Genomic DNA, 72,089 nt, shown 5'->3' with positions numbered 1-72,089 from the left:
ACTCGATTTGACTTATTTACAGCCCTAGCTGTAGACTTTCCAAATGTTACAGAACTAATTAACCACTACATCTTTGAGTTCTTGTCTATTACCGTTCTTGTAAGAAAGAATTAAGGTCTCTTTCATAGACGAAGAATATATTTTCAGAGAAATATTTTTTGATGCATGTTTCTAGTTGAACCTAGTGGACAATGACTAAGAGAATTAGATTCCCTCAATGTTAATGGATAAACATTGCTATTAGTCTTGTCTAAACTAGGAGATTAGCTAAGCATATACCATTTAAAAGAAGGAAAAAAAAATAGAAATGAGTCAATCAGTCAAAGTATTTTGGTAGAATAAATGCTTTTGTTGCAATATCAACATCTTGTTTAAGTTTTCCACAAGAGGAGTGCAAAGGGTTAGACATGGAATGGAAAAGTAATCCAATTATGAGATAATGTATTGCTGCTTGATGAACATAGTCATAGATTCTTCCCATTCTTTTTTGAACAGCACATAGGAATGTTAGTTTTTAGCTAGCCAATTCCAACTAATTAAACCTCTTTTGCATCAAATATTCTTGCATCTCTTGTGGTGTCACCATCTCCATAGCTAGGGTAATGTTATAGGTGAATTAATGGGAGCATCATAAATATATTAAAAGTCTGATTTTTCAAACTCTTTACAGATTGAATATTCATGTGTATTTGAAAAAAAATAATAAATCCAATTAGTTCTAGTGACAAGTCCATATAACTATTATATATATTATATATTTTTTAAAATCTAATATCCAACTATTCGAACCGATTAATCCTAGTTCAGGAGAGGATTTTCAAAAAGTTCATAGGTCAACTGGGCAATATATTTGCTTTCCTACTAATTTAAGAATCCAGGCATCAATGCCTAACAATCTTTTTGAATAAATAATTACTACTTATTGAATAATTAATTGAGTTATAATTACTGATGACCCATTTGGTAATAACTTATTATTGCACAAGACACTATGCACTTAGTTTTACATGATGTTTAGTGTTGGATCTCTTTATCACTGTTGTATATTGCATATATAAGCCAAAGCAAAAGCACCCAAAACTGCTTTATTTTCATGCAGCAACTTTTCTTGATTCAAATTTCTCACTTGTTTTTTTTTCCTCTCACAACTTTGTCATTTAATAAAGCAAAATCAATTGAAAGAAGTTTAACAAAAAAAGATTTATTTAATGCTTTACTTTGTGAAAGGCTTCATTTTCTCCAGTAGAAGGGAAATGGGACACATTTGGTGATGTGAAATTGCTTTGCAAGGCATCTTCCAAGTTGAGCAAGAGTCGTGATAGATTTATCCTATGATTTATCTTCTTTTACATTTTTTTAATAGACTATGAGTAACGTCTAGATGAGTATAATTATTTTCTACTATAAAAGTTTAAAAGATTAAAGATGGATTTAGTGAGTGTTTCAGAACCAAAAACTAGAACATGGAATTGATTCCTTTCTCTTCTTTTGACATCATCGAGTATTTCTTCTCACTCCCATCTAAAAGTTTCAGGAATGAATCATGAGTCACACAGCACTTGTAGTCTTCAGAATAAATGAAATTGAATTTAATTTAATTTGATTCAAATATCAGTTCACAAGATTATGTTTTTGGACCAAATATTTACGGTAGAATAGATATTATTAGAATGGATAAGGGATCGTGTCTCAATAAAATCAAAAAAAAAAAAAAAAAAATACATTCTCACACTGGTTGACTATAACTTTTCAATTTATTTCTTCACGGATGACTATAGGACTAAATTTTTATCTACTTTTTATTACAATTGGAACAAATATTTATGGGCGGTAACGAGTCGAGCTGAGCTTTGTGATGTTTAAGTTTATTTGATAAGATAATCGAACTGAGCCCATGTTAAAATGAATCAAACTTTTGAAATTATTGTTCAAGTTTGACTTGGTTTATTTTTTATGAGATTGAGCTTATTTAAAGTTTGGCTTGAGCTTGGTTCGTTTAGATGTTATTGAGCTCTCAATTCAAATTTGGCTTGAGCTTCATTCGAACTTGGTTCGAGTTTTATTCGTTTAGATGTTATCGAACTCTTAATTCAAACTTATTTAATTGTTTTAAATTTTTAATTGTTTAATTGATTATTAAATTTGATAATTTAAATTTATTTATTTATTTAGATATTTTAAAAAAATTATTAATGAATATGATTCGTGAATATTATTCATGAATGTTAATAAATTAAATATTTATTAACTAAATATGTGTTTAAGTTTTTTTATTTAGTTTAATAAATTATTTAAATTTATTTATTTAATTAAATTTTTATATATTGAACTAATATAAATAATTAAAACGGAATGCAGAAATTTTTATTTCATTGTCAATGCATATATTTTGAACTTGAAAAATAAAAAATTATTTCAACATAGAGGTGAGAAGAACTCTGTTTAATTTCTCCATTTGTAGTAGTTAGTTCCTCAAGCAAGGGCACCACGACGGTCTGGTGTTCCTGCGGGATATGATAAGGTGGGGAAGACCGCGGCCTTGCATTCCTCCTCCTCGCGGAGAAACCTAGTTTGTTTCGCGATGAACGCTTCCACAGCTCGCCGGAACTCCTCCTCGTCTTCTTCCTCCTGCGCAGCCTCGTCTGGTTCCGTCGTCAAATCGGTTCCCTTCGTTGCCCCCCGCCGCCGTCTCATTCTCGCAGATCGGCTTCTCCGTAGCGCCGGCATCTCGATGCAAACCTCCTTGTCCTCGTAAATCACTTCTTCCGGCGACGACGGCGCGAGGGAGCGAGGGAGGTGGCCGCCGGCGCGGCTCTCGACGAACTCTCGGTAGATCATATCACCCGCGGAGGAGGAAGTGGAGGAGGAAGGGGAATGTCGGTGTGATTCGGCGAGGAGGAGAACGACGATGGCGTTCCCGAGGAGGAAGACGAATCGGGGGCTGAGAATGACGGCGACGAGGTGGCGGAGGAAGTCGGCGGAGAGGCGAGCGGCGTCGGGGACGCGGGCGGAGGACCAGGAGAGGAGGAGGAGGACGGCGGCGGCGGCCTCGAGATAGCGGAGCAGTGTGCCGATCTGGCGGAGGCGGTGATATCGCCGCATTGCCGTCTGATTTTCCGCTTGGATGGCGTCCGTTTCCATTCTGCCCTGTCAGATCGAACGGTCGAAATAAATCATCCAAGATAAAAAACAGAGGAGAGACACTGACGGAGTCAGTGACGCTTGGAGCGACTATCTGTTGGTGGTTGATAGATAGGAGGAGGAGGATTTTGTAGGCAGGCAAGCCCAATTTATAAATATAGTTGATTAGAAGAGAGTAGTATTATTATAATGGAGCAAACTATCAATTTTTGGCGAGCGTATATATGTTTTTTTTTTAAAATTTCTTCTCACTTCTGGATTAATTTGTAAATAATTTATCTTTCTTTGTATACGTATATTCATGTGACAAAAGGCGATTCACTCACCCCCAGCATCTCCGTCAACCCATCCCTAAGCCAACACAGCTATTAGTCATTCATACAAATGGCCAAGACATGAGGGAAGTTATGCTCGGTCACGTCGAGTTTCGACCCCAAGACCTCATGTGGCAACACCCCATATCTTAACCATCACACCGTTCCGAGGGGACCCAATTACATTAATTCAAGAGGGCTACAGGTGTAGTTATTATAGGGATGATAACATTCATTTTAGGCGCTCTAGTATCGTCGGACCCTCGCTAGATACAATTTGTAAATCACAGAGATATTTTGCTACAATAACCCTTTACATAAGAGAGATTAGAAACCGAACGAAATTATAGGTGTAGTTATTATAAAAAAATAATGAATTAGGTAACACCAAAATTGGGGTGACTAGCTCATCCCCATTAAAGTTTTCCATTGACCGTTAGGATAAATCGAGAAGTGCTTGCGGGACCCAAAAGTCTAGCATCATATTGTTGCACTCCTCATTTGGAAAAAAAATCTCTGCAAATATGTCGTAGTTGGAGATCGAACCACAGGTGCCTAGGTGACAACTTGACGCCCTTTCGATGTACCATAGCCTCGAAGGCATAGGTGTATTTATTATAAAAAACATGATGAACTAAGTAACATCGAACCTGGGGTGATCGACACGGCCCCATGTATGTTTCCCAAGTTACTACAAAAAATATGGATCTACCACATTAGCGGCCCCCAGGCGACCCACTACCATTGGGAGGAAAGTAAAGCGGAGAAACCCAAGTGACATGTGTATGGGTGGGAGCAAGGGCGTAGCCAGGGCTGGGCTTTGCTGGGCTCTAGACCAGTGCAGCCTAGCAATGCCCAGTAAATTTTAAGCCTCACCCAACAAGCAGCCCAATGATTTTAAATGTTAACCTTGCTATGTTGGGTTGGGCTTTACTGGGCTCAGCATTTTTAGCCCAGGGCAGTTGTTGAACCTAGCTACGCCATTGGGTGGGAGTCTATAGAGACGATGAAACCCTCTGCAAAGATTTGACCCCTAATCACTACGGTCTTATCCCAAGTACTTACCACTAAACCGTGCCCTAAGTTATTATATATGTGTTCACTCATTTTCAAGACCTTCATCCTATTATTTTCAAATTAATATGAATGAGGTAAATCATGATTACTAATTTTGTATAATTGAATGAGGTATGGGGAAGGACAAACACTTGAGGGGACATGCCCCTAGTGCTATATAATATGGTCTATAAAATTTGAATTTTGATCATTATTTGTTTGAGTGCTTCTTTACTCTACCATTAACGGTATAGTTATTATGAAAAGTATTCATATGATTTGAGATTTCATTATTTTTTATTATTTTTTTTAATAGTTTAAAAAATTATTACTTAAAAGAAATTGGATGAAAAAGTTTCCACAGTAGATGAATGTCATTATTTTGGTGAGACAATTTTCTTACTGGTTAGAGTTTCTCCAATGCAACTCCATCTCTATAATTTTAGTCCAAATTATAAGAGCATCATTTATTTTCATAAAACAATCTTTTTTTAATATTTAAACTTATATTTTCATTTCAAAAATACTTTTATTAAAATAAATCCATTTAAATTTTTTATTAAAATTTTCATAAAAAAGTTAAATCCAATTAAAATAAATCCATTTAACTTGTTCATCAACTTAATTAAAATTAGTATACATAAATTACTATTATATTAAAATAATTCTTATTATTTTAATCAAAATCATTTTAACACTTATAGCAGTGATCCGGCGGTAAGAATGGGGGACCCACTTCCTAAAGGGTCCCAACCTGAGGACGGATGGAGGGCTGACTAAGCGGGTAATGACCGCGTCAAGCAGTTGAGCAGGTCCGAGCGGAGCCAGAGATAACCCAGCCATAGGCTTGGGTTTCCGACGCCAAAGCGGGAGGACTGAATGGCCGAGCGGGTGTCTGCCCGGCTGGAACCGAAGGGCCGAGCGGGTGGTCCGTTCGGCCAGGATAAGGGCGAGGATACAAAGGTTAGCCGAGCGGCCTATTCGTTCGGCTCAGGATATGGGATGTCAGCAAAGGCAAGTCTGATGATTATGCCGTACACAAGATTTCACGATAAAGGATCTTGCCGTCACATCATGGAGAGGTTGATACAGTAGCGGTATGGCCTTATGGATGCTCTTCTGACAGACCCATATCTGGACATGGTCGAAAGCAGGTGATTGCTTTGATTGGCGCGCCCAGGCTCCCTCGAGAGGTCTATATAAGGTCTCCATTTCTTCACCGGAGGTACGCTGGTCTGAATCTCTGAAGCCACCTCTTTGTTATTCCTCGCCTGACTTGAGCATCGGAGGACCGTTGCCGGGACACCCCTCCCGGTTCGGTTTTGTTGCAGGTTCGCCGGAGCACTCGAGGATCCAGCAGGGAACGTCACATCCCCAGCGTCCGTTGACTCCTGGTTCGGACAGGATCAGCTTTTAAATACTAAATTAATTTTAACTGAATAATTTTAATTAAGTTTTTAAAAATTTTACTTTATATTATAATAACTATAAAAAAATATTAGAATAAGAATTTTTTTTGGATAAAAATTTGATGAGATACTCTTTTAATATTTTTGAAAAAAAAAAAATCTGTTGACAATTATAATAATAAGGATGCCCTATTAATTTCTGCCCCTAGACGAATAACCATTTTTGCATTATGTATGAACATAAAATAAATATCTTCTCTTCGGGATGATTTAGTGGCTAATAAATATATTCGATTGATCCTTAGTTAGAATAGGATTTTGCCAATTTGAATTTACGAGATATTAATATTAGTATTTTGAATACAAAAATACACAAGCGAGGGATGGTTGTCTTCATTGCCAAGACCCGCCCCATTGTTCCTTCTCCTATAGAAGAAACCAGAAGTTCGCTCGAACTCTCATTTCAATGCAGGTTAGATCCTCTAGTTTAAGATCTTTTAGATCAGGAGAGGCTTTGTAAATTCATTGGTGAATTAAGTTAAACCCTATCTATTTAACAGGTGGAAGAATTAATCCAGGGATCTTGGATCACAAGATCCTCGCCCATTTCAACGGTACCATTTTTGAAAACTGAAGTTACATATTTGAGGGAAAATGGGATTAATCCTTGATCTCAATCTTAATAGCTAAAGTATGTTATTTATAGTACATATATTATTCCTGTTTTAAAAAATAATAATAGAAGAGTTGAGGAAACGAGGAAAATAAAATAATTTTCTCAATATTTTATGATAAATAAATAGTCTATTTATGGATTAATATATAATTCATACTCAATAACTCACTAACCTATTGACACCTCAACATTAACCATTAACTTCACATTACCATCATTATTTTATTATTCTTCATCTACTAACTCAACTATATTACCACTACTTTAAAAGCGCGTTTGGTTCAAGGTTATCGTTGGTAGATCATCAACAAAAATCTTATTTGATTTATGTAATGTGTGATTCCTGGTAATGAGTGATTCCCGTCACGTCAGCAATTTGGGAATACAACTAGGAATCAGAAAACCTTGAAAGCCTAAGATTTTTTACGATTCCAGGTGATCCCGTCCAGAAGCTGAGTCGGACGGACCGCCGGGTGAGGTGGCGAGAATGTTGACGAAGTCGCGGCGTCCCGGAGGGGGGTGTGCTGAGATGGCTCCCGTGTTGACCAAGTCTCCAAAAGTCCTCTGGTCAACGCTACCTGCAGACAGCGACCGGGTTGACCCGGCCCCCGGTACCCCGATGCTCGAGGCAGATCCAACGAGTATATGAGTACAAGACTAAGCCATGAAATAATGAAAATGCATATGAAATATGAACGAGGAACGTACCCTGGCCCAGGGGGGGCGCCCTCGGATGGGACGCGGTTAGAATTGTCGCGACCCGGAAGAGTAGATGACCCGGAAGCAGGACGTGGCACGGGGCCGGAAGACGAGCTGCAGGTCGGGAGATAATAGTGGCACGCAGGCCGAGGCACGAGATCGGCACATAAGCCGAGACCTGAAATCGGTACGCAGGCCGGGATAAGCAATCGGTACGCAGACCGGGATAAGATCGGCACGCAGGCCGAGAAATAAGATCGGCACGCAGGTCGGGAAATAAGATCGGCACACAGGCCGGGAAATAAGACTATCATTATACAAGCCGAGACACCACCCACCAATCAGATCCGTGCAAATATCGGGACATGACACACACACAAATTGGCACGAAGGCCGAGCACAACAAAAAGGGAACGCCACCAGATCAGCTGCCACACGGTCTACACCCATGGTACACCCATGGTAGATGAAAGTGTGCTTGGGAACAACACTTGGAGAGGAAGTTCCGGCTGACCATGTAAAGGGAGGTGGTGTCTCCTTGGCCGGCTTCGATGAGAGTAGGAGGACGAGAAGAGGCTGTGGCAAGCGTCGACGAAGAACGGAGCGTGAGGAGGAGAGGGGCAATGATTCCGGCAGCAGGAGAAGAAAAGGAGGGAGGAGAGAGGCAGCATTGCGAGGAGGAGGAGAGGGGCAGTGGCGCAGCGGGGAGGAGCCGACAGCGGTACAGCGAGAGGAACCGGCGGTGGCATCGAAAGGAGGAGATGGAGAGGAGTAGGAGTGGCGGTCGACGGTGAGAACTCGAAGGAGGAGATGGCGTCGTCGCTAGCGAGGGAGGGAGCCGACAGAGGTGTTACTGGGCGGTGTCGGTATCGTCGGCGAGGAGAGGGAGAGGGAGGGTTTGCTGCCGGCGTCGGCTCCGGCGATGGCGTCGCGAGGAGTGTGGAAAGGAGGAAGTCTTCTCCTCCGTTCCTGTTGGCGGCGCTGTGTCCAGCGGGAGAAGAAAGGAAGGCTATGGCTGACGTCAAGGAGAAGAGGGAGGGGAAGAGAGGTGATGGGCGGCGGCCGGCGTTGGCGCCGGCGAGGAGAGGGAGAGGGAGGGTTTGCTACCGGCGTCGGCTCCGGCGATGGCGTCGCGAGGAGTGTGGATAGGAGGAAGTCTTCTCCTCCGTTCCTGTTGGCGGCGCTGTGTCCAGCGGGAGAAGAAAGGAAGGCTATGGCTGACGTCAAGGAGAAGAGGGAGGGGAAGAGAGGTGATGGGCGGCGGCAGGCGTTGGCGCCGGCGAGGAGTTCGTGCGAGGACGAGGAAGAAACCCATCCTTCTGTTGGCGGCGGACTCCAAAAAAAACGCACGAAAAAACCCTCCCCCCACTTTGCTACAGTGTCACACCTAAAACCCCAAAACTCCACACATGTCCAAAGACAAAATTGCCCCTCCTCCCCATCATAATTTCTTTCTTGCCCTTAAGTCATAACTGTATCACAAGCCTCCCCTTCAATTCTAGTCGAAGGAGGCGCAAGTCCGACTAACTAGACCCAGCCAAATGAGAAATAGAATCACTACTGAATGCAGAGTCGTATCGCGGGTTTGTCACCTAACGTCGAACGAGTAGCTGTGGACAACGAGTACCTGGCAGAGCGGCCAAAAGAATACGCGCCGACCGAGCGACAAAAGACATCGAGCGAATGTCAAAAGAGCGATCTAGCAGATGTCGAACGATATCGAGTAGACAATCGAGAAATGCTGAGTAAAATGATCGAGCGACAATCAGGCGACCGAAAAGTGCCGACTGAGTGATCGAGAGTGTCGAGCGAGTGGTGTCGAGCGTGCGATCGAGAGACAATAAATCACGACCGATCCCTAGAGAGAAAGATGGACGAGCCAAGCCGTGAGCGCGACGGAGAAAAGTACTGCCTGAGCCATGAGCGCGACTGAGAAAAGTACTGACCGAGCGTCAATAGATCACGACCGGGCCATAGAGGGAATGATCGACGAGCAAAGCCGTGATCGCGACCGAGAGAATGCCGACCGAGCGATAGTGAATCACGATCGGGCTATAATGAATCATGACCTGGTAATAATGAGCGTGATCGAGCGAGTGTCGATCGAGCGAGTGCCGACCGAGCGATAATGAATCGCGACCTGGTAATAAAGAGCGCTGAGCGAACAGAGCCGTGAGTGCAACCGAGGAAATATCGATCGAATGACAGTAAAGTCGTGACCAAGCAATAAAGAGTATGATGGACGTGCAAAGTCGTGAGCACGACTGAGCGAGTGCCGACCTAGCGACAATGAATCCCGATCGGGCACTCGAATAATGGTAACCTGGCCATCAGAAAATGCTGAGCGGGTCGCAAGATGGTGAATGAGCGATATCAAACGCGCGACCGAGCGACAGTGAATCCCGTGGGATGGGTGCCGGGCAGAATGGCGAGTGAGCGGTGAGTGCTGACCGAGCTACAGCGGTAAGCGAAGCGTTAAGGATGAGTCCCGAGCAGAGCAGCGAAGCGTGCATGATGAGTGCCGAGCAGGGCGGCGAAGTGTGCATGATGAGTGCCAAGCAGGGCGGCGAAGTGTGTACAATGAGTGTCGAGCAGAGCGATAAGTGAAGCGATGAATGCCGACTGAGCAACAGCGATGAGCGGAACGTGGGAGCCGAGTGTCGTGCAGAGCAGCGAGCAGAGTGAGTATAATGGGTGCCGGGCAGAGCGGCAAGTGAGCAGAGCGAGTGTGGTGAGTGTCAGGCAGAGCTGCGAGCAAAGCGATGAGTGCCGACTGAAAGGTCGTTGGGCGTGAGAGCAGAACTCACTTATAACTCACACTGGGGCGAGAGTCTGGAGGCGTGAGAGCATAGTTCGCTTATAACTCGCACCGGGGCGAGAGTCAGGGACCCCGACCGGGAGGTGCTCTGGAGGCCTGACCAGTACTCGATCTGGAGACTTGACCAAGAAACAATCTAAGGGCCTGACAAAGAAGCAGTTTGGAGGCCTGACCAGGAATTGATCTGAAGATATGACCAGGACTTGGTCTAGAAGCCCGACCGAGAATTTGTCTGATAGCCTGATCGGGAATTTGTCTGAAAGCCCGACCGGGAATTTGTCTGAAAGCCCAACCGGGAATTTGTCTGGAAGACTGACTGGGAATTGGTCTGACCGCCTGACCGAGAGATCGTTAATTATACTCTGATCCGAGACCAGTGGTAATACTCTAGTCCGAGACCGGTGGTAATAACTCAACCTCGAACGGGTGAGGATAAGCCTTGAAGCCCATAGAAACGAAACCTGTAGCAATAAAAGGGGACAGAACCTTTATCATACATGATCACAAAGTGATGTCAACCGACTGAGGATCCGTCTCGGTCCCTCAACTCTCAAATACCCGGGGAGCAAGGGGAGAAGAGAATAATCTGAGCCATGACCGTCAGAAGTCTGGGACTACCGACCTGAAAGGACGTTGAGCGTGAGAACAGAGCTCACTTTTAATTCTCGCATGGGAGCCGACCTGAAAGGTCATTGTACGTGAGAGCAGAGCTCACTTATAACTCGCACTGAGGCGAGAGTCTGGGGATACCGACCTGAAAGGTCGTTGGGCGTGAGAACAGAGCTCACTTTTAATTCTCGCATGGGAGCCGACCTGAAAGGTCGTTGGGCGTGAGAGCAGAGCTCACTTATAACTCGCACTGAGGAGAGAGTCTGGGACAACCGACCTAAAAGGTCGTTGGGCGTGGGCACGGGGCTCACTTTTGATTCTCGCATGGGAGCCGACCTGAAAGGTCGTTGGGCGTGAGAGCAGAGCTCACTTATAACTCGCACTGAGTGAGAGTCTGGGGCTACCGACCTGAAAGGTCATTGGGCGTGAGAACAGAGCTCACTTTTAATTCTCACATGGGAGCCGACCTGAAAGGTCGTTGGGCGTGAGAGCAGAGCTCACTTATAACTCATACTGAGGCGAGAGTCTGGGGCTACCGACCTGAAAGGTCGTTGGGTGTGAGCACGGGGCTCACTTTTGATTCTCGCATGGGAGCCGACTTGAAAGGTCGTTGGACGTGAGAGCAGAGCTCACTTATAACTCGCACTGAGGCGAAAGTCTGGGGCTACCGACCTGAAAGGTCGTTGGGCGTGAGAACAGAGCTCACTTTTAATTCTCGCATGGGAGCCGACCTGAAAGGTCGTTGGGCGTGAGAACAGAGCTCACTTATAACTCGCACTGAGACGAGAGTCTGGGGCTACCGACCTGAAAGATCGTTGGTCGTGAGAACAGAGCTCACTTTTAATTCTCGCATGGGAGCCGACCTGAAAGGTCGTTGGGCGTGAGAGCAGAGCTCACTTATAACTCGCACTGAGACGAGAGTCTGGGGCTACCGACCTGAAAGGTCGTTGGGCGTGAGAACAGAGCTCACTTTTAATTCTCGCATAGGAGCCGACCTGAAAGGTCGTTGGGCGTGAGAACAGAGCTCACTTATAACTCGCACTGAGGCGAGAGTGTGGGATACTCCGGTCCGAGATCGGTGGCGATGGCGCTGGTCCGAGACCAGTAATGATACTCCGGTCTGAGACCGGTGGCGATGGCGCTGGTCCGAGACCAGTAATGATACTCCGGTCCCAGACCGGTGGCAATAGCGCTGGTCCGAGACCAGTAATGATAATCCGGTCCGAGATCGGTGGCGATGGCGCTGGTCCGAGACCAGTAATGATACTCCGGTCCGAGGCCGGTGGCGACGGTGCTGGTCCGAGACCAGAAATAATACTCCGGTCCGAGACCGGTGGCGATGGCGCTGGTCCGAGACCAGTAATGATACTCCGGTCCGAGACCGGTGGCGATGGCGTTGGTCCGAGACCAGTAATGATACTCCGGTTCAAGACCGGTGGCGATAATTCGACCCCGAACGGGGGAGATAAGAAATCCAATAAGCTGGTCTGAGACCCGTGAAAACCACTCAACCCCGAATGGGGAATGATAAGCTTTGAAGCTAGTAAAAGCGAAGCATGTAGCAGCATGAGGAAATAAAGCTTATGTCATACCTGACAGCGGTGTGGTGCCAACCGACTGCGGATTTGTCTCAATCCCTCAACTCCCGAATACCCGTGGAGCGAGGGGAGAAGATGATAATATGAGCCCCGACCGTCAAAGAGAATGAAACCCATGGTAATATAGGGGAGCAGATTTCATAAAAGTATAAGTAAGCAGAGCACCGTGGTTGAAGGAAGCAGAGCCTGATCGGGGAGTTGTGCCCTAGTGTATGAGTGGGGAGCTGTGCCCCTAGAGTATGAGCAGGGAGCTGTATCCCAAGTGTATGAACGGGGAGCTGGGCCCCTAGTGTCCGACCAGAAATCGAAGGCTCTAGCCTGATCGGGGAGCCTTGCCAACCGGCTAAGGGTTTGTCTCAGTCCCTTAACTCCCGAATACCCGTGAAGTTAGGGAAAAAACGTAATGGAAAAACTAACCTGTCGGCCAGCTGAAGCTCCACTCAATTCCTCAACTCCCGAATACCCGTGGAGTGAGGATAGAATATAATATATGCGTCGAGCTACTCCGGGATTGTGATAATGGTAGAGAACCTCCCGACGTCGTCCATCTTCACGTTCCGGAACAGGTTGTTGTGTTCCCACAGACGGCGCCAAATTTGATCCCGTCCGGAAGCTGAGTCGGACGGACCACCGGGTGAGGTGGCGAGAATGTTGACGAAGTCGCGGCGTCCCGGAGGGGGTGTGCTGAGATGGCTCCCGTGTTGACCAAGTCTCCAAAAGTCCTCTGGTCAACGCTACTTGCAGACAGCGACCGGGTTGACCCGGCCCCCGGTACCCCGATGCTCGAGGCAGATCCAACTAGTATATGAGTACAAGACTAAGCCTTGAAATAATGAAAATGCATATGAAATATGAACGAGGAACATACCCTGGCCCAGGGGGCGCCCTCGGATGGGACGCGACTAGAATTGTCGCGACCCGGAAGAATAGATAACTCCGATTAGGCTGTAGAGCTGGATCTGACGACGCGAAGCAGGACGTGACACGGGGCCGGAAGATGAGCTGCAGATCGGGAGATAATAGTGGCACGCAAGCCGGGGCACGAGAGCGGCATATAAGCCGAGACCTGAAATCGGCACGCAGGCCGGGATAAGCAACTGGTACGCAGACCGGGATAAGATTGGCATGCAGGCCGAGAAATAAGATCGGCACACAGGCCGGGAAATAAGACTATCATTATACAAGCCGGGACACGACCCACCAATCAGATCCGTGCAAATATCGGGACATGATGCACACACAAATTGGCACGAAGGCCGAGCACAACAAAAAGGGAACGCCACCAGATCAGCTGCCACACGGTCTACACCCATGGTAGATGAAACTGTGCTTGGGAACAACACTTGGAGAGGAAGTTCCGGCTGACCATGTAAAGGGAGGTGGTGTCTCCTTGGCCGGCTTCGATGAGAGTAGGAGGACGAGAAGAGGCTGTGGGAAGCGTCGACGAAGAACGGAGCGTGAGGAGGAGAGGGGCAGTGATTCCGGCAGCATGAGAAGAAAAAGAGGGAGGAGAGAGGCGGCATTGCGAGGAGGAGGAGAGGGGCAGTGGCGCAGCGGGGAGGAGCCGACAGCGGTACAGCGAGAGGAACCGGCGGTGGCATCGAAAGGAGGAGATGGAGAGGAGTAGGAGTGGCGGTCGGCGGTGAGAACTCGAAGGAGGAGATGGCGTCGTCGCTAGCGAGGGAGGGAGCCGACAGAGGTGTTACTGGGCGGCGTCGGTATCGTCGGCGAGGAGAGGGAGAGGGAGGGTTTGCTGCCGGCGTCGGCTCCGGCGATGGCGTCGCGAGGAGTGTGGAAAGGAGGAAGTCTTCTCCTCCGTTCCTGTTGGCGGTGCTGTGTCCAGTGGGAGAAGAAAGGAAGGCTATGGCTGACGTCAAGGAGAAGAGGGAGGGGAAGAGAGGTGATGGGCGGCGGGCGGCGTTGGCGCCGGCGAGGAGTTCGTGCGAGGACAAGGAAGAAACCCATCCTTCTGTTGGCGGCGGACTCCCAAAAAAACGCACGAAAAAACCCTCCCCCCACTTTGCTACAGTGTCACACCTAAAACCCCAAAACTCCACACATGTCCAAAGACAAAATTGCCCCTCCTCCCCATCATAATTTCTTTCTTGCCCTTAAGTCATAACAGTATCACCAGGGTTATCATATTATTTTTTCCAAAATTACCCACCCTTTCCTCTCCTCGCCTGGCACTCACGTGGTGATACTGATCATTGATAACCTTGGCTTTTAGTGCTCACCGACGTGGACTTCGGGAACGTGGCCAGGTTCGCGGAGGTGGTGATACTGATCGCGTCGTGCTGCGACTTGGAGGGGGTGGCGGAGCACACGTATAGGCCACCGATGAGGGATTCAGGGAAGAAGAGAATCCCTGAATCCCTTGGCGAAGCACACAATGGGGCCGCCGCCGGCTCCGCCAAAGCCATATGCCATTGATGGCTTTGGCGGAGCACAAAGCCATCTGCCATGGATGGCTTTGGAGGAGCACAAAGCCATCTGCCATTGATAGCCCCCTTGGCAGACTCCACCCCCCAGCTCTGCGCCAGATTCAACACCTGAGAAATAACGAGCGACACCGCCAGTGGCAACCAAGCGCCGCCGCCGACGAGAGGGTTGTCGGTGACAAAGCTCACGATCCCGTCGAGGAGCCCACTGAGATCGAAGTCCGGGAAGGGGGAGAAGCTGTCGAAGGTCTGGTTTGTTGGGACCGAAATGTAGCAAGAGGGGGGATGAATAGCTCGTCGCGTGCTCGTGCTCGGCGTTGCTTGTTTTTTCAAGGATGTGCAGCGGAAATATACAAGAAACAACACACACAACGCTAACAAGTAGATTTACTTGGTATCCACCTCCAAAGAATGTGACTAGTCCAAGGATCCACACACTCATACACACCTCCACTAATAAACACTCCTTTTCGGTAACTACCGAAGGCGGAGAAGCCCTACAAGTTCACACTACAAGAAGAAAGGGAAAGGATACACAAATACAAGCAAAAGCTTATAATGAGTATAGAAAACCCTAACCCTAGCTTTCTTCCTCTTGATGTAGATCCGCCTCTTGACTTGGAAAAACCTCTAAGAGCTTCAAGAACTGGTGGTGAGAACCCTGTGGAGAAGCTCTGTGATTGCTGGTGAAGATCGGGAGAAGTGGCCGAGAGTTCTTCCGAAGGAATCGCACGCCTGCAGCCTTTATCTGCGCCAACGGTAGGATCCCGATCGATTGGATTGCTCCCAATCGATCGGGGAGGCTTTGGATCGATCCACTGATCGATCCAGAGTGCCTCTGTGCTCTGCGGGAAATGTTTGGATCGATCGGCTGATCGATCCAGCCTTTATCGCGTAAAAATGCGCCACCCCAATCCCTCCACTGATCGATTGGGGTCTCTTGATCGATCGACAGATCGATCCAGAGACGTTTTGTGCGCTCTGTGACTTGCCCACTCGAGGCTTGTCGCGGGGACCTTCCCAATCGATCGGCCGATCGATTGGGCATCAGCCAATCGATCGGCTGATCGATCCAGACATTGGTTTTTGCCCAAAACCAAGTCCCAAGCCCCCAAACCAACATCAGGTCAATCCATGACCTGTTAGTTCATTATGCTTAGCATCTGGTCACCCTTGACCTGCTAAGACTCCCTCACTAAGTGTCTGGTCAATCCATTTGACCCACTTGGACTTTTCTCCTCGTGCCAAGTATCCGGTCAATCCCTTGACCTACTTGGACTTTCACCAGATGTCTGGTCAACCTTGACCCATCTGGATTTCCTCGTGCCAAGTATCCAGTCAATCCTTTGACCTACTTGGACTTCCCAATATCAGATGTCCGATCAACCTTGATCCATCTGGATTTTCCCTTGCCTGGCTTCACTCACCAGGACTTTCAAACTGCCTAGCTTCACTCACTAGGACTTTCACCTGGCTTCACTCACCAGGATTTTCAACTGCCTAGCTTCATTCACTAGGTCTTTCACCTGGCTTCACTCACCAGGAGTTTCTCTCTGCCTAGCTTCACTCACTAGGTCTTTCACCTGGCTTCACTCACCAGGATTTTCCTTCTGCCTAGCTTCACTCACCAGGTCTTTCACCTGGCTTCACTCACCAGGATTTTTCTTCTACCTAGCATCCCAATTAGGACTTCATAGTCAAGTATCTGGTCAACCTTGACCTACTTGACTCTTTTTCAACCAACTTGATCAAAGAGGAATTTTACCAAACAATCTCCCCAAATGAACAACTGCACATGCACTTGTCCATATCATCGAAGTCTTGTATTGTCAAACATCGAAACACAAACCAAGACTCAAGTTTGGTCAACCAGGTCAACCTTGACCTGAGGGATATTGCACCAACATGGTTTAGCGCTTCCTCATAGGTCAAGGCTCTGGCGAGCCCTCCGGCGCTGAGAACTGACGAGCGGGCGACGAGGTTACGGATCCTGAGGGGTAGAAGCGACCGCCTGGCCTAGGCCCTTTTTCCGGGGGAGGAGGAAGAGGAAGCGGCCTTGTGGAGTGAGGCTAATGGAGTGAGGCTAATGGAGTGAGGCCTGTAGCATTTAGAACTTCCATGGCATCACTCTCGTGATTGGAGTTCGAAAACAACGGCAGGGAAGAAGAGAAGTCACGGGAGAGAAGAGATAAAAAGGTTTTCATTCAATAAATTAATTCAAAAAGTTAAAGAATAAATTAGTAAATGTAAAACTAAGTAATTGCATAATCTCATTGAACCAAACACCTAATAAGTTATGTTGTATTCCCCATAACCTTGGTTATGTGATTATATAGTAATCACATAACCAAGGTTACAGATAATGACTTGAACCAAACGCACCCTAAATGCAATAAATTTGGACAATTTCTAAGACCACTCACTTTCACTACTAATTAATATGTGTCAACTCATCAACTCACTAACACATTAATATTTACATAATTTTATCAACAATTTCTCTCTTAAACTGATATTTCAAATACTCAACTCTACGTAGAAACACTGAGTAGCTTTATAAACTTTTAAAATGCAGAAAATTTGAAAGGCTTAGTTAATATATCAACAATTTAATTGTCACTTCTACAATAAACAAGATTAATAACTTTGTCATTTGTGAGATTCCCCAAGAAATAATACCTCACATTTATGTGTTTACTTCAACCATATAACACAGGATTTTTAGAAAGTTTTATTGTTGAACTATTATCACAATAAATCTGAGTAGTTTCATCTTCTTTGAAATGTAATTCTGTAAAAATTTTCTTTAGCCAAATAGCTTGACAAGTACAAGATGTTGCAGCAACAAACTCAGCTTTGGTAGATGATAACGTAGCAATTGATTGTTTACTCGAAGATCATGAAACCGCTCCTATCCCCAATATAAAAATGTACCCCGATGTACTTTTTTGAGCATCTAGATTTCTACATAATCACTATATGTAAAACCAAATAAATTTGTCTTTTCTTCGTTTTTGTAAAATAGCCCTAAACTCTTTAGTATCTTGCATGTGCCAAATAATTCTCTTTGCGGCTAAGATGCATTTATGTAGCACAAACCATATACCTACTAATCATACTTACAATATGCATAATATCAGGTCTTGTCATCGTATAATACATTAAACTCCTTACTATCTATTTGTAAAGTGTGACATCAATCTTCTTTTCTCTAATATCTTTGTGCAACTTCACTCCAAATTCAGATGGAGTGCTTACAGGATTGAAATATTTCATCTGAAATCTGTCCAAGATTTTTTGCACGTACCTTCTTTGAGAAATAAAAATTCCAACAAAAGCTTGCACCACTTAATACCAAAGAAAGAATGCATCATTCCAACAAAAGCTTTCAAATTATGTCATCGTAGAGTTCTTAGAATTTTCAAATATAGATGTATGATTTCAAGTGAAGATTAAATCATCTACATATAAGCAAACAATCAATATTTTTTCCTCTATCTTCAATCTTAGTGAAAAGAGTATGTCCATTGGATAATTTTGAAAACCTTCGTTCAAAAAATAAGTTCTATATGATTATACCAAGTCTGTAGGGCTTGTTTTAATCTATATAGAGTTTTCTTTAATATATAAACTTTATGCTCATTTCTGAATTTTATATAACCAGGATGTTGATGGATAAATACCTCTTCTTTTAAATCTTTATGGAGGAATGTTGATTTTATATCCAATTGACAAATAGGCTATGAATTTTGGGCCGCCATTGCTATCATCGATCTAATTGTATCATGTCTTCCTATCAAAATAAAAACTTCTTTATAATCAACACCAAATTCTTGTTTATATCCCTTTGCTACTAAATGTGCCTTGTACTTGTCAATCTAACCATGTTCTTTTAGCTCTGTCTTATAAACCCATTTTACACCAATTGTCTTTTGCCCTTTAGAAATATCACATAACTCCCATGTATTATTCTTTTCCATCACTGTAATTTCATCATCCATAGCCCTTCTCCACTTTCGTTCTTTGACAGCCACTTCAAAGATAGTAGGGTCACAATATGAAAAAAAAAAAGATTAACCAGGTCCAGGTCAGGTAATGTCAAACCCAGGGTGATCAGCTTGACCCCATTAAAGTTTCTCACTGGTCACCTAGGTAAATCGGGGAAGTGCACATGGAGACCCATCCTAACAACCAACATTCTCAGGTCCGCTACCCATTAAAGAGAAAAATTCTCAATAATACACTATAGCTGAGTCTCAAACTCTAATTCCTTAATCTATCATTGAAGAGTCTAACCATGACACTCTGCTCCCAAGGGTCATAATATGAAAACAAAGCAAAATGAGTAAGTGGATCATCACCTTGATTAATTCCAATCACCTCATAATTAGACACCCATGTTGGTCTCCTTTGAACACGTTGTGACCTTTATGATTCGGCTTCAATTGGACTTTGATTTGCTATTGGAATATTTTGATTGACTTCCTCATGTTGCCCATCCTCCATAGGTTGTTGCATTTTCTCATCATCATCAAAATCTATAAGGATATTTTCTTTTATGCTATTTTGATTTCATAACCAAATGGCATATCCCGACCTGTACGTCTTGGTTCGTATATCCTGTTCCGCAAGTCTTATCCCGTAAGTCCTGAGTTGTAAGCCTTGGTTTGTGTATCCTGCTCTGCACATCCTGGTCCGTATACCCCGACCTATATGTCCTACCTTCCGAGTTCCTACTCGACATGTAGGCCTAACTCCAGAATGCCACTTATGTCCGACCAGGACCATCCTGTAACCTGGACCTTTGACCCCCCCCCCTAGGCCGGACTTTTGACCTCCACATAGGCCGGACTTTTGACCACCACGTAGGCTTAACTTCTGACCGCCACGTGAGTTTGACTTTTGACTGCCTCGTGGTCTTGACTTCTGACCGTCCCATGGGCTTGACTTCCGACCACGTTAGCTATCCGACCCTACTATCATGCACCGTATTAATTATTATTGTTTCTACCCCCTCTTCCTCGACCTCTACCTCTTCCTCGTCCTCTATCACTTCTTCCAATTGTAAAATGATTTTCTGATAAAGCATTACGTGTTTGCGCATCTTTTTCATATTGATTGATTTTCAATTCATAAATCAATAATGGACTTTATAATTTATCAATTGAAATTAAACTTACACCATTTGCTTCTTCAATGCTGCTAACAATAAAATTAAATTTTGGTATCATAAATTGAAAACTTTTTTCGATGGTAAGAATATCCTGTCTTGTCACCAAGGATCCACATTTTGTTAATGATTACCATTGTTTTTGAAAAATAATCCGTAATTGATTTTGCTAATTTCATTTGAAGCATTTTGAACTTTGAACAAAGTGCTTGAAACTGCTACCTCTTAATTTTTGTGGTACCTTGGTACTTCTTTTTCATGAAATCCCAAATATCTTTGGCAACATCGTTGCAGAGAATGATTTCCAAGATTGAACGATCAATAATTTAGAAGAGATAATTCTTTGCTTTAAGATCTTCCAATTGTATATCTATTAGCATAACACCTTATATCGGTTCTGCTACTCTAAAAATCATGACAATCCAATATTCTTCAGACCTTAAAAAATTCTCCATGAGCATACTCCAATAGTCATAGTGACCATCAATGAAAGAATGATTAATTGTACAAAACATTCAAAAAGCATTGGCTCTCTTCGAAACTTAACTATGATACTACTGCTTAGAAAAATAATAGAAGAGTCTATGGACACACAAGGAAGATAAAATAATTTTCTCAATATTTCATTGATAAATAAATAACTTATTATAGGCTAATACATAATTCATACTCAATAACTCACTTAACTGTGCTAACACCTCAACATTAAACACTAGCTCTATCTTACAACCATTATCCTATTATTTCTCATCCATCCACTAACTCAACTATATTAGCACTGTTTTCAATGCAATGAATCTGGACAATTTCTAAGACCACTCACTTTCACCAATACTTAAAATGTGAACTCATCGATCCACTAACACATTACATAATTTTATCAACAATTCCATATTCCTGTGATGACTCTTTTGGATTGACTGCTGGTCTATTGCATCTTCCATCCTTCCATAGTTGCATTCGACCATACAAGTATGCAATAAGACAAGAAGCCTCAGCAGCAATCGAATCCAACGAGAACTGTCTCTTTGCCAGCTGATTCCACTCACTCGAGTGAAATGCTCTGTTGTTTGCTAACAATTTGCACTTCAAATTCATGGCTAATTCCATGGTTTTGGATAAATGACAATTAACACTAATGATCTAGCAAACATTCGAACAGCCCTGCGTAGAGCCGTCCAAAAAGTGTGGCATACATATCTGGCAGTTTACATCTCATAGAAATTACAAGAAAAACAAAGGTAATTTGCACAGTGATGCTTTCACAGAGCTCTTATTTGACCTCCATAACCGTAGTATCGCAGAAGCCCTTCATCCTGTCGCCAATTTTCTTTTACTTTCACTTCCACCTGCTCAAGCCATACAAAGAACAATTAGACAAGTGTGTTCCTTCATCTTCTTATTTTCTTTTCGGAAAAATGAGAAAATTTTGCAGCAAACGCTAAATGTCATTGATCAGGACCTCGAGAAAGATTTTCTTTTGCAGGAAGTCTTCAATGTCAAGCCTTGCAGCTGTTGCTAGTACCTTCAAAGCCTTACCACCCTATACTCCAAATGGATTGGGAAGTCAACGAGTTTGAATTGAAATAACAAGTAAACTATTTTGAAATGAAAAGATAAAAAATGCTAACTGAATATTGCAGCAGAAAATTTTCTTGAATAAATACATCATTAACAACTTTCTAGGTCATATTGAACTACACACATTTTTCCTATCTGAATTTGTGATAAGTCCAATGTTTCTTAGAAGTTATGCTGTGCCATTTCATGAATTTTTCTAAGCAAAAAATTTGAATCATATATACAAATAGCTTTGCTTCAAAGCATCAACATTCATATAAACTTCGATCAAACCGAGTGGCTAGAGGGTGTTTTGGAGCAAATAATCCCAACTGGCATAAGATAGCTAGACAACGTCATACATCCACGGTGTTTAAGATATGTCAAAATGAGAAGATAATTAGACGACTTCACTAGCTTTTAGCCACATCTTTGCTTTACTTTGGTATAATAAATTGCACATAGGCATAAAACCAAAAGTAACACAACCTAGGAGATCAATAGCAACATTCAGATAAATCTGGGAGCATTAACACAGGATGGCATAATAAACAATTGCCGTATTGTTTGATTCACCAACACTGAAGCCATAGATATAAGAGATTAAGCAACAAGAAAACATTGGTTAAGTAGTAGTCCTTTAAACTAGAGATGCTAAAGAGCCATGATTAGGCAGGCACAGGTCTCGTCAGCGGATTTAGGTGTCGGGTTGAGCACGACCGAGGCAGGATTTGTCTATTGAGGTGTGTGGCCGGGTTAGGCACCACACACTTGGTTACATGTGGTGCTAGGCATGGCTCGTGATGCCAAACATTGGTCACCTTGCTCACCCTGCCAAGGTCCAAGTTGGCGCGGGCCTAGTTGACCCATGCCTATGTTGGCCTAGGCCAAGTTTGCCAAGACAAAAAAAATAAGAAAAAAAATTAAATAGGAATAAGGAAAAAGAAAAAGGGATATTTAAAAAATTAAGTTTTGGTATTTATAGGAATTATTTTAGTAATTTAAAAATATTTTTTAGAGTAAATTTGGTAATTTTAGATTTGCTAAAGAAGCAAAGAGAAAGGAGATAAAGGGAAATGGATGAAAGTAGACATTCCACCCCTTAGTCCTACATTTCTAAGAGCATCCACATCAATTACCCTAAATTAAACTTTTACCTTAAATTTTACATTTTACATTAAAAAAACATCCGCATCAGCTACCCTACCCATTCCCTAAATATACATTTTATGAACAGTAGTTCTTTAAATTTAGGGAATGGATTCCATTCCCTAAACATTAAAATAATATTTCTCTCTCCTCCCACTAATAATAAAAAAAATTCTCTTTCCTCCATCTCTCTCCTCATCTAATAATAAAAAAAATATGAAGGAAAGAGAAAAAATAATTAAAAAATAAATATATGATAAATTATAGGGAAGCTGATGTATTATGTAGTGAAAAATGGATATCTAAATTTAATAAAGTAGTTCTTTTACCCTAAATTATAGATTTTGGATGAGGATTCTGATGTGGATGCTCTAAGTTTGACTTATTTTTGCATGTAGCTTAAGTACCAGCTTACCTCCAGCATGGGCTTGGCCTTAACACTAGCAATTTCTCAAATCTTTTTCTTTTGTTTAGTTTTTAAAAATTATGGCTGCTGGTCTTGGTATTGCTACCATGCACTCTTGTTTTATAAATTAAGCTGAATTTTGAGGTACTTTAATATTTTCCATGTTCTTTGTTGAGATACAATCCTCACCTAGAGGAAAGTTCCTCTAAGACCAAATAGACGGCACAACAAAAGGATAAACATACGATCCTCACCTAGAGAAAAGTTATTGATTCTCACAAAAGGAAATTGTAAATTATATTAACTTTGAAACTTTTCTATTACATGGGATTCTAACCCCATTTTATACTTTGATAACATGATTTATTCTTTATAAAATAAAGAGACTTTTCTAACAAAATCCTAATTTTTCAAATAAAACCTAATAGATTTTTATAAAAAAAAAATTAAATAACTTTTTTTTTAAGTCTCAACTAATTATAAAAATTAGCAGACTTAGTTTTGACTGCGTTATTCTCCTCAACCAAAGAGAACTTAACTCTGTCAAGTAGGAAGGTGGAGTAGTTATGAAGCGGTAGCGCCTTTTTAGCTAAATCAAGTTTATTTATTCAAACATTGCCTTTTTGATATTGATGTGTTTGCTTATTTTGTCAAGTAGGAAAGTAGAATCGTTGTGAAGCGGAGGCCCCTTGTTAGCTGAATCCAATAGTTGTTTGTTTATTTCTTCAATCATTGCCTTTTTTATGCCAATATGATTCCTTGTTTGCATTATTCTCCTCCAATGAGAACTCAACTCGCATTGTTGAATTATCTTCTTGGATTGTCTTTTTCGAGTGGATGGAACAATTTCTTTGATAACTCGGGCTCGTAGGATGAGAATATTGTGTCACATAATTTTAAAAAGTACCAAAAGTGGGTTTTTGAGGAGTTTTTAGGGAAGTACGTAGGGTGAATATGAACAAGCACATAGTCCCCTATATTATATTCCTTAAATTTATAATATGTATTGCCTTGAAATTTATAATCCTCATTACTCGGTATGACTTTTCTTCTGACATCAACTTGAATCTCTCTATTGCACTTAGCTACTGATTTAGATAAATAAGAAGTGGTAGGTAAGAGAGACACATTAACAAGTTGACAAGCTTTTGACCCATACACGGTTTTGAATGTACTATGATCGGAACATGGTTTATCAAGCTGTGAGCAAATTCAACAAGTAGTAGGTTAGACAATTGAGATCTTGCGATCAGATCCTCGGTGCCGTTGGCCATATGCATATGTGGGGGTTTGCAAGTTATGTTCTCAAGTTTCATAGGGTGCAATTTAATGTAATGGGACATTAATGATACCATTTGCTTTTTCTTTTCAAAAGTGCATTGTGTGAGAAGATGGAGGGATTGTCTCAAGGGTTGGGTCGCTTTGATGAGCGAGTTAGGTTTGGACTTTGGTATGCTGGGTTTGACTGGGTACATCTTGATTTTCTTGCCATTGTGTTTGAAAGAGTAGGCATTTTCTCATCCGTCATGAGTAACAAAGATATCATAAAGCCAAGGTCGATCAAGGATGACATGGGCCACATTCATAAGAAGAATGTGGCACCATATATTATCTTTATATGGATCTATCTTTATGGGAACCAAACACCATTGTGTAACTGGAAGGGAGGTCTGATTTACCCATGTCATTTTATAAGGGTTTGGGTGTCGTTTCAAGGTGGCTTGAATCCTAGAAAGAGCCTATGTGGAAACTATGTTCATACAACTCCCACTGTCGATTACAATTTTCACATTTTGCATGTGTGGAGAATACTAGTGCGTTTCCACATGTCATCTAACATAGACGTTGAAAGGATACAATAGATTACATTAGTTCTCCTTTGATCTGTTCTTCAGTTTTCTCATTTTCATGGTGCTTGTCAAGAGGGTCAAATTCTTTGTCGTTTTCCTGTTCTAAGGTTAAGATTTCGTGTGGACATTTGGATGTTATATGACCTTTGTCATGACAATTAAAACATTGAATATTAAGATTTTCTACTTTCCTAATGGCTTGGGTATTTGTCTCTATTCGCTTGATGACAAATCAAGGATGAGTTGGGCTTAGGGGCTTGCTAGATTGTGATGACGCTCTACAAGTAGGAATCTTATTTGTTGAGGGGCCTAATGGATGCGTGTAAAGAGGCTTCATAATACGCTCACTCTTTAGCCTTTTGACAAGCCTCTTCAATCAAGGTTGGGGCAAATAATTTTATTTATCTTTGAATTTCAAGTCTCAATCCATCAATGAAATAGATCAAAATTTGACTAGGATCTAATTTGGGGTTACAAAGCATTAGTAAATTTTCAAATTTGCTTAGATATTTGTTTACGCTCGTGTTTGATTGTTCTAGATTGATCCACATAGTCTAAAGTATGGTGGAGCATATTTTCTACTTAGAATTCATTTTATTTCTACCCAATGTGTGATTGGTTCTTCCCCATTTGAGATGTATTGATCTTGAATACTTTACACTTATTTCTTTGCTAAACCTTCAAGTTTAAATTTTGCAAATTGCACTCGTTCAATTTTGATCATGCTATACAAGTCAAAGTAATGTTCAATGTCGGCAATCTAATCATGAATGCATTTGGGTCTTGCCGACCATCAAAATTAAGGATACCTAATTTGACTGGGTGGGCAGTATATTTTTATGGTATAATTTCAAATTTAGGTCCAAGTCTAAACCTAGGTCGGGTTTGGGTGTCCTAAAAGTTATCTACTTTGCCAATGACTGATTGATGATTTCAACGGGGAGGATGTATGGGTGATCGTTGAGCGATGTGTGATATGTGATTTGCAGTCTTCGGACTCATGTCCTTTATCAGTTTCAGTATGGACATTAAACTGTTGTAGGTCTGCCACTCTAAATCGGTGGATTTTTAAGCTCATCTTCCAAAAGTTCATATTTAATATCTACCACTTTGATAGTGGAGTTTTCCATCATGCTGATGTGGAGGCTCAACAAGTAATGAGGATTATAAACTTAAGATGCTAGTATTTAAGAAAATAAGTAGGAAATGAATAATGATGAAAAAAGTAGAAATAAAACAATCAAGAAATAATGTCAAAATAGATAGGTAATAAGATGATAATAAACTAAGCTGGAATAATGAGAAAAATAGATAATGCACAATTAACCTACTCAATTAAACAATAATAATTTTCAAAGAAGAAACAATATTATCAGTTTGATGCAAGCCTTCTTGTTGAAGAATTTGCAGCTTGAAATTAAAAGGAAAGTTTGATCTCCTCTACTTGTGATCTATTTTATAGGTGGTGGTTGTGGGGAAACAATTCTGCAAAAGGCCATACGCTGACCCCGAGCGCTTCACACAGTTGAGCTGACCCTACAACCAGCTATAGAAAGGTAAATTATGAAACCGAGTAGGCCACCACGTGGGAGGGTATTTTACGCCAACTTTGTCGAGAATCGACCCTTGTTCAATTCTGCAAATCTAACGCGTGGTGACCAATTCGGCTATGTTGTAAGGAACAAAGATGATGGAAGCGACGGTGATTGGAAGGTGATGATGCACGATGATGATGTGCAAAGATGATAATAGGGCACGAAAATCAAATTAGAACTAAAGAACATAAAAGAATATGCAATTAATGTTGGTGGTGGAATAAAAGTGGAGATAACAATAAATGCGTGAAGGGTGTGGTGGAAGCCGAATCAAGATAACAATCCATTGACATTTTGTACAACAGCTCACGAGTTGCTCAAAATAGATGTCCACATCAAAATCCACTCTGATTGGAAGGCGAATTGTGATTGTCTCTGCTCTCATGCCTACGGGAACCACCTCAACTAAGATGTAAATAAAATTGAGGTGTTATTTTGTCGGAGTGCCCGTGTGTAGAGACCTGTCAATCTCTGAGCCAATCATACTTAGAATGGTCGTTGACCAATAATCAAGCAGCAGTACATGGATCCGTACCCACACCGGTGAGTAACATAGCTCCTCCTCTGCATACAAGAAGCGCCGAGACATCAACTTAAGGTAAAACAAACTATCAAAAGTGACATATGGTCCACCTTGACGCACCCGGTTCCTGTCAGTGTCAAATCTAAAATCCATCCACCCACTGTGATGACTGTCATATTGGTAGTTGACGCCCCACCAGTTAGCCACTCCTATAATTCCAGACTTTGCAAGGGAAGCAGCCTATGAAGCATCCAATCAAATAATATCCCAAGGAATTCTCCACTGTGTCAATGTCCTTAAATCCCAGCAACATTCGGGCTGGCATTCTGTTCACCTCAGGCTGAGAGGGCTGCAGTTTGCCACTCACCGCACTAGTGACTGCCCCCTCAGCTGCAGGCAGTGTAGCCTCTGCCACGTCCTAGGGGGGGCTGCTGTGATTGCTGCATCAACAGGGAGTGCTGACGTGCCTGCCACATCCACAATTTGCTGCGATGTGTCAGTCAGCATGGGAGGCTGGTCCTCTCCATTTGTTGGACTGTTTTCCTGAGACAACAACACCTCCCCTGCAGCTCCACCAACTCCAGAACCCACTGCCAAGACTTCAAGTCCTATTGTGATTTTAGATAAAGAATTGACATCTCATGTCCTAGGGAGAGGCTAGATTAATCCTGGTCAATCCTTTTTATGGAGCAGCATTCCAGCATTCACATCAAGTTAGATTTTCCAATTCACTGCTAGTTTAGATGAAATGAATTCATCTAAGATTCCATTCACAGGCCACTTGGTGAAAACATGAAAACTTTCTAAAATCTATGAAAACTGATAAGCATGATATTTTCACTAAGAAGGCATAAAGACAACTTTTTATCATATGCTGATATAGTTATTCAAAAAACATTCTAAGGACCACATAGGGTTTGAAAAGAGTACACATTTAACACTTGATTGGAAATTTTTATAAACATATTTGCAGTTTTGGAGGTGCAAACTGAAGTTTTTGGCATGTGTTAAAACAATTGTGATAACACAATTCTTATGAACATATAAGCTATGTAAGGGTAGTTCTCTCCAACTGGCAAAAGAAGTATTCTAGAAAATCAAGAGGGCACCAAACACACTAAAAGCACATACGAACATACCTTGCCAATGAGTATTATCTTTTGTGAGTCCTTCTCAACAACAATTTCAACTTGAATGAAGTCTTTAGATGTAGGTCTACTAATGTAGTTCAGAACATTGACCTACACCAAGTGAAATTGATTCATTTATTATTGTCAAGACAAAAGAAGAACTAGCTTGTATATGATCTCAGAACCTTGGAAACAGACCTGGCATGCATATGGAACTTCATTTCTATATTGCATGAATATTTTCTCCCTAACAATTTCTGCAACAAAGAATCTCTCTGGATGTTCACTAGCTATATCCTGCATGCTAAAGAAAATTGCCTGAGATTTTTTGCATAAGAAACTTTTATGCCACTGAACAATGAAAAATGAAGCACCACTTCAACTAACTGAAACAAACCATAGTAACTTAACTATTCAATTAAGATTTGAAGGTTTAAAAACCTTGGGATAATAAGCAGGACCAAACGGGAGTTTTGAAATTATCCATTCTTTTACATCCTCTATTCCTTGACTATATTTTGCACTTACAGGTATGACATCATCCACATCAGTAAACTTCTGGTACCACTGCAGAATGTGAAAGTCTAAGGTGAACAAATAAATGGAAAAACAAGTATTAGAACATGGAAGAAAATAACACAAGGATACTAGCTAGCAATGTTTGTAGAAGTGCAACCTCAAGTCTCTTTGCAATTTCCCCTGGCTTGATCAAATCCTTCTTGTTCAACACCAATAGAATAGGAAGGTTACTCCTGAATGTTCCAATGCCTTCTAGTACATCATCAATCTAAAGATTACAGAAGTAAAAGCCAATACTGTTACTCATATCCTTCAAATAATAAATATTTTAATAGAAATTACCTTTTGTGGCACTTTACTAGCATCGACAACTACAAGCACACAATCTGCATTAATTGCAGCATTTCTGACATTGTTCATCATCATGGAGTCCAGCATGTGCATCTTCTTTTCAATAACGCCAGGTGTATCATAAAGTATCATCTGAAAACTAACACAATATGAGATCAGAAAATTGACTCATTTGAATCCCATATACTAATCACTTCTCTACTACATTTATCAAAGCAAGTACTAACTTTAAAACTGTAAATCAATGAAAATATGGTACCTGATATTCAGGGCCAGAGCATATACCAAGTATTCGATGACGAGTAGTTTGAGGTTTCTCTGTAACAATTGAAAGCTTTTGACCTATCATTTGATTTGAGAGTGTACTCTTTCCAACATTGGGCTTGCCTAAAACAGCTACATAACCTGCAGTTAGCCAAGATTTAGTGGGATGACTGAGTTAGTTGTATCGATTCATTGGCTATAAAAGTCGGCTAGCATTTACTTTCCAAAAAGTATTTTGTCAATAATTGGATATATTAGGGTATGTTGTGACTTCTGACATCAATTATTTTGTAGTTGACTGTAAATTTTTTTTCCATGAATAGTTTACCCAAGTATGCTCCAATCTGATTCAAGGTTGTGTTTGAGAGTGGTCTTTGGGAGTACGCTCCCAAAAGTGCTTTTGATGGCCAAAACACTTCAAGAATTAATTGGCAAGTTCATGCACAAAGTGCTTTTACTCAAACCCTTGCATTCCAAAAGCAACTTACCAATGCTGGATCCAAAATACTTTCTAAAATTGATATCCCAAAGTTGTATCTATATGATTTAAAAAGTTTGACCATCAAACAATTTTGACCAAAACTTATTGATGGACCCAAACAACTCATTTTAACTTAAATAAAATCACAAAACAAGACATTTTTGCACTTCTCACACTCCTATAAGTACAGTCTTATTTTACCAATATTACTAAGTTAACATCACTCATAAATTTAAATTACCACTATTAGTCCTTTTACGCATTTGAATTAATTGTAAACTATTTCATAAACAAAAAAAAACTATCTGAGATAAATTACTTTAACTAACTAAATATATAAAAAATATTGGTATGAAATATGCTAGAGAAAATAGTTCAATTAACTTGAAATAAAATTATTTGAATATGATATTCCGATCATTTCAATACCATACTAATTTAATGCAACTCGTAACATACACTCAGATGCTGCTATTAGTCTTTTACACCTTTTGAATTAATTATGAAACATTTCATAATCTGTAAAACCCTATCTGAGATCAAATAACCATCAAATAGACAAATATATATAAAAGAATATGGGTCTAAAAAATGCTCAAGCAGCTAATTCAATCAACATGAAATAAAATTATTTGAATATGACATTCCAATCATTTCAAGTTATCAGCTCAAACTGTCATACTTCTCTAATGTTCGTGAAAGAAAAGTTAAACGGGTCGCCCATGAAGGCTAGCCCAAACCAAAGAATTTGATTTAAATTCTTGGAGCGATTAGTTCTTTCTCCGCCACTTAACTCTCATAACTTTCACAAGCACAGGATACAATAATTATTGTCATTAAAATGGAAGTAGAGACATGAGATGACCATTTTTTAATCAAAAGCAAAATATACCACAATTGTTGAAGCATTTTGAATTGTGAAAAAACATTCCTTTCCCTTTTGCGAATGGCATCAAACCATTGAAACTATAAAGATCCTTGAATGAAATATGTTTTTATTTAATAATTACATTATTAATTTCCCAACATTGGTATCAGAGTTGTATTAGTTGATATGCTAACCAAATTCTAATGTGTTTAAGTACTTTTTTTGGGTAAGTAAAATAGTATAGGACACATCAGGAGTACAAGAATTGGCCTTTAGGAGATACATATGTCCGACATAGTGTTAGATCCGAGTATACTTCCAAAGACCAATATATAAAAAATTTGCACCCTCCTAAAGATTTTCTCAATGTCTAATTGCCCCTCACCAAAGAAACTACTATTTCTAGTCCTTCATACATAATGTATCATAGAAGACAAGGTAAGATGACTGGCCTTTGTCAATATCCTGCTCTCACGGTAATACCTCCTAAAAACTTACATCATCCACCGATATGTGGACAACTTCTATCGCACTATCTATCCTCCATGTATTCCTTTTTGTCTCTAGTAGGAAGGCGCCTTAATGTCGGCATCCAGAGGGTAACTACATGACTTGGTTGTACATAGGTCTTCCACATTGTCAACCCATGGCTTATTAGGACTAAGATGCCTAAAGAAGTCATATCCTCGAACCACACCGTCATCCCTAGCAAACCAATCTGCTAGCCTCTGTCAAGCAACCTTCGGTGACCCAGCAGCCGATAATATAAGATCTCATATTTGCAACACACGCGTGTTTGATCAGAGGGGAATTTGTGTGAGCTGCTTCCCTTTGCTTGATATGTCATGTTAATTTTTTTTTATTTCATGATTTCGAAGTAGATTTTAAATGGTAAATCTCTAAGTGCTTCATTTCAATTTTTTATGGAAAGCATGATTATGTACATGTTTTAGAAGCATGTTTAGAATCCAACAGCTTCATGATTTTGAACAACATGAGATCTATAGTTTTGTTTGAGAAAATTGATATCTTTGTTGTATACATTTTAATAGTAGAACAAATTGTTTTGTTGGTTCTTACCTCACATGATTAAATCATTTATGAAAAATGCTTTCCAAACACATGTTATGTAAAGGCAAAAAAAATGGCTTAAAAAAGTGAGCTTAGTGGAATTTATTAAAAAAAACTTAATTCATTAAGCTTAGGGCTGGCCTAGCCTTTGCTGTGATGAGGCTACCCCACTTTAAAAAAATAATTTAATATCATAGTGGGCCAATGATGCACATAAAAAAATGAAAGGAAAAAAAAAACACAGAGATGCAGTTGCATAATTGCGGGCCGTTGAATCTAATCTTATCCTTGGGAGGGTAGAGACATGTGTTGAACCCATGGATCAGATTGGTAGATTCATGACTCTTTATTCATAGTAATTCACTTGGGCCCTCTAATTGGATTTAACAGAATGGGGCTTACATTCCTATGGCCTTAAAGTTTTTTCATTTCTTGGCTACTTGGATGAAAATTTACAATTTATTTTTAATACTATGCTCATTGAGTAAAAAAAACTTAAAATAGTAAACATTAAAGTTGCCTTTATGTCCAATCTAATATTTCCCCTCATTATATAGATACAGTGAGGATTAAACACACTCTTAGCTTCCTCGGAGGAGGCGCTACAGACATTCCAGAACGTTTGGCAAAGTTGCATATTTTTAAGCATTCTAAAATGACTGATATGCACTCCATGCCACAATATGTTAGAATTTGGGAAAATAAACATTTGGAGCTTTTATACTTGGGTCATCATTTTGATTATAATGAAGAAATTTCACTACTGAGAGATTCTTTACCTAGGCAATGGAAGAGCATAGTCGATAAAATACTTAGCCAAGAGGGATCAATGCTCCTCAGTGAATTGAGGTCAACATTGATTAGTAGATGGAGGGAAGAGATTGAACTTGAGATGAAGAGATCATTATTATCTTTAAGGGTAAATTCTAGTCTTTGTCTCTTGAAATTCACTCCATTAGATATGCTTTCAGAAGGAATGCCAAAATGATATCCCACATGTGTATTAACAAGGAAGTAGATTTTCTTTAAGAAGATGAATTATTATTTACATATGTTTTATTATGATAATATTTGTGAACATGTTATATGACATATGTAATTTAATATACATTGTTGAATTGGAGAATGCATTGTGAACTTTTAATGGAGTTATTTTTTTCGATACATGCTTATGCTTTTTTGTATGTGTGTGAAGATGGAATTTTGTATAGTATGCTAAATTAAGTGGGTCTCTTTTAGGTTGGAAGAATTTAAGTGATTCTCGCCTAAAATTAATTGATGTGTTGTTACTTGGAAATTAAATTTATGATAATGCAACATTAAGATTGTAGATGATGATAGGGAATAAAGTGAACTTTCGAGTTTATACCTTATGTTGAATTATCATAGATGCTAATTTTAAGTAGAAAAAAATGTGTACATTTAATGAGCATTAACATGTGTAATCACCTCTAAAATATTGAGACCATCGCATCAAAATATATCATTGTTGACCTTAACAAAGGTGACAACCTAAATGGTGACAACTATCATACTTGGTGCCATAAGATTTGGTATGTTCTAGATGACCCTAGTGTGGGTAACACTGCCTAACAGAGGAAAGATCAAGAAGCTTACGAGGCATGGAAAACGAAAGATTCCATTGCTCGTGCTATTCTGGTTAGTCGTGTGATTGATGATGTCATTCATGAGGGTGAGAAGGATGCAAGAAGAAAAACTTTAATCCCAATCATAAGAATAAGCATAAGAGGTTTGGGAAAAAGAAAGATTTGAGCAAAATGAAGTGCTACAATTGTCGAGCATTTGGTCATTTCACTTGTCATTGCCCAAAGCCTAAAAAGGTAGCACTTAATAATGCTTTTGTGAGTATTATATGTGTCTCTATCACTATTTTACTAACTAGGTTGTAGACTCAAAAGGATTAGACCATGTAGCTAGAGATCGAAAGCATTTGGGATTTTTGTCGAGCTCCTTCAACACAAGGTGGACATATGTAGTAAATAATGTTAGAGTTGAAGTCAAAGACATTGACATTTACAAACTAGAGTTGTGTGGTAGCCAAACTCTTATTTTACATAATGTCCTCTATGCACTAGAAATTCAACAAAATTTGATTTTTATTGTTGTTCTTCTAGGATTATATTTTAGTTTGAACTTTAGTAGTGTTTGGTTCGTATTTACTATGACAATATGTATTATGGTTGTGGACATCTTAGGAATGATTTTATGGTGTTAGATAGTGACATACAAAAAGTTTAACTATTATGTTGATCGTTTTTGTAAAAAGGTAGAGGGATTGAGAGTACAAACAGGATGGTTAAAATGGAGGAAAGTGTCAAATGTTTTCTTTGTGATCATAAAGTACCTCTAAAATTTAAAGAGAAGTTCTACAAAGAAAATGAGAGCTGTAAAAATGATGATGTTACGGTGTATGTGCGGACATACAAGGATGGATAGGATAAAAAATAATAACATTAGAGAGAGAGTCGGGTTGCAAGGAAAAACTCTAAGAGACACATTTAAGAGACATGTATTTAGACGAATAATAAATGCTCCGGTTAGGCGATGTGAATCTATTATGCATATGCACATCAAACGAGAAAGGAAAAGATCAAAAAAGACTTGGTTAGTAACAATAAAATAAGATAAAATTTATTTAAATATAAATAATGATATAATAGGAGATAGAGCCTAATGACGTAGAAGGATTTATATAGTCGATGTCACCTAGTGGGATAAGGCTTGGTTGTTATTGATCAAAGAGTTTCTTTAAATGTTTGTTCATTTAGTATTACAAGCGTGGATGCTTATACTTGACATGCTAGATTATGTCACATCGAATAAGACAGGATGAATCGACTAATAAAAGGAACTATTAGGTTCTCTTTCTAAAGTTGATTTGTCCACTTGTGAGTATTGTCTTGCTGAAAGAATGGTACGAAAGTCATTTGGAAAAGAAGGAAGAATTTCCATTGCAATTAATTCAATCAAATATATGTGGTCCAATGAATGTGAAGGCAAGACATACGAAATGCGCATAGGCACAGAGAAAGTGTATCTAGAACAACACGTTTCGAACATCAGCTCACACTTTGGCAGATAAGGTTTCCGGGAAGCAAAAGAACCGAAGGAACCAGTAGGGAAAACATACGAAATGCAGGAATGAGAACTGACCGGTTCGGTGGTTTGGGCAAGTGGAGCTCTCAGAATCGAGCTCCTCTAGCTCGTATTCGTCGAGCAAGGCGAAGTTCCTGTCCGGCTTCTCGCTCAGAGAGAGAAGCGATGCCGAAGGATAACCGGAGGAAGACGACGACAACGTTCCCTCCTCCAACTCCTCCTCGTCACTTGCTCTTGCACAGCTATACCTCCGTTCAAGCTCCAAAGACGCAGATAATTTGGCAACGTAGGGACGAAATTGGCTTCTCGAGGAACGGAAAGAGGGAAGAGAGATCTCACAGTGAAAGAAGCGAGACGAAGAGGAGGGTAAATATGGAGATAAATGAAGCATGGTGGCGCATCGATCCCTCGACGGTAGCGACGGCGGCGGCGGCGGCGGCGGCGGCGGCGCGTAGATGCGGTGCGCCAATTCTGGCTCCATGGGATAAGATAAGAGGCAAGACTTGACAGGGATCGCATCATTTGTAGTGATGGGCCGGATTCATGACCAACTATCCATTTTGCATCCGACTAAAACGGATTTTGCCCGCACTACGCAAACCAAAAAACATTAGGGCAGTAATCGAGTCGAGCTGAGCCGAGCTCGAGTTGGAATGAGCTCGAGCTAACTATACTGACTCAATTTGTGAGTTTAAGCTTAAGTCAAATTTGAATCGAGCTCGAATTCGACTTGAAAAAATAAATTAAAAGTCTATTCAAGTAGGGATTTGAACCATAAGTTTAAGCTACATAGGCTCAACTTGTGAGTTTGGGCTCAAGTCAAACTCGAACTGAGCTCAAATATGATTTCGAAAAATAAATTAAAAAATTGTTCAAGTAGGGATTCAAACCATAAATCTCAAATGTTATAGCTACAAATTTTTCCTTAACTTATTTTCTATTTTAAAAATAATAATAATTTTAATTATTAAAATATTAAATTAACCTGACTTGATAAAATTCGACGAGCCCTCGAGCCAATGTTAAATGAGCTCAAGCTCGGCTCGAATGTTAAACGAGTCGGTTCGAGCTCGGTCAAATTCAAGCTCGAGTTGAGCTTTGATCGAGCCACTCACGAGCAACTCACAAACAGCTCGATTCATTTGTATCTTAAAAAAAATAATAGAATTTAACCGAGAGAGTTAATCCTCATTCCATAATTTATAGATTAGAGGATAATCCATTATATAAATTAGTCTATTTTGATAGACAACGAATTTACCCTAAGTTATTTAATCAAAAAATCATTTAAAAATAATAGATTTAGCAATAAAATAAATTTTTAAATATTAAAATAAAAAATAATAATCTTAATCTAAACTGCTAATTAAATTTTAAATTTGAATAGAAAACATTAGCAAAATGTCTAAAATATACTTCAACATTAAAACACGGTCTTATATAAATTATCAAATGACCAATTTTAAATAGAATTATCATAATTTTTACTTATATTTCACTATTTTATAAAATAATTTACTAAAAAACAAGAGAGGGAGTGCTTGAATAAGTTTTTTTATTCGGAGATAAATGAAACCTAAACATTAAAGCACACATAGTTTTAAAATCTTATTTTTTTGCGAAGTAAACGTGGCCATGGTAATTAAAATTAATACGACGAATCAAGGAGGTCCTGAGTCAGGTTAAAATTAAAAAAATTTGTTGATATAATATGGCTGGTCCGATCAAATCCTGAGTCCCTCAAAATTGATGAAATCGCAAATTGTGTTAATGTCATTCGGACCGAGTCATAAGTCTCTGCCAAGTGACTTGGCCGACCAAACACACTATGTTATATTAAAGGTCTAATCAGACATATTGGGCACACGACCTGATTTGACCAGACTCTTTGGCCTAGTGAAAAGGTCAAGTGAAGATCAAGTCCTTAGGAGTGATAGCATTACTCAATCTGACCCGATCACATCTGCAAACAAGAGTTGATCGAACTATAAAAGAGATTTAGACAACTTACTAACAAAGCATATTAAAATTCATCAATCCAATAATTTAATATTCTCTTTTAATTAGTATTTTAGAAAACAATTATCAGTGAAACTAAGGAATATTATTTATGTTATTTTTATGAAGAAAGCTTTTATATGAAAATCACAGAAATAGTGGATTCCTTTCTGAAAAAAAAAAATGTTAGAAGGGTTAACACTATATAACGGGATCTAGGCTTTAAATTTAATGAACAGAGTAAACTCCTATCATCGAGATTGAACAGGCTGGCTTTACATTTAATTGCCGTAAATTCAAAACTGTGTTTTTGAAAAAAAAAATAAAGTCAAAAACATATACAGATGTATATGTAATATGCGTTGATAACCCTGTTTTCTGTTTTTTTTTTTCACAGCCTGCTGGATTTTGATTTTTTTTTTTTCCACCATCACCATTGCATGAGGAGGCCAGATCCTCTGATCCAGATAATTCTGGACCAAAAGAGTATTAAACCCCGTAGTAGTTTTGATGTGATCAACCAAGTTGGTTAGGTCTTGCGATATTTGATCCCTATGTATGAGTGTGCAGGAGCTTAGGAACACAGGAAGTCGAGAGGAAGACGCAGCTAGCGAGAAGAACGGCACGGGAAGGGAGCCGACGGGCTCGGTGCGTCCGAAGGACGAGAGAGCTGCGGAAGAGTACTCCGGTGGGCGTGAAGAGCGTGCGCGACGTTCGAGGGACGTGAAGCCGGGATGGAAGGCTGCTCGAAGAAAAGGCCGGGAATTGGGTTCGGGTGAGCCCTATTCCGGTTGGCCACAATCACCCAAAAGAACGGAGCATCGGAAGTTGGAAAAACTAAGCTGGAAACTGTGCTGCCAGCTTGGAGGCGCCTCCAGCAGGCTTGGAGGCGCCTCCATCATGAAGGCGCCTTCAACCCTGTTGAAGGCGCCTTCAACAGGTCAAATTTGACCGTTTATGCTGCGGATAAAGTTTTATCTGCTGATCGAGCTGGAGGTGCCTTGAACCTTGTTGGAGGCGCCTTGGACCCTCGGGATAGACTTTCCAAGAGCTATATAAAGGCCCCTGGAGCTAGGAATTCAACAACAACTCAAACAATCAATCTGTAAGCAATTCCAAGCAGTAGTTCTGAGCAATTAGAGTGTAAAAGGCTTCTTCGCCTTCAGAGAAGGAGAATTTTCTTAGTGCGCTTTTCACTGCTCTGGATTAACAACCTCTTTGGTTGTAATCAGGTTAAATTCCTGTTTTTGTTTTTAATTCTCTTTCTTTATTATTTTATTACTGTGTTTATTCTGAGTTGAAATCTGAGGAGGGTAGTTTCATTTTTGTTTACAACAATTCACCCCCTCTTGCCGGTCTCTGCTGCACCAACAAAGAGGCCCTCTTCATTTATTGGGTGGATGAATTGGACCCCACTTATTAAATAAATGGGATCCAATTCATCAAACCAATGAATGAACAGGGACCAGAGATGATCCACGGATCCTGGACCAGAGGATCCCTGCCCTTGCTTGGGAGGCCCAATCAGCTTAAAACACATACTATCAAAAGTCCCACGTTGCAGGCAAATCAGATACAGCTTAGCAAATCTCTTGGTCTATAAAAGAAACTCAGAAGATAATCTATTCGTAATTACAGTCGGTTAATAGTCATGATATCCTATCGTAATTAATTACTATTTTTTCTTAAAATTATCGTCCTTATCAGATTATAGTTTAGATTGCACAAACGACTGAAGACTGCTTGGAAGTTATCCCTTAGTCTAATAACTTAACTACTTGTCCATCTCCGACGGCCTCTGGACGACCTCTAACTATCCGTCCAAACTTAAATTATAATATAAAAGGGAGAATGAACTCAAGAAAAGAAAAGATCACAGTTAATTACAGCCGAATCATTTATTTTTTTACTTTACTTTCTTTCGTATCAGGAGATCTAGTCTCCCGTAGAGGAGATCATTTTGCTTTGTCCTGATTCAACACTTGCTTTATACAGTAAATCTATTATTCAATTATCGGCTCGAATCGGCCTAACTAGCTAAAAAATGTATTCGAGACGCAGAGAGAGGGGAAAAAAAACATCCATGGCAAAAACATGGAAATTAAGAACACAGAGTTGGTCTACTTGAAGTAAATGGTCGGCTCGTCGGAGGTAGGATCCCACGAACCGGCCTCCCTCACGTACTCCAAGTACCTCAGGAACTCCGGCCTCGCCGTCTCCTTCTTTGACGTTGCCTGCAGGATCCTCATCACCGGATGCGCCTTTACGTCCCTAGTAGTCTTCGACCTCTTCAGCGTCGTCGGAAAAGACGTCGTTGTTGCCGTTGTCGTCGTTGCCGCCGTCGTCTCCGCGTTCTCCGCCAAGTCGAAGGAGTGCTGCCGGGACGAGAGGCGACGGTAGCCTCGCCGGCTCCAGCGGAACTCCGAAGCATTCGACATGGCCTTAGTATTGAATTGAAGAAGGAAGGCGGTGATGATTAATTGCGTGGTTGTGATGCTTTTAAAATGATCTGGAGTGGGTGATGAGTTGGATTGGTTGGCGTGCTGGAATCTTGTAATTGACGGACATCGTCAAAGGAGAGGTTGGTGAGTCGACCAAACATGCTTAATTTATTATTTAATTAAGAACGTTTCAATGTGAACATTTGACTTGGTTTGTCGCTGGATTTATGGATAATCGATCCTTGTTTTTTTTTAATACAATGAATCAGATAAAAGACAGAAGAAGAAGACAAAAGCTTCTTTAAATTAAAAAAATAAAATTTATTATCTAAATAGGGAAAAAGTAATAAAAGAGAGCAGGCATTCCCAGTTCGGCCTCTACATCATGACGTTTGATATGCCAACAGCCAAAAACAGAAACCCAAAAAAATCAATTATTTTAGAAAACTTCCCTTAAAGACAAAAAACTTAAACGTTACAGTATACAAAGTTCTAAAATCCATGATCCCTAACGTAATTTTCTATCAAGTGAACATGCCCATGGTGATTACAATTAACCGAGGGATTAATTCAGTTTAATTAAAGCTAAGGGTACGTTTAATGATGAACAAAGTAAACTCCTCCTATCATCAAGATTGAACAAGGCCGGTTTTAAACTTAACACTGCATTTTAGGTATTACAAAAAAGCTGTGAGATACATTCCAACGCAAATGCCCTGCATCAGTGCACAAAAATGCAAGCTTTCAGAAGCCTGGTCGGAAATCTATTCAATATGAATGCATGTCGAATAAGATTTGATGATCTGTTCAGTATCAGATGTGTCTGTTGACCTACAAACCCAGAAACACGTTTCTGTTAAGTTTTGTTGGTTTACAAACCCAAACTATATCATTGTTCCTTTCATTGTTTGATACAGAAAAGGAACAACAAGAGTTAGTTTAACAAACCTTGCTTGCGACCGGCGCCCTTCTCCACGGTGTGGCACTGCACACATTTGGTCTTAAAGATCTTCTCCCCGGCCTTGAGATCGCCCGGCGGAGCTTCACCAAACGACGCCATCGATCGATATAGGGTGACGCTCCCCTTTCGTTTGCCCCTTTTCTTTTCAAAAAACTTAGCCTAGCAATTTCACTTAAGCTCCAACAAATTGCAATCATAATGAGAAAAATGCGGGTGGCATAGGGCTCATTAAAGAAACCAAGTTTGAGAAAATCCCAGTGCCGAATCTGTGAACGCAAGCGACAACTTGGTAGATGTATGGTAGAACCAAAATATGGAGCAAGATCACAAGAGAAATGGTCAATGTGCCAAATGCATCGACACTGAAACCGGTCAGGAGCATCACATGGAACACCAATTCCTCACATACTCTCTCCTGGCATCAATACTTGAGAGCCCAACAAAACAACAAAAAGATGCTCCCACAAAGAACCAGGGCTAAGACTGCCAGCAGTCTTCAAGATGGCCAAAACTGGTCTAAGGTCTATTATAAAAAAACTTGAGTCCTAGAAACTTCAGGAGGTCAATATAACTCGAACACATGAGAATGTCCATGTCCAGGGTCACATCACCTATGAAGGTTTAAGCTTCTAGGTAAGTAGAATGTCAAGTAAGTTAACATAATTAAGTATATCAATGAAAAAAAATGCATGCTCGAGTCTTCTAGAAAAAGTCACAAAGTAAATACAACTGAAATAAGCAAGAATTTAGAGAGCACATAAGAACATTTGCAATTAGTTGGACATACAGACAACTAAGAGGCACAGTCATTCAATCCATTACATAAATATCCAAGGACATGGCACCTAGAAAAGTTTTAAATCCTCAAGGTCATGGCACTTAGGAAAGTTTAAGTTCTTTAGGTAAGTAGAACATCAGATACGTAAACATCATTAAGAATATGAATGAAAAAAAAAACAAAATTCTAGTTTAAGCTTTTAGATTAAATTTCAGGAGCATTTAAGTAGAATATTTAATCAATAAACGCCATTAAGAATATGAATAAAAATACACTATGGTTTAGGTGTTAGATTTAAGTTTCAGAAGCATTTTGTGAGCATTGCGTGCCTTATAAATTTAAAGGAAAGAATTTATAAGATTGTGGTAATGTCCTGCATACTTACAGAATAAAGTGTTGATTTACTAAAGAAGAACGCATAAAGTAAATATGAATTAACCAAAGATGTGTGAGATTGCTAAATAGAGAATTAAAAACAACAGAAATATTTTATTCAAGAATAGATAGACAGCTCCATAAGATGATAAAATGTGATAAAATATAAACATGTTCAAAAGAGGCCGACAAGTACTACAACAAGACGAATTAAAACATTTAGAGTGAAGCTAAAAGAAAAGTTTAGTTAAGGTAATAAAATGCATTTAATTGGTAGAATATTTCTAATATAGTATTGGATAGAGCTCAATGTAGAATACAATCTAAGTACTAAATAGTTGGTATAGTTATGTCTTTGCATCCCTTTCAAGATTATATACGTAATGCATTAATGATAAAAAAAACATCAAAGACTAAGGAATAGCTAGATAGTATGTGGCTTCCACTGTTTGTAATACTAGGTTGTGGATATACAGCAATTTGGAAAACTAACCTTATAGAGATGCTTATACTAGCAAAGCGTCCAGGAAGCTCACTAGAGAAAAATAATTAAAAAAAAAAACAGCAATAACTCTATCACAATGTTACACAGTGATAAGAAATAGCAATATATTGACTGAAAAATTAGGTAGTATCTGGATACATAATTTGACAAAAGGGAAGTGTTGAATTTCTCTCTATTTATGGCATGCGTTAACTAATAATTAATTTTGAGTTTTTAATTAAAATCAGACTATAAAAAGTTGACCCAAAGTCTTAACCCATACAGTGTGATTAGATCAGGATAAATCACTCATCGTAATGCAAAGGATTAAAACCAAGCTAACACATGGTGGTTTGATAGTGGTATAATTGTTATTGTTGCTAAGACCATATAAGAGCATCCACAATAGGGATATTTGGAAAGGGTATTTCTCTATATATCCTCAAATTCCAAATCTCCACCATTAGAATGGGGGGATGGATCCCAATATTAGAAATCACCGGGCAAAAAGTTTTTCCCGGTGATTTCAATTTTTTTTGTTTTTTTTTAAAAAAAAAAATGAGTTGTACAACTCACGACTGCAGCACAGCACACATGGGTGGGCCGGCAGGAGCCCACCCATGCTGCAGCTTTCTCTTTATTTTATTTTTTTTTTTGATGGATTCAACTACATTCATTGGCAAGCTCAAGCAAACAAGTTGGCTTCGTAAAAAAACCACGAAATCAGCATCACAGTAACTAAGAAAAACTCACTCAACAAGTCAAATCCGAACAAATATCACAAGACTAATCACAGTAACTTAGGGAAAGGAACTTTTTCAGCATGATCGATTCTTTTAAAATTCAATGAAGTAGTTAAATATACAAGCTACAAAAAACAATCTTTTTCAATCAATGGGAACTGCTCAACTAACAATTAGATCAAAGGATTACATGCGCAAATGAAAACAAGATCTCTTAAAATCCTGGTTTAACCGGGTTCTGCAAGTTCCCAATAGCACAGAATTTAATTGCTATTGCAAGAGGGTGCATAAACTACCCTGAAAACAAAAGGGGACAAAACTGTGCAAGGAAAGTAAAATTTAGAGTTTAGGATTTAAAATTTACGGTGCAAAAACTGATGTTGGCTATGGTACAAGTGATCTTCTTAAACCTTAATCTGCCCACCATGAAATCAGACCCAAGCCATCTCCATAGATCTCACCCTGAAAGATAAGCACACTAGATAAATTAAAAATTGAAAGGAACCAAAATAGAAAAAATAAAAAAAAGGTTTGTCAACTCTTATGACAACCTCTATCTCCGTGATAATATTTCTAAGACATTGTCAACATAAAATCTTTAAATATTTTTGATTGCCCTCAGGGCGTAGCACAAACGGTAGGCGCATGACATCTCTGGCGTAATGGCCAAGGGTCGATCCCCCGGGGGTGATGACCGGCATTTTCGACCCCACCATGCGCTCAATGTCTGCGTACTTGCATAAACCTCCCTCTATATCCGTGGGACTGGCTTTAGGGGGGCCATTAAGGTAGCGGATCTACCTTTTTTTAAATATTTCTGGTTCTTGAAGTCGATGATGAAAACAAAAAATAATAGAAAAACACTATCAAAATATTGGAGCTATTTTAATTATACTATAAACAGTGACTCAATGATGTACACCAAGTTGGTTGATCTTTTGATAGAGCAAGGCATACTGGTATTCTCCATACTTTAATCATGTCGAAAGGATTCAACTTTTCAATTTTCACATTATCCAATTTTTAGTGGGTAATATTTGCAAAGAAAGATGATGTTTAATTTCACGTTGCTCAAAGACAAGTATCATGTGACAAACAATAACTTTTCTACTCATGTCCCGTTCCTATTCAATATAATATCATTATTTTACTATTTTAGCCAAGTAGGCCTATGAGAAAATAAATACAAATTTAAGAATATATTTTGAAAATAAACAAATAGCAATAAAGTGATTCGTACTAACAAAACAATTTTGCCAAAAATAATTATTCCATACAACGATGGTTCAAAATAATATATTAAAAACTAGAAGATATGCTCAAGTTAACATAATGAAAATTGAAAATGTCGTATATTGTGTAATATCATCTCTTAACTTTCATTTACATCTGAGAAGTTACAATCAAAATGAGGTGCCACGGATCAATGTACAAAAGAAGTTAATGAATGAATATAAACTACAAAACATTTGAGGATTATACCATCACGGGCATAGAAAGCATATAAACAATATATCTGGGCGTATTTGAGGAAGTATGGCTTACTATAATTTGCATAGGAGCGAAAGGTTGTGCATTGGCATCTTGCTCCAGAGGGCTGGAAGGATAGTTAATTTTTGTCACTCGGACGTTCACCTGCAAGATGATTGAGAAGGCTCCACATGTATTCCTTTGAAAGCAAAAGTTTAAGAACTTGAAAGATCAAAACAAAAGATATACCTCCTCATCTAAATCCATAGCTAAGTCTCCAAACTCATGCTTCCACACCCATATGCCATCTTCTCCCCTGTCTCCGCCAAAGAAAAAAAATCCCCTTAAAACAGAAAAAGTTCATCATACAAACCCACTTTTTATCATTGAAGACCAAAATGTCCATTGTACTAACAGTTTTTTTATCAATCAAAATATCAAGATAGAAAAAAACTTGAGATAGTGATTGAAAAGACATAAAAAAATGTAAACAAAAAATAAATATAGAATACTGTTAAATGATATTTAAAATCCTTACACTTCGCTTTCTTTTGGCAATAGATGCACAGGAACATGTATGTCATTGAAAAATCCAAGAGTTACTGCAACAACAAAAAATCATATAAGGCATCATACAAAAGTTTGCCAGCAATAATGTCACAAAATGCATACATAAGTTTTTCTATTTTCATATGCAACCAGGTAAAAAATAATCCTATTTATAAAATATAAAACTTTCCATCTGTGTGTAATCTTTGCATCTGAGCCTTTGCTTTGATATTTTCCTGTCGGCTGACTTCTCTAATATTAAATTATTAGGTAGATATCCATTTCAAAAAGCAACCGTTCCATATTATTAGATTAACTAAAAAAGATAACAAAGTAGGATAGTTGGATCATAGGCTGGATCCAGGCAGTTCCATTAACTTCTGACCTATAGTCTACATGCAACATGGTGTGAGTGGCAACATGAGTTATTGGTTGTGGGTTAACAATCAAGTCTTTTTTCTACAACAATCAAGTCTCGACTTTATGGATCCTCCTATGGACTTTATCCCCTACTATATCATCATCTATATTTAAATAAATTTTATCCTATTTTATCATTCCCAACTAAATTTTTGTTCGTCTTCCTCTTCTTAATTTAATATATGTATTTGTCATAATTTCACATTGTCTAACTGGAGCATTTATTAGTTGTCTAAATACATGTTCATATTATTTTAAAGGCGTCTCTTAGAATTTTCCCTCAATAGGCACAACGTTGACTTTATCTCTAATGTTCTGATTTCTTATCTTGTACATTCTTGTATATATACACATACACCTTAACATTCACATTTTTACAACTTTTATCTTCTAGTCATGTGCTTAAATCATAACCCAACATTCAATGCAATATAATACAGCAAATATAACTGTCATTTTATAGAACTTTCATTTAAGTTTTAAAAATACTTTACAATCATTAACAATTGTCTTACTACATCTAACACTTTATTTTTACTCTAATAAGCATAAAATCTTCCACTTCCAATGTTTCCCGCCAAAAATCGAGCTTAGCATTTACTCTTTCATGTCTCATCTATCAAAACAATATATGCAAACAACCTTCGTCATGTTAATGTGTTTTGGATATGTCTCGTGAATTAATCGATGATTAGTGAAAAAAGATATAGACTTAGAGCTAATCCATAATGTAATCCTATTTTTGTAACAAACACTTCAATTAATCCGTCTAGATATTCACTCTTATAATCAAGTCTTTTTTTTCTAAAAATAACAAAATTGAGAAAAGGGAAATTCATAGTTCTGGCTTTGTTTGAGATAGTTGTGAATAGATATGTTTCGCAATGTAACAAATGTAACAGGATTCCTCTAAAGTAACAGAGATAGGTCTATAAACATTACAAAAAAGAAAAACAAATAAATATTCTCCATGTCATATATCACAGTTAGGTTGTTATAATGTCAAAGATCAATATAGAAGAATAAAGATATATTATTATGCATCATCCAATAGAGAAATTAGGTTGTGCAACATACAATGCAAACCAGTAGCATCGGATGCTTTAAGCTTTGCGCAAATAACCTCCCCAACAAATGGTCGAAAGATAAGTAACCTAAACACAACCTATTAGAAAAAGAAATAACTATTAACTCAATGAATTGAGAATTATCAATATCTCAATACCATGCATCAAACCAAAGACAAATACTAAAGTTGTAGACGGTGAACAAAATAAAGTTAATGCAAAGGTTTAAAAAGTGCATGCACATGATATGCGTTTAACCAATTGTCCATGACATATTTGGTACAAGGACAAATATGTGGTTTATATTAAAACAATACTAAAACAATTTATATTGATAAAATTGCTTAATATATAGAACCAAGTATATTTATAAACCTATTCAATCCATAATTCCAGGTAAGAAGAAGCATGAGACCTTACAACACATAACATATTGATAATTTATACAATTCAACAATGTAGGACAAATCATAAACATAAGTAATATCATAAAATTGATACCTAAAGTGTAAAACACTCGAAACTATGAGGGGAAGTTTCAACCATTCTCAGCCATGTTATTGCAACCCTTAGTGATCCATCCAATTTCTTGGCAAACCTCTAATCGAGCAAGATTGATTCAATCTAGATCCATAATCTGAAAATACAATTTATTGATTCCACAAACTGTGGCCTAAATGCTTGCGCCGGTTTGACAATAGATATGTTTTATATCAATGAGCAAAACTTAAAAAAAAAATGGTGTAGGAACTGAAAAGTAAGACAATGTGAAAACCTTATACGTGGAGGAACCTTCTCCAGGGTAGATAAAACCGCCTTCTAAAGACTGAATGTCATAGACAGAGATACAGAGACCCAAATTTGTGATAACCTGGCATGTGGCAACCTGACCATCAAATTGATGTGTGTCGGAATCAATAATACTATTAGGTATAGATGAACTGCACCTTGTCTAAGTACAGCCTCTCAAGTTCATCCTTGATTGCATCAACAAGAGGACGGTTAAGCAAGTGAGGAGGCAAACGCAAATTATGCTCGATTAGGCTGAGGCAAAACATTCTCCCTGCAAAATGAGAAGCATACAAAGAAAAATTAAAGTCATTGACATTTGCAAACCACCTCAAAACAAAGTGCTTAAACATATTTGTAACTAACCAAAGTGCTAAGCTTTTTTGCTACCTCGCGCTTGAGCACCTGGACGAACGGGGCTTGTCCGAGCCAAGAGGATGACCGTGGGAAGGGAAAGGCCCGAATGACGGTTGCGGGACGGGAAGTATTGTTGTCGCCGGCGAAATACTTGGTGCTCTTGCTCGAGATAACGGGGCTTGTCGCGGCAACGTCTTGCGGCGGATGCTCGCAGCGAGGGAATAGGGAACGAGTGGTGCGACGCGTGGAGACGGCGGCTCTGGCGATCTGCTCGCGGTGGAGGGGCAGCGGCGGAAACCTTTGTTCTTCGTGGGCGACGAACAAAATCGCGCGAGCAGAAAGGGGCGCGCGCGAGCAGAGAGGGCGTCGTTTCCTTCTCTCGCCGATCTGGGGAGGGAAGACAGAGGGCGGCGCAGCGTCAGCGGCGTGGGGCGGAGGAAGGAGAATGGGTTGCGGCAGTGGTGGGAGAAAAGCTACGGAGGAGAAAAAGAGTAAAAAAAAACCTAAAAAAAAATATTTAGGTGGTTTTTTTTAGAGAGGAGAAATAAAACCTAAAAATAAGTATGATAGTGGATCAAGTTGATTTGATTATTAGGATAAAAAATTATTTGATCCTATTGGATTAGATAATACAATATCTACATCCAGTTCTATATCCAATGAAATATAAAATATAAATATAAAATAAACAAAATAAAATATTTTAAAATGATAATAGACATTATTCATTACACGTTGTAGTAGTTAATCGTCAGTAGTTGCTATAACGTGTAACAATTTATTGACAATAAGAGTGATCACGAATCAGATTGGTTCAATTATTGGGATAAAAAATTATCCGACCCTACTAGATCAGATAATGTAATATCAGAACCCTATATCCGATGAATTTTTTTTTCAATTCAATTCAAATTGGTATAAATAAGCTGATGGATTGACTGTTAACCCCTACCTAAAAGTATAAATTAAAGCTGGGGAAATTAATTTGGCCCCGCTACTTCATGGCTCCCAACTCCGGGCTACCGTGTTACTCTCGGCTTCGGCTCTGGAACAGTTCGTGATCTTGGATACCGTGTGACTCTCAACTTCCTGTTATCATCGACTGCTATTGTTTAGCAAAGCCGTTGTAGAATTGGACACGGCAGCCCCACTCCTATCATCAACAAGGCCGGTTTTAAATTTAATTGGCGTAAATTCAACATTTTTTTTCCAAAAAAAAATCAAAAACATATACAGTCTCTGGGGCTATGGTACCACGATACGATATCTAGATTGTCACCTAGATATTGACAATCTAGATATTCACGGTTCGAACTCTAGTTATAATGTATTTGTAGAATTTTTTTTTCCAAATGAGGGACGTAACCAAAAGATGCTGGGCTAGCTTCTGGACTAGTCGTCGTGTGCACTTCCCGATTTATCCTGTTGCCCGATGAAAAACTTTTATAGGACCGGATTAATTACTCGAAAGTTAATCAATAAGACTAACTGAAATTATCATTTTTGTTCTCAGAACCTTACTGAATTTTTTTTATAGCAATTTTGCCTCGAGAGCCCCAATCAACTTAAAAAAATACTAAAAAGGTCTACGGTTAGGGTTAATTCAATCCTACCCCCAAGGGCACTGTCTCTCACAAAGGGGGTGGGCCCCACAGATCTCCTTATGGAATCGTCATATTAGCGGCCCTCCTAGATTTGGTCCTACGGATATGGAGGGAGGTAAATGCAAGTATACAGTTGAAAGCGCATGACAAAAACGTTAATTCCAAGCTATGACACCCCGATAATCGAACCCTGGCTCTCGGACATTACGTGATCTTGGTTACCGTGCAACTCTCAACTTCCGGCTATCATCAACTGTTACTGTTTAGCAAAGTCGTTGGAGAATGAGACACAACATCCCCACTCCTATCATCAAAGATTGAACAAGGCCAGTTTTAAATCTAATTGGCGTAAATTCAACACTTTGTTTTTTTCCAAAAAAAATCAAAAACATATACAGTGGTCCCCGGGGCTATGGTACCACAATAAGATATCCACATCGTCACTTAGACACTCGCGATTCGAACTCCAGTGACGACATATATGTAGAAATTTTTCCTCCAAATGAGGGACATAACCAAAGGTTGCTGGGCTTCTGTATTGACCATCGAATGCACTTCCCGATTTATCCTGTTGACCAATGGAAAATTTTCATAGGACCGCTGGACCGGACCAATTACTCCAAAGATAATCAATGAAACTAACTGAAATTATCATTTTTGTCTTACAACCCGCTAAATTTTGTTTATAGCATCGTTGCCTCGGGAGCCCCAATCAACTAAAAAAATACTAAAAAGGCCCACAGTTAGGGTTAATTCAATCCTGCCCCCAAGGGCACCCTCGTCTCTCACAAAGGATGTGGGCCCCACAGATCTCCTTGTGGAATTGTCACATCAACGACCCTCCTAGAGCGATAGAACTGGTCCCAGGGATATGGAAGGAGGTAAATACATGTACATAGTTGAAAGCGCATGACAGAGACAATAACACTAAGTCATGACACCCCGAGAATTAAATCCTGGATCTTTCGGCTACCAGATCATGTACCCCAAACTATGCTACACCACACGGATCTCCTTGCGATTGGTGAGAACAATGCTCGTAGGGGCAGGGGTCGAATTAATTCACGGTTAGATACATGTAGCTAAATAAGATATCGGATAGGTCTTTATGTCATTTTTCACAGTTCACCTTGATTTTACACTTGCCTTATACCGTAAGTCTATTAGAGTATCCATAATACTTCTATTAATGGAATTTTATAACACTCCTTTAATATTAATATCATTATAAAAAATATTATAATACCCATTCATCTTAAACCTTGATGACATGGGATGAGTCAGGACTAACCCATCCATAAATGTATTATTATTATTTTATTAATTTTAATTATTCAAAAATAATAATAATAATTTGAATATTTTAAAATATATTTATTTGATATGATATAATTTTAAAATAATTAAATTAATCATGAAATCTATAAATAAGGAATATTAATATTAAAAAGAATATATATATATATATATATGGTAATGTATTCCATGCTTTTTATAGATGGATTATAAATGCACGGCAAAAATATGGAAATTAAGAACACAGAGTTGGTTTACTTGAAGTAAATGGTGGGCTTGTCGGAGGTAGGATCCCACGAACCGGCCTCCCTCATGTGCTCCAAGTACCTCAGGAACTCCGGCCTCGCCGTCTCCTTCTTTGATGGTGCCTGCAGGATCCTCATCACCGGATGCGCCTTCACGTCCCTAGTAGTCTTCGACCTCTTCAGTGTCGTCGGAAAAGACGTCGTTGTTGTCGTTGTCGTCGTTGTCGCCGTGCATTCTCCGCCAAGTCGACGTGAGAAAATAATCCCTCCACGTCATTAGTTTTTTTTATTTTTTTTCTTTATTTTCTTGATAATTAGTTATTACTCGATCTACCTATTTTTATGGATCTATATCCTATTTTTATGGATCTCATCTAGATCCTATTTTTATGGATCTCGTGGTTCGTACTCTTATCATTTGTGATGCTATATAAAGGGTCATAGAGGCATGTGAAGATATCTCAGTGTAAGGTTTCCTTTCATAAGTGAAGTTCCTATTCTTCTTGTTTATTCTTGTGTGCTGTGTGCTTTGGGTGTGCTATCCTATCCGATTCTTGGCCAACATTTGGTATCAGAGCATTGGCAGTATAGAACAACCAAGAATCCACGATTCCACAAAAATGTCTGTCATCCCACAAGTTGTTGCGAAGGAGAACGGCGGAGTATCATTTCCCTATCCGATGCTAAGCCCTCACAATTATACTGTGTGGGCAATAAAGACAGAGGTGATTCTTGATGCCCAGGGAGTCTGGGAGGCGGTGGAGCCAGCAGAAGGAGCCCAAGTAGATATAAAGAAGGACAAAAAGGCGCGTGCATACATCTTGCAATGTATCCACGAAGACATCCTTCTCCAGATTGCAAACAAGAAGATGGCGAAGGAAGTCTGGGACAGCCTCAAGACGAGATACCTTGGTAGTGATCGGGTGAAGAAGGCACGTGTACAAACGTTGAAGAACGAGTTTGACGCCCTCCGGATGAAGGAGACCGACACGATTGATGAGTTTGTTGGCAAACTCAGTGTTATAAGCAGCAAGTTCTCCGCTCTTGGTGCCACGTTTGAAGATTCATCTTTGGTAAAGAAGTTACTCGATTCTGTCCCTAATAAGTTCTTCTCTATTGTTGCTGGTATTGAGCAGTTTCACGACCTTGAGACAATACCATTTGAGGAGACTATTGGGCGATTGAAGGTGTACGAGGAACGAACATTACGATTATGCGACAACACTAACGGCACTGAAAGAGAGCTCCTACTTACTCATGCCGAATGGCAAATGCGACAGAAGGGGAGCAACGTGGACACTTCGTCAGGAGGAAAGGGGCGTGGGTCCAGCAGCCCTAGTCGTGGCAAATGGCGTGGACGTGGGCAAGGGCGCGGTCGTGGTACGCCGAGCCAAGACAGTGCAGGAGGCACTAGCAGCAACGGCAGAGACACTCATGACAAGAGTCATATAAAGTGTTTCAATTGTGAGAAAATGGGGCATTATGCGTCCGAATACTACAACAAGCGTCATGATTATGAGGCTCATCTCACTTATGCCACCGATGAAGAGCCATCACTGATGATGGTCGTGTCCCACGAGGAGTCTCACACTAGGCGTGAGCGGTAGGATATCATTCTACTCAGTGAAGATAAGTTCCTACTGGAGATGTATCGCAGCGTTGAGAAAGGAGAAGGTAAAGACGTCTGGTACCTTGACAACGGTGCCAGCAACCACATGACTGACCATCGTGAGAAGTTTCAAGAACTAGATGAAACCATCACCGGGAGGGTGAGGTTTGGCGATGGATCAGCCATTGAGATCATGGGCAAGGGGACGGCTGTGTTCGAATACAAGAACGACGACCAAAAGGCTCTCCACGAGGTATACTACATTCCGAAACTTTATAGTAATATCATAAGTCTTGGTCAATTGACAGAAGCTGTGAATGAAGTGCATATGAAAGGAGATACCATGAAGGTGATTGATAGGAGCGGAAAGCTCTTGATGTTGGTAAAGCGAACACAAAATCGTTTGTACATTGAAGACATTCAAGCAAGTCTGTCTCCTAGCAAGGCTAGAAAACCCAACCTGACTAGGGCACATGCAAAGCAACGAACCGGTAGTGCGCGGGGCTCTGTCCATGTGCAAGTCTGCAGGAGGCAGACTTGGCATACATCCGAGTCGGGAATGCGCGCAAGGCATGCCAAGCGAGGCGGCAACGTCGGGCTGCCCAAGCCCAAGTCTTACAGGAGGAAGACTTGGCAAACCAGCAAGTGTGGCATGGGCGCAAGTCATACCAAGCAGAGGATTGACAGTGCGCTGGACACATTCCAAGCCCAAGTTTGCAGGAGGCGAACTTGGCAGCGAAGCGGGCGTGGCAGGTATGCAACATATGCCAAGTAGCAAAGGCGGACAGATGGACTTGTCCGTTGTGCGAGCAGATGAACTTGCTCGTATTGCCAAGAGAACTAACAGACGAGACTTGTTCGTGGTGCCGAAGAGATCGAGTTGTGGCCCGAGTACTTGGTGTGCAAATAGACTTTGGCGCAGGGCCAAAGAAACGGAGTCATGGATAACGCGAACAGAAAGACTTGTTCATGGTGCAGATAGATGGACTGCCCGTGCTGCCAAAGGTGGATAAATTGTGGTTGAGTTCGTTAATACCGGAGAACAAAGATGGTCTGCCCGTGGTGCCATGCGACAACTACTCGGCTCCGTGACTTAGAATCATGTCAGGATTAGGGGGAGTAATGTGAGAAAATAATCCCTCCACGTCATTAATTTTTTATTTTTCTTTATTTTCTTGATAATTAGTTGTTACTCGGTCTACCTATTTTTATGAATCTCATCTAGATCCTATTTTTATGGATCTCGTGGTTCGTGCTCTTATCATTTGTGATGCTATATAAAGGGTCGTAAAGGCATGTAGAAGGTGTTGGATATTGGGGCCTTAAATGGACCAAAACGATTTAGAGGAAGGAAGTCATCAATTGTTGAAAGTCGTAATTGACTTCAAAATTGAAATCTACGATTCGCGTAGATAGATTTAGACTATTAATTTGCTCAAAACCGATTAAGGGTGAATGAGAAATTAATGTTTAAAGTCAACCCAAAATAACATTTGTTATTCATTAATAAAGTGCATAGGAGAATAGTCCCACATCGAAAATTCTCAATGTGTATTCTCTACTTATTAATGAAGATGTGTTAATGGAGTTAACACAAAAAAATAAAAGGACAGGTGACCCCTTAGCCAAGGGCGAGCAGGTGATCGCACCTGTGAGCCCGCCACCCGCCACCCGCCACGTGCGCACGTGCGCAATGGGCGCTTTGTAGGCGCACTTTGCACTTCGCATGTACGCATCGTCGCGAGGAGCATTGAGGAGCTTAAATTTATGCTCCAGGTGACATTGCAGTGTCTGCGTGGCACTCGGGTGACGTGTCAGAAGGACACTCAACCTCTTCGTTCAGTATAAATAGAACCCTCCAGATGATGGAATACTGACTCAATCTTCTCTTCTCTTCCTCAAGCATTCATCTCATCTTGTGCATTCCTCAATTGCAACAATTCGTTAAGCACCGTAGCGGAGCAATATCGTTTACGGAGATAGTGTCGAACACTAGCCTCGACGATCAGTTTGCATACTCCAGAAGCTACCCGGAGACAACAGTCGTAAACGATATTTCCTGTAAACTGATATGGCTACCAACGACATTCCGACGGCCGTTCCGACCGTCATTCCGACAACCATTCCGCACGGAGAAAAGCCGGAGAAATTCACCGGAACCGACTTCAAAAGATGGCAATAGAAGATGTTGTTTTATCTAACAACGCTAAACCTTGTACGATTTTTGCACGAAGACACGCCAGCCGCTACGGAAGGAAGTAAGACTGCTAGCGATGCGTGGTCTCATGGAGATTTTCTGTGCCGCAATTATATACTCAACGCCTTGGACAACACGTTATATAACGTATATTGTTCTCTGGAGACGGCAAAATCTTTGTGGGAATCCCTTGAGAAGAAATACAAGACCGAAAATGCTGGATTGAAAAAATTCATCGTCGGTCAATTTCTGGATTTCAAGATGGTGGACTCAAAAAGCGTCTCATCTCAAGTCCAAGATATGCAATTAATACTGCATGATCTGGACGCCGAAGGCATGAAGCTGAACGAGACATTCGCAGTTGCTGCGGTAATTGAGAAGCTCCCTCCGTCATGGAAGGATTTCAAGAATTACCTAAAGCACAAGCAAAAGGAAATAGGGCTGCAAGACCTGATCCTGAGGCTACGAATAGAGGAGGATAATCGAAAGTTATCCGACTCCAGAGGAACCAAGCGGACTATAGACGAAATGTCCAACCTGGTCGAGCCGAACGCCAAAAAGCTGAAGCAGTTCAAAAAGAAGGCTCAAGCAAAGAAGTTCAAAGGCTCCTGCTACAACTGTGGAAAGGCAGGACACCTATCCAAGGACTGCAGAAGCCAACCAAGGGGCCAAAGGATGTTGCGAATCATGTCACAACCTCTCTTGAGGACTTGGATCTCACTGCGGTTGTATTTGAAGCCAACTTGGTGGATACCAACCCGAAGCAGTGGTTCATTGATACTGGAGCAACTCGTCATATCTGTTCCGATAAAGCGATGTTCTCCAAGTATACTCCGATAAATGGCAGGAAGCTCTATATGGGTAATTCCACGACGTCGCCAATTGTTGGACTCGGAAAGGTTGTTCTGAAGATGACGTCCGGAAAGGAGCTAACACTCATTGATGTACTCCATGTTCCCGACATCAATAAGAACCTAGTTTCTGGAGCGGCATTGGTCAAGGCCGGATTTAGGCTAGTGTTCCAGTCAGACAACTTTGTACTTACGAAGAATGGTGTCTTCGTAGGAAAGGGGTACCTAGAAAAGAGTCTATTCAAAATGGTTGTAATGCCTGTACTCCGAAATTTTGATGGTAATAAAATAAATGCTTCCAGTTATGTTGTTGAGTGTTTTAATTTATGGCATGATCGACTCGGACATGTGAATAATAATACTCTCAAACGTCTCGTCAAATTAAATTTATTACCAAACGTCAATGTTGACGGAACACTCAAATGTGAAGTGTGCGTGGAAGCGAAAATGACGAAACTACCTTTTCATTCGGTGGAAAGGACGACAACTCCTCTAGAGTTAATACATAGTGATCTATGTGACTTGAAATTTGTGCAAACTAGAGGAGGTAAAAAATATTTTATTACTTTTATCGATGACTGCACAAAGTTCTGTTATGTCTTTCTTTTAAGAAGTAAAGACGAAGCCCTAGAGGCGTTCAGAACCTATAAAACAGAAGTTGAAAACCAACTTGACAAACGAATTAAAATAATTCGAAGCGATAGAGGTGGAGAATATGGTGCACCGTTTGATGAATTTTGTACAAAATCTGGCATTATCCATCAAACAACAACGCCTTACTCACCTCAATCAAACGGTGTTGCCGAACGTAAAAATCGGACACTAAAAGAAATGATGAATGCCTTGTCGATAAATTCAGGCATACCTCAAAACTTGTGGGGGGAAGCAATATTATCGGCAAATCACATTCTCAACAGAATCCCTCATAAGAAAAATGATAAAACTCCATATGAACTATGGAAAGGCCGCGAGCCATCGTACAAATACCTGAAAGTGTGGGGGTGCTTGGCAAAGGTCGAAGTACCTAAATAAAAGCAAGTAAAGATCGGACCTAAAACGTTCGATGCGGTATTTGTCGGATATGCCCATAATAGTAGTGCATATCGTTTCCTAGTTCACAAATCAGATATTCCTGATATACATGTGGGAACAACCATAGAATCTCGGAATGCGATATTCTTTGAAAACGTATTCCTAAATAAAAAGGGAAACGTTGAAAGTGATAACAACAGAAGTTCAAACACAAATGACGTTATCGAACTTATGTTATAAAAGGACTATTGACGATCAAAGTGAAGAGCCATAGCAAACGGGCTAGAGTTGAGAAATCGTTCGGGCCAGATTTCATGACTTTCATGTCAGAAATGGAACCAAGAACATTAAGTGAAGCTCTCTCTAGACCCGATGCTCCAATGTGGAAAGAAGCTGTCAATAGTGAAATTGAGTCTATCATGAATAATCATACTTGGGAATTAGTAGACCTTCCTTCTGGTAATAAACCATTAGGTTGTAAGTGGATACTAAAACGTAAGTATAAAGCTGATGGATCAATTGACAAGTATAAGGCCAGACTTGTAGCCAAGGGGTACAAGCAAGAGAAAGGCCTTAATTACTTCGATACATACTCACCGGTGACAAGGATTACGTCCATACGAGTGCTAATAGCCATTGCAGCACTGTATGACCTTGAAATATATCAAATGGATGTTAAGACTGCATTCTTAAATGGTGAGTTGGAAGAAGAAATTTATATGGAGCAACCCGAAGGGTTCATGGCTCCTGGAAATGAGAAAAAGGTGTGTCGACTTGTTAAGTCGTTGTACGGACTTAAGCAAGCGCCTAAACAACGGCACGAAAAATTTGACAAAGTAATGCTGTCAAACGAATTCAGAATAAATGAATGTGACAAATGCATTTATGTCAAAAACACACCTGAAGGCTATGTAATTGTCTGTCTATATGTAGACGACATGCTAATAATGGGCAGTAATCATGATGTAATCATAACTACAAAGAAAATGTTGACCAGAAATTTTGATATGAAAGATATGAGTCAAGCAGATGTTATATTGGGAATTAAAATTCTCAGGACATCAGAAGGGATAGTTTTAACACAATCCCATTATGTAGAATCTGTATTGAAAAAATTCAATACGTACGATCTCTCTACAGTGAAAACACCTATGGATCTAAGTCAACACTTAACAAAAAACCATGGTGAGACCATATCGCAGTTGGAATATTCTCGGATAATAGGCAGTTTGATGTATCTCACAAACTGCACACGTCCGGATATTGCCTGTACGGTCAACAAACTGAGTCGTTTTACGAGTAATCCAAACGACACCCATTGGAAAGCATTGATGCGAGTTCTCAGATATTTGAAATATACTATGAACTATGGATTACATTATGGAAAATATCCCGCTGTATTGGAAGGATATTGTGATGCTAATTGGATATCAGATACAAAAGACTCCAAATCCACTAGTGGATATGTATTCATGATCGGTGGGGGAGCAGTATCTTGGAAATCCACTAAGCAGACTTGCATTGCTCGGTCAACTATGGAATCCGAGTTTATAGCACTAGACAAAGCAGCTGAGGAAGCTGAATGGCTGCGGAATTTCTTGGAAGATATTCCGAGCTGGATGAAACCTGTGCCTGCCATACTAATCCACTGTGATAGTCAATCGGCGATTGGAAGGGCACAGAGTAATATGTATAATGGGAAGTCACGACATATACGTCGTAGACATAATACCATTAGGCAGTTGATCTCGAATGGAGTGATTGCAATCGACTATGTTAAGTCCAAAGATAATTTGATGATCCTCTAACGAAGGGGTTGAGTCGAGATCAAGTATCTTCATCAAGAGGAATGAGATTAAAATCTACAACTAAAAATTATGTAGCGGTAACCCAACCTTGTTGTTGGAGATCCCAAGATCTTGGTTCAATGGGACAACGAAGTTTGTGGTCCAGCACATTAGATAGTTTATCTCTATCCCAATCCTAGGATGAATTTATGCTGTCCTACCTCATGTAGTGAGGTTAAGCTTATGCTTTTAGTGACTTCTATACCTGATAAGGTGGAGTATGGTAGGATACTCTTGATAGAAGTGTCACCTATGTGAGTGTGAAGACAGGCCGCTTCAATGAAACACTCATGAATCCAAGATGGTATCCATGGCCGAAACGGAACCAACCATGAGAACCTAAAGTAGGTGAGATAGATCTCTGTGTGGGTGTTATTGTCTAAGTATACACCAACAGCTGAGCAGTTCAAGACATCACGTTCACTGCGCAGCCTAGTATACTCGATAGCATTTCACTACGGAAGGTTCAAAGCCACAAGCTACCTCTCCCGATGCAGTGACTTATCGATTGGACTCTTGTAAAATGTCAGCATGCATACACGCATTGCATTAATTTTCATTCATGTGGGGGATTGTTGGATATTGGGGTCTTAAATGGACCAAAATGATTTAGAGGAAGGAAGCCATCAATTGTTGAAAGTCGTAATTGACTTCAAAATTGAAATCTACGATTCGCGTAGATAAATTTAGACTATTAATTTGCTCAAAACCGATTAAGGGTGAATGAGAAATTAATGTTTAAAGTCAACCTAAAATAACATTTGTTATTCATTAATAAAGTGCATAGGAGAATAGTTCCACATCGGAAATTCTCGATGTGTATTCTCTACTTATTAATGAAGATGTGTTAATGGAGTTAACACAAAAAAATAAAAGGACATGTGACCCCTTAGCCCAGGGTGAGCAGGTGCTCGCAACTTTGAGCCCGCCACCCGCCACCCGCCACGTGCGCAATGGGCGCTTTGTAGGCGCACTTTGCACGTACGCATCGTCGCGAGGAGCATTGAGGAGCTTAAATTTATGCTCTAGGTGACATTGCAGTGCCTGCGTGGCACTCGGGTGACGTGTCAGGCTCTTACTCCTCAGATCTGATGGATGAGATTGAAGTGGGCTTGGTGAAGGGTTACAACCCTTCAGAATAGATGATCTAGATCGATCCAGCCCAAGGAATACATCCACTCACCCAAAGGACACTCAACCTCTTCGTTCAGTATAAATAGAACCCTCCAGATGATGGAATACTGACTCAATTTTCTCTTCTCTTCCTCAAGCATTCATCTCATCTTGTGCATACAAGAGTCCAAGAAGTCTACTAAAAGGTTCGCTGGTCTCGGAAGTCGGAGTGCTACGATTCCGAGACGTTCGTCGTCGTTGTATCTTGGGAACGAATTGCAACAATCCGTTAAGCACCGTAGCGGAGCAATATCGTTTACGGAGATAGTGTCGAACACTAGCCTCGACGATCAGTTTGCATACTCCGGAAGCTACCCGGAGACAACAGAAGGTATCTCGGTGTAAGGTTTCCTTTCATAAGTGAAGTTTCTATTTGTCCTATTCTTCTTGTTTCTTCTTGTGTGCTGTGTGCTCTCGATGTGTTATCCTATCCGATTCTAGGCCAACAGTAGAAGGAGTGCTGCCGGGACGAGAGGCGACGGTAGCCTCGCCGGCTCCATCGGCACGCTGAAGCATTGGGCATGGCCTTAGTTAGTACTGAATTGAAGAAGGAAGGCGGTGATGATTAATTGAGTGGTTGTGATGCTTTTAAAATGATCTGGAGTGGGTGAGGAAGGTCAAGTATGGTTGATGAGTTGGATTGGTTGGTTGGGGTGCTGGAATCTTGTAATTGACGGACATCGTCAAAGGAGAGGTTGGTGAATCGACCAAACATGCTTAATTTATTATTTAATTAAGAACGTTTCATTAATGTTGACTTGGTTTGTTGGTAGATTCATGGATAATCGATGCTTGTTGCACGTCGAGAAAGAACTTCGAATTGAAGAAATGCAACAAACATATGCAAGGTAAATTAATTAAATATGAATGGTCCAGACAAAAGATTAAACAGAAGCTAGCGCGCACCAGCAGAATGCAAAATAATCAGTTAAAAAAAATAATATTTAATCCTTTAACTAAAGTGAAAATTTTCTTTACTAAATAAAAATAATATTTTTTTATATTTGTATATGTCACATTTGATGATGAAGAAAATATATTTAATGATGAACTTTATTTTATTTTCATATGATTTTTGTTCATTAATTTTAAATTCGAGCTATTTTTTTATTTGGTGAATGTCCTGAAATGTGTTTTTTTTTTACTGATTATTTCTGTGAGAGTTATTATTTTTTTATTGTTTTGCTAATGCATATATAATTTTTTTTTATTGTTTTGCTAATGTATATATAAATTTTATGAGAATTTTTATTGAAAGATAGAATAATAAATTCAATATATATTTTTTATTGTTATTATTAAAAATAATAAAAAAAATTTATCCTCTTAAATGCTGCTTTTTACCAAAAGGAGCGGTCACGTTTTCTTATTTATCAAAAGAAACATCTTAATTTCAAAACTACAAAAAAAACACTAAAACAGTATTATTCTCTTTCTATCCCTCCCGCCAACCTCCTAAATTTCACGTTATTTTTCAATGCATGAGCCTGGTATAGGAAAATATTAGGCCTACGCTGGGCCTGATATTAGATCATATCAGGCCCAGAGTGGGTCTGAAAATTTTCATATTAGATCCAACATGCATGATATGAGAAAATATTAAGTTTAATGTGGACATGATATGAAAAATACCATGTCCAGAGTAGGGGAAAATATTAGACCAACGGTAGACCTAATATGAGAACATATTAGACCCTTTTTAATTTTGAAGAGAAGTGATGCATTGGAAACGAAGAGAGAGGAGAGATTTAAGAGGTTGATAGGAGGAGTATGAAGAGAATAATATTATTTTTAATATATTTTTTTAGTTTAAAAAAAAATATAACCATTCATTTTGATAAAAAAAAAAAACCCTCGTAATGAGACGCATCACATAATCACATGTTTAACTATTCATCGCCCATCGCGTCTCACATACCTGGGGTTGACCTTAGCCAATCTTGACCGTCTATCCAAGTGTGGTTCACATACTGTGAGGCTCCATCCAAAAAATCTATTCTTTTAAAAAACTTCTTAAAAAAATATATACTTTAAATAAGTTTTTTTTTTCATTTTGAGATAAATGAAACCTAAACGTTAAAGTATACAAAGTTCTAAAATCCATGATCCCTACGTAATTTTCTATCAAGTAAACATGCCCATGGTTATTAAAATTAACCGAGGGATTAACTCAGTTTAATTAAAGCAAAGGGTACGTTTAATGATGAACAAAGTGTTAGGAGTCAACTAAATTACAATCTATATTTTAAGATTGTTACATAATCTTTGTTTCACAAATCTATCGAGTCTGATTTACTGATAAGATGACTTGAACAAATGATCTAAAGTTACTCGCTATTGTAAGTCTATCACCAAGTTTGTTCGAGAGCTGGCCTTTGCTTGATTTGAGTTGAGCCCAAGCCGCGAGTGGAGATGTTGTTGCCAGTTGGCACTTGTGCCGATTATTGTCCTAAGTCAATGAGGAGGAAGATCACCTGAGCAATTTGCCGAATCGAATTGGCTAAGTGCTCAGTGTGTCTGAGCGAACGCCGAGCGGACGCCAAGTTGAACCGGGAGCTTTGCTGTAAGTGCACCGAGTGGAGGCCAAGTCTAGTAGAATGAAGTCTCCTTAAAACATATTTGTCCCCTTCAATGATGCTCGGAGATTTATGTGGAAGTTTATTTTCAAGAATAAAATGGTAAAATAACGAATTCAATCGAGCACTAATTATCATGATGATATGAGCTGATACCCGAGATGTTGCATAAAGAGAGGGCAACACCTCTCAATCTTTAAAATGCGGAAGAAGAGGAAAATAAAAAAGAGATCGCGCGGAGCAACAAGACAAAGATGTTGAATAAGTGTGAATGGAGAAGAGGTGGAAGAGAAGAAACTCCATTGTGAATGGGACTTTAGTCCCACATCGGAAGTTTCAAGGCAAGTTTGTTGGTTTATATTGATTCATATGCATTAAGAATGTGAACAAATGTATGGGGAGATGCTCTCTCTCACGCGTGAATGCGTAGGGGGGGTACAAATCCAGGGCCTGGATTGCATTGAACCAAGTTGACTCGTGCGTGACCTGCGTACACGAATGCCGGACCGGTCGGGGCAAAAATTTGCCCAAGCGGAACAACCAACATTTTTGATGAATCTCTGTTTCCTTTTGCATCCCCAACAACACTCCATCCTCAAACAGTGGTACATTCTTACCACCACCTAATATCCCGTCTGAATTACCACAGGTTGCTCGTCCAATTAAACACACTGGAAATGTGAGAAGAGATGGCATCCTGGGGGCCTGGATTGCATTGAACCAAGTTGACTCGTGCGCGACCTATGTACACGAATGTCGGACCGGTCGGGGCAAAAATTTGCCCAAGCGGAACAACCAACATTTTGCCACAGATATCTTTTTGTTGCTTTTGTAACTGATGCATTAAAGGAAAATTAATCTATAATCAAAACGGCCAAGTGAAAAACTGACATTGAGTAATGATTATTAATGGTGTCCTTTGGTCTTGAGCTCCTATATAAGGAGGCTGCGACCTCAGGCAAAAGGTTACGCAGATAACACAGCAAAAACAAGCAGAAGCTCTCCTCCTCATTCCCCTTCTCTGTCGTGCAACTCCTGCTCGACATATTGCCCGCGGTAGCTTTCGGGTACCACTCAATTCGCCGTGACCACCGGTGCTTGGTGGAGTTCGCGGTCAGACCGTTGTATCCTGGGAAACAGACCTCCCAAATAAGCCTCAAAGCACAGCCGGAGGTGGGGGCGAATCTGTTTCAAGGAAACTGCTACTTGCAGGCCTTGGTCAGCTTGCCCGGTTGGGATTTTGCCTGACCTTACTGCTCTGTCGAGAGTCGAGACTGCTCTGCAGACCTGGTCTTTTGTTCTGCAGATTCTACTCTGAACAGACCTGGTCTTCCTTTCTGTCAAGACATGTTCTGCTGCACGCCGACCCAGCCGACCGACCGACTGACCCGCCGACCGATCGACCGACCCGCCGACCCGACTGACTGACCGACCCGTCGACCAGGCTGACTGACCGACCGGCCGACCCGGCCGACCCGGCTGACTGACCGACCTCATCTCGATCTTCCCTCTGCTCGGCCGATCCGCCCGCTCGGCAACACAGACTAGTGGCTCAACCGATCTTCTTGCTCAATAATTCTTCTTGCTCAACCGAGTCACCAAGTTGACTCGTGCGTGACCTGCGTACACGAATGCCGGACCGGTCGGGGCAAAAATTTGCCCAAGCGGAACAACCAACATTTTTGATGAATCTCTGTTTCCTTTTGCATCCCCAACAACACTCCATCCTCAAACAGTGGTACATTCTTACCACCACCTAATATCCCGTCTGAATTACCACAGGTTGCTCGTCCAATTAAACACACTGGAAATGTGAGAAGAGATGGCATCCTGGGGGCCTGGATTGCATTGAACCAAGTTGACTCGTGCGCGACCTATGTACACGAATGTCGGACCGGTCGGGGCAAAAATTTGCCCAAGCGGAACAACCAACATTTTGCCACAGATATCTTTTTGTTGCTTTTGTAACTGATGCATTAAAGGAAAATTAATCTATAATCAAAACGGCCAAGTGAAAAACTGACATTGAGTAATGATTATTAATGGTGTCCTTTGGTCTTGAGCTCCTATATAAGGAGGCTGCGACCTCAGGCAAAAGGTTACGCAGATAACACAGCAAAAACAAGCAGAAGCTCTCCTCCTCATTCCCCTTCTCTGTCGTGCAACTCCTGCTCGACATATTGCCCGCGGTAGCTTTCGGGTACCACTCAATTCGCCGTGACCACCGGTGCTTGGTGGAGTTCGCGGTCAGACCGTTGTATCCTGGGAAACAGACCTCCCAAATAAGCCTCAAAGCACAGCCGGAGGTGGGGGCGAATCTGTTTCAAGGAAACTGCTACTTGCAGGCCTTGGTCAGCTTGCCCGGTTGGGATTTTGCCTGACCTTACTGCTCTGTCGAGAGTCGAGACTGCTCTGCAGACCTGGTCTTTTGTTCTGCAGATTCTACTCTGAACAGACCTGGTCTTCCTTTCTGTCAAGACATGTTCTGCTGCACGCCGACCCAGCCGACCGACCGACCCGTCGACCGACCGACCCGCTGACCCGGTCGACAGATCGACCCGCCGACCCGACCGACTGACCCGCCGACCGATCGACCGACCCGCCGACCCGACTGACTGACCGACCCGTCGACCAGGCTGACTGACCGACCGGCCGACCCGGCCGACCCGGCTGACTGACCGACCTCATCTCGATCTTCCCTCTGCTCGGCCGATCCGCCCGCTCGGCAACACAGACTAGTGGCTCAACCGATCTTCTTGCTCAATAATTCTTCGGCTCGGAGCATAAACCAGCCTCTGCTGGCAGCCTGAGATTATCCGCTCAGGTTATCTCTACTGTAAGTTGAATTTAAATCAGTGCTATTTGAATTCAGCTAATACCCCTAAAATCTCCAGCAGATTGTTTGTGTGTAACAAAAGACACACAAAATGAGAGCAAACATGAGAAAGAAGAAGAAAAAGAGTTACCGTGGTTCGGCGGCTTGTCTACTCTACAAAAACAACCTAAGTTTTATTAAAATTCTTTCTACATAAGAGAATCACATCTAATGATTCTTATGTTTGTTGTTGTATAATAGGTTTACAATGAGTGGTTCGGCGGCTTGTCTACTCCACAAAAACGACCTAAGCTTTATTAGAATTCTCTCTACATAAGAGCATCACATCTAATGATTCTTATGTTTGTTGTGTAGGACCGTTGGGCCGGCTAGAAGGGGGGTTGAATAGCCTTGAATAAAACACAACCCTTTCTCGAACAATTAAGTTAACACTTGAAAAATAGATTAAGCAGAAAATAAAGCATAAAAACGAGGCACCGGATTTGACTTGGTTACAACCGGAGAGGTTGTTAATCCAAGGAAGATGATTGCACTAAGAACTCCTTCAGGCGGAGAAGCCTCGTTTACAGCAGTATAGGCACAAAAAGAAAGAAGCTAATCAAAATAGTGGAAGCACACAAGTGTTGTTACAATTTCTGAACTGATGAAAAGCTTCTGGACCAAGGCTATATTTATAGCCTTGGTCGGGACGTCTGGAAGGGGGTTCCGGACACCCTGGGGGGATAAAACTTTATCTCCCAACGTTCAGATCGCGTAAATCGCGATCTTGGTCAAAATCAGGGTCCGGGCGCCCCGGAGGGCTCCGGGCGCCTCGGACTGTTCCGGGCGCCCCGGAGCCCAAAGTCAACAGCCGTTGACTTTTTCGTCTGGGACCTCTTCTCTGGTTCAGTCCCGCCTCGGTCCGGTTCATCTCTTCCGGATCCGTTCACTTGGGTGATCTCTGCCATCCGGAAAAGGGCTCACCCGAACCCAACTTCCAGTCTTCTCGAGCGGGCTTCCCTCCGGCTTCTCGTCCCTCGAAATTGCCGCGTGTTTCCTTCTCGTCCGCCAGCGTACTCATTCGCAGTCTTCGTCCCTCGGTCGTCGACCTTCTCGCTAGCTGCGTCTCTTGCTCCCCGAGCAATCTTCTGCTCCCGCTTTCGTCCCTCGGAACCACCGCACGCTTCCTTCTCATCCGCCGGTGTACTCTTCCGCAGCACCTCGTCCCTCGGGCTGCCGTCCTTTTCGCTAGCTGCGTCTTCCGCTCGACTACCTGTGTTCCTAAGCTCCTGCACACTTAGACACAAGGTTAGAAACAAACATGACCTAACTTAACTTGTTGATCACACCAAAACAACCTTGGGGTTCCAACAATCTCCCCCTTTTTGGTGTGATCAACCCAAGTTAAGCTAGGGTAACAATAGACATTAAATAACATTAAGTAAATTAACTTAATTTTCAATTTAAGTGCAAAAAGATAGAAAAAATCAAATTAAATCTATCTACCTCCCCCTAGACTTATACTTTCCTTTCTCCCCCTTTGATCACAAAAAAATGGGGTTCCAAGAAAAACAATCTAAGGGTTAAAGACTTAGAAAAAGTATTTCTAAAAAAATTCCTAAGTTTTTAGGAGATTTAGAAAATTTTTCTAAATAATTTAAGCTGAGATTTCTAGTTTCAAGAAAAAAGTTCTTAACTCAGGAAAAAATAATTTTTGAAAATATTTCTAAGTATATAAACAAATCCAAAAAAAATTTGAATTTTTAAACAATCTTAACTTACATTTTTAAGTATTTTTTTTTAAAATTGACTAAGAAAAAAAATTTCTAAGGAAGTAAATTTCTAATTTGAAATAAAATGTTTTGAATAACCCTTTTCAAGTACTAATTAATTCTTGTATTAATGCTTCATTAGTAAGTTAATTAAACATTTATTTCAATATTTTGGCTTCCAGGTTGTGGCGAGGCACTAGGCCTTCTTGGTTATTGGAACAACAACCACTTCCTTAGACAAAGCCTCATAAAGAAATTCTTTGTTTAATTTTCTCACTTAAAGCGCTAATTTTAATTTTTAAAATTAATTTAAGCATGACTTCGGAACCCAATATAGGTTCCAGCCTACTGGATTAACTAAAAAGTTTTTAGGAACATATTTTCTTGAAATGTTTCTAATTTGTCCAGGGTGATATTTAAAGTACCAATTTAAATTATTAAATCTTTTAACATTGGTTTTAGATGAACATGCATGGTTTCTCAAGTTATCTACTTACATTTTCAAATCATCATTTTCAAGTTTCAAATTTTCATTTACTAGTTTTAATTTATCTAATTCTTCTAAGGGACAAGACTTAGCTAGAATTACTTTTAAATTTTTATTTTCACTTTCTAATTTGCAGCAATCTTTTGTTAAAAGTTTAACGAACTTAAACATTTTATCAGGAGGAAGAGATCGTACCTGACTTACCTTGTCGATCTCGTTGTCCGTTTCTCCCCCTGAGCTGCTGCTTTCTTCCGACGTGTCTCCCCCTTCATCGATGCTCTCGATGCTCATTTCGGAAGATCTTGAATCGCAGTCGTCATCTTGATGACTCGCCATCAGTGCGAGTCCGGAGAAAGCTTCGACTTCCGATTCGGACGACGTATCGTCCCACGTCGCCTTTAGGGCTTTTCACTTTTGGATAGGCTTCTTACCCTTTTCCTTGTTCTTGTTCTTCAGCTTGGGGCAATTGTCCTTGACGTGCCCTTCTTCGTCGCAATGGTAGCAGCGGATCGTCCTTTTCTTCTTCCCCTGCGGATGGTTATTAGATCTGGATTTACAAAGTTTCTTGAATCTTCTTACCATCATTACCATTTCCTCGTCGTCGAGAGAAGATTCCGATTCAGGTTCGTCTCTCGAAGCTTTGAGGGCGACGTTGTTCTTGGGCTCCTTCATTCCTGCACATCTTGACTCATACACTTCAAATGTTGAAAAAAATTCTTCTAATGAAATTTTTTCTAAGTCATTCGAAATGTAAAAAGCATCTACTAGTGATGCTCATTTCGAATTTCTTGGAAATAAATTTAAGGTGTACCTGAGCGAATCTCAGTTACTTACATTTTCTCCGAGATTCGTGAGTCCGGTGATGATTTCTTTTATTCTGGAGTGCAGATGTGCGACTGTCTCGTCTTTCCCAAGTCGCAGGCTAGTGAGCTGATTGCGAAGCAGATATCGTCTAGCGAGTTTGGCTTCAGACGTACCTTCGTGCAGCTCGAGGAACTTCTCCCAAAGTTCCTTTGCGGAGTTGTATTTACCGATCCTGTTGACTTCTTGAGGCGGAAGAATGCTTAGCAGATGGTACTCTGCTTTACCGTTCGCCACGAAGTCAACCTGCTCCTTTTTTGTCCATTTATCTATTTCCTTATCCTCTGGAGCTTCAAAGCCAAATTTCATTGTTAAAAATAGTTCAATATCTGTTGTAAGAAATACCTGCATCAGTTTTTTCCATGTAGAGAAGTTCCCTTCGTATTTCGGCGGATGGATGCTTGGTCCGGCCATGACGTTGCTTCGTTCGGCGGTTAGTCCTCCTGAAGCGCCTTGGCTCTGATACCACTTGTAGGACCGTTGGGCCGGCTAGAAGGGAGGTTGAATAGCCCTGAATAAAACACAACCCTTTCTCGAACAATTAAGCTAACACTTGAAAAATAGATTAAGCAGAAAATAAAGCATAAAAACGAGGCACCGGATTTGACTTGGTTACAACCGGGGAGGTTGTTAATCCAAGGAAGATGATTGCACTAAGAACTCCTTCAGGCGGAGAAGCCTCGTTTACAGCAGTGTAGGCACAAAAAGAAAGAAGCTAATCAAAATAGTGGAAGCACACAAGTGTTGTTACAATTTCTGAACTGATGAAAAGCTTCTGGACCAAGGCTATATTTATAGCCTTGGTCGGGGCGCCTGGAAGGGGGTTCCGGGCGCCCTGGGGGGATAAAACTTTATCCCCCAACGTTCAGATCGCGTAAATCGTGATCTTGGTCAAAATCAGGGTCCGGGCGCCCCGGAGCCCAAAGTCAACAGCCGTTGACTTTTTCGTCCGGGACCTCTTCTCTGGTTCAGTTCCGCCTCGGTCCGGTTCATCTCCTCCGGATCCGCTCACTTGGGTGATCTCTGCCATCCGGAAAAGGGCTCACCCGAACTCAACTTCAGGTCTTCTCGAGCGGGCTTCCCTCCGGCTTCTCGTCCCTCGGAATTGCCGCGTGTTTCCTTCTCGTCCGCCAGCGTACTCATCCGCAGTCTTCGTCCCTCGGTCGTCGACCTTCTTGCTAGCTGCGTCTCTTGCTCCCCGAGCAATCTTCCACTCCGGCTTTCGTCCCTCGGAACCACCGCGCGCTTCCTTCTCGTCCGCCGATGTACTCTTCCGCAGCACCTCGTCCCTCGGACTGCCGTCCTTCTCGCTAGCTGCATCTTCCGCTCGACTACATGTGTTCCTAAGCTCTTGCACACTTAGACACAAAGTTAGAAACAAACAGGACCTAACTTAACTTGTTTATCACACCAAAACAACCTTGGGGTTCCAACATGTTGTACAATAGGTTTACAATGATCCTTATAAATAATGCATAAACTCTAGACCCAGTAAAATCATAACAGAATTTTGTTATGAAAAATCACAACAGAATTATGTTATGAAAAAAATGTAACAAAATTATGTTATATAAAATCATAACAGAATTTTATTATGAAAAATCTTAACAGATTTTTCATTCATAACATTCATCGCATTAACCTCATCCAAATATGAGCCACCCGTCAACAATCTCCACCTTGGCGAATATTTATTCCTTCGAAGAACACGAGTATCTGAAAGTGATCTTAATAAAAAGGATTATAATTCTTTGGAGCCTCTGAAAAGGTTTTTAATGATGTTTATTTAGCCTAAGACTGCCCATTATGGGTTACGCCCGGTAACAAATGCAGATATCTACATAACATCTCAAAGCTCAGATCCCCAACATTAGTCGCTTTGGGTTGAAAAAATCTTATCCTCGAGTTTAGAGTGGTGCCATCAGAATCCATAAAACAAAGAGCTGAAGTGCTTCACATTAAAGGTAGATCCGCTCTCTTAACGGTCATTCTAGTGTTGGCCCCACGGATATGGAGGGAGATTCATGTAGGTACAGAGACGTATTGCGGTTGGTGGGATCGAAAATGTCGGCCATCACCCCTGGGGGATCGACCCCTGGTCATTACACCAGAGATATCATGCGCCCACTATCTGTGCTATGCCATGGGAGCAAAGTGCTTCACATTAAAGATAATAGAAGTCTTCAAGTGACTAGGAGGACACAACTTATAAGCATTATCATTAATCTTCCGCACTATCTCATAAGGTCTAAATGTTTTATATTTAAGCTTATTATAGTCATCAATAGGAAAATGATCACGAGTTAATACAACCAAACCAAAATAATCAATAAGAAAAAGTAATTGACGATATGATTGTCAACCTGAATCTTGTACTTGTTATTGTTCTCATGAATAGCCTATTCACTTGCTCATGAATACACCGAAGATATTTTGTCATCTCATATGCTGGAGGACTAAATCATCTAGACATGGGAAAGGGGCTAAGTCCAGTACCTCGAATGTGTTTCACCCATAAACAATCTCAACAAGACTTAAACTTGTGGTTTTGTATTTTGATCGGTTATAGGAAAATTCTACTTGAGGTGATGCCAAATCCCATTTTTTGGCTTAGTTTGTGTCAGACACCTTAAAAGATTATCCAAACTCTGATTCACCACCTCGGTTGGGTGGTAGACGTAGTTAAAGTTTAATTGTGTTCCAATATCTCATTTAAGTTGTTATGAACTTAGTATCACAATTTAAAGTGATGGATTGAGGTCTCCTTGATTAAAAGATAGGCAATTCGGACTACATCCATAGTCGTCGAGCAAGTTACAAAATCGACCATCTTGAAAAACCTGTCAACCACAACTAAGATAGAATCTAAGGCTCGTTGGGTATGGGGTGGCCAATACAAAATTCATATTGTCATCAAACCAAGGAGTTTTAAAAATAGGTAAGGAAGTGTACAAGTCTACATTGGTGAGAACTCCCTTACACCGCTGACATACATAATATCAGTTTACAAAATGAGTTATATTACTCGTCAATTTGGGTCAATAAAAATTTGAAGAGATAAGAGCCCATGTCTTATACCATAGCTATTGGAGGAGTTAGGTGCCCGAAAGCGCATAGGTGCTTTGGAGTTGAGGTGCTAGTGCAAGGTGAGGTGCACAACTTACCTAAGTAAGGTGCTTTGAGTATAAATTTTTTACAAGTCAAACATATATAATAAATTTTTGCTAAAATATTTCATTAACAAAATTCAAATATTTCATCAACTATTAAATAATAATATAAATATAAAATTCACTAACATTCAAATACTAAAATAGTTTATCTTCATAATCAAAATCAAATTTCAAATTAAAGAAAAATCAAAATCAAATGAAAGTTCTAAACTAATTTACAATTGGAATTTGAGAGGAAAAAAAAATAAAATCATCAAAATGTAAATTCTGAACTATTTACAAATTGATTTCGTGAGAGAAAAAATAAAATTGGTAAAAAAACTTATGAAAATAAATCCGTGTGGAAAAAATATACCATTAGGACAAACTAAAAGGGGAAAAGTAGTCAAATCTAGAAAACTGACGTCGATGTTGTAGGCGAGAGAAGAGTTTATATTTGAGAAGTGAGAGGAGGGAGGAGGGGAGGTTGATGCTAATTTTTTATGGGAGAGGAAGAGTCATGCAAGAGAAAATCAATGAAATAAGTTTGCAAGGGACTAAAGGAGGTTGATATTTATTTTTTAGGAGAGAGCAAGAGTCAAATAAGAAAAATATGTTGCATATATGCAAGTTAATGCAACCAAATTAATTTAAAGAGTATTTAAAGGTATGAGTTGATTGTTTTTTTTTTTTTAAAATTAAAACTTTAATAAAGTGAAGGAAAACGTGCCTTAAGAGCGCCTTAACCTCTCAAAAGGCGCACGGTTAAGCATGCTTCATTCAAGTATTGTGCCTGGGTCACTATGCATTTGGTTGCTTCTTGCGCCTAGGAGCAACTAGGCGCTTACTTTTCACAACTATAATCACGACGAAAGTGTGTCTCATTATGAAGCACTCACTTACAATCTGTTGTCTCAATGAATAATCTAAAATGGACAACTTTAATCCACGAAATAAATAATTATTATGCAAAATACAATCATGGTGACTATCATTTACCTCCTTTAATATCCTTTTGGTCAGCTGCACATATGTCTGCGAAAGCATCAGTAGGGGTGTAAATGAACCAAGCCGCTCGTGAGCTATTCGAAGCTCGATTCGATAAAAGCTCGTTTAATGAGGCTCGTTAAGATAAACAAACCAAGCTCAAGTTCGCAATACTCGACTCATTAGCTCGTGAACACGTTCGCTAAGCTCATGAATCAATTTTTAAATAAAAAAAATAATAGTTTTGATATTAAATATATAGATTTTACACTCTACTTATGAAAAATATAGACAAATATATGAAATTTATTTATTAGAATAAAATTATAAATTTTAAT

The 72,089-nt window shown here is 40.2% G+C and overlaps 4 protein-coding genes across 8 annotated transcripts; 1 reads left to right on the top strand and 3 right to left on the bottom strand.

Annotated features, from left to right (window-relative positions):
• Positions 1-2,354: 2,354 nt before the first annotated feature.
• On the bottom strand, positions 2,355-3,346 carry LOC122040429. Its single transcript, XM_042599743.1, has one exon. It carries the CDS (start codon positions 3,139-3,141, stop codon positions 2,473-2,475), a length of 669 nt encoding a protein of 222 aa, XP_042455677.1. The 5' UTR covers positions 3,142-3,346; the 3' UTR covers positions 2,355-2,472.
• A 17,187-nt stretch (positions 3,347-20,533) lies between these two features.
• Positions 20,534-35,329, bottom strand: LOC122040427 (GTPase ERA-like, chloroplastic). 3 transcript variants are annotated; one of them, XM_042599738.1, is made up of 9 exons: positions 34,873-35,329; positions 29,274-29,419; positions 29,006-29,146; positions 28,821-28,931; positions 28,673-28,728; positions 28,343-28,448; positions 28,154-28,255; positions 21,394-21,474; positions 20,534-21,280 (listed from the first exon to the last, which is right to left on the bottom strand). In XM_042599738.1, the coding sequence occupies exons 1-9, from the start codon at positions 35,294-35,296 to the stop codon at positions 21,194-21,196; spliced, it is 1,254 nt and encodes a 417-aa protein (XP_042455672.1). In that variant the 5' UTR covers positions 35,297-35,329; the 3' UTR covers positions 20,534-21,193. The 3 variants fall into 3 exon arrangements, with proteins under 3 accessions (XP_042455672.1, XP_042455671.1, XP_042455673.1); XM_042599737.1 differs by having other exon boundaries at positions 28,343-28,441; positions 28,586-28,711; XM_042599739.1 differs by having other exon boundaries at positions 28,343-28,441; positions 28,673-28,711.
• Positions 35,330-39,996: 4,667 nt separating this feature from the next.
• LOC122040426 (DNA-directed RNA polymerase III subunit RPC8-like) lies at positions 39,997-47,752 on the bottom strand. Of its 3 annotated transcripts, none has more exons than XR_006128622.1 (10): positions 47,257-47,752; positions 47,049-47,164; positions 46,877-46,972; positions 46,112-46,199; positions 44,604-44,667; positions 44,315-44,381; positions 44,141-44,230; positions 42,960-43,057; positions 40,203-40,826; positions 39,997-40,085 (listed from the first exon to the last, which is right to left on the bottom strand). XR_006128622.1 is itself a non-coding variant. In XM_042599736.1 (8 exons), exons 2-8 carry the CDS (start codon positions 47,157-47,159, stop codon positions 43,007-43,009), a joined length of 567 nt encoding a protein of 188 aa, XP_042455670.1. In that variant the 5' UTR covers positions 47,160-47,164; positions 47,257-47,752; the 3' UTR covers positions 42,739-43,006. The 3 variants fall into 3 exon arrangements, 1 of the variants encoding a protein (XP_042455670.1); XR_006128623.1 differs by having other exon boundaries at positions 47,281-47,752; XM_042599736.1 differs by lacking the exons at positions 39,997-40,085; positions 40,203-40,826 and having other exon boundaries at positions 42,739-43,057.
• A 3,260-nt stretch (positions 47,753-51,012) lies between these two features.
• On the top strand, positions 51,013-51,999 carry LOC122040360. The gene has a single exon (XM_042599678.1). The coding sequence runs from the start codon at positions 51,013-51,015 to the stop codon at positions 51,997-51,999; it is 987 nt and encodes a 328-aa protein (XP_042455612.1).
• The last annotated feature ends 20,090 nt before the right edge of the window (positions 52,000-72,089 follow it).

This window comes from Zingiber officinale, chromosome 2A (assembly GCF_018446385.1).
Source record: "Zingiber officinale cultivar Zhangliang chromosome 2A, Zo_v1.1, whole genome shotgun sequence".
Lineage (NCBI taxonomy): Eukaryota > Viridiplantae > Streptophyta > Magnoliopsida > Zingiberales > Zingiberaceae > Zingiber > Zingiber officinale.
This window is presented reverse-complemented; position numbering and strand designations above follow the sequence as displayed.

Coding starts and splice junctions, on each gene's coding strand:
- LOC122040429 (XM_042599743.1), bottom strand. CDS start 3,141: ATGGAAACGGACGCCATCCAAGCGGAAAATCAGACGGCAATGCGGCGA.
- LOC122040427 (XM_042599737.1), bottom strand. CDS start 35,296: ATGGAGCCAGAATTGGCGCACCGCATCTACGCGCCGCCGCCGCCGCCG. Junction 29,420..34,872: donor TTGCCCAAACCACCGAACCG/GTCAGTTCTCAT, acceptor GGCTAACTGCAG/GTTATGTAGCTGTTTTAGGC. Junction 28,712..28,820: donor AAATTGCAAAGAGACTTGAG/GTTGCACTTCTA, acceptor CACATTCTGCAG/TGGTACCAGAAGTTTACTGA.
- LOC122040426 (XM_042599736.1), bottom strand. CDS start 47,159: ATGTTTTGCCTCAGCCTAATCGAGCATAATTTGCGTTTGCCTCCTCAC. Junction 44,668..46,111: donor CGATGCTACTGGTTTGCATT/GTATGTTGCACA, acceptor TTGTTGTTGCAG/TAACTCTTGGATTTTTCAAT. Junction 44,231..44,314: donor CTATGGATTTAGATGAGGAG/GTATATCTTTTG, acceptor ATCATCTTGCAG/GTGAACGTCCGAGTGACAAA.
- LOC122040360 (XM_042599678.1), top strand. CDS start 51,013: ATGTCTGTCATCCCACAAGTTGTTGCGAAGGAGAACGGCGGAGTATCA.